Source organism: Calliopsis andreniformis, unplaced genomic scaffold (genome assembly GCF_051401765.1).
Source record: "Calliopsis andreniformis isolate RMS-2024a unplaced genomic scaffold, iyCalAndr_principal scaffold0158, whole genome shotgun sequence".
NCBI classification, from domain to species: Eukaryota; Metazoa; Arthropoda; class Insecta; order Hymenoptera; family Andrenidae; genus Calliopsis; species Calliopsis andreniformis.
In genome coordinates, this window is record NW_027480567.1 from 94,549 (window position 1) to 166,637 (window position 72,089).

The following is a 72,089-nucleotide window of genomic DNA, read 5'->3' on the forward strand; positions in this document are numbered from 1 at the left end:
ATTTTGACATTTTGAATGAAACCATTTACAAATTACTTAGTAAAATTTATCAAGTGATTAATTATCTATGACACTCTGATGTTTATCCTAAAGCCAAATAAAACTCAACACGAACAACAAACCGCTGATTATTTAATGATACTCATATTTTATATATATTTATCAATATTTATCCTAGTTTATTCATTATTTCTGTTGTTGTATTAAACTTACACCACTTACTGAACCAAAGAATATAATTTATTTTATTATTACTAATTATTGTATATTGCATTAACTGTAAATAATAGTCAGTTGGAAAGGCTTGCAGACACCTCTTCTAAAACTCGAAAATTAAAAACTTTTTAATAGGAACTAGATTTTCAACGAAGTTCTTTTAATTTCACATTTCTTAAAACATCAATTTTGATGTATATATATTCAACTTATTCTTTTCAATATATCGCAATTGGTGGAACATCGTGAATAATACAAGTACTGTGAAAGGCAACAGGAAAAGAAACGAAGCTTGTAAACCGATTTTGAATGTCAATGATTTTACATGTGAATTTTTAAAGAAATTTCTAATATGGTTAAGTTCTTGGCAAAATTTAGAGACAAATGGCCACTTAACATTAGATACTTTCAAATCTCTGCATCACAGTACTACAGTTCTTTTACAACTTACAGAGTACTGTTTACAAAATTTTGATATATTATATTTTCTAGCTGGAAAATTTACAACCGAAAAATTAGAGAAACGATTTGGAAATTATAGACTTTTATCTGGTTGTATTCATCATATATCGTATACTGAAGCAATTCATGCAGAAAAAATATTAGATTGAAACGTACATTTACAAAATCGGCAAGTTCGTTTTCTTTTACTGAAATCAAAAATAAATTTCGAATGATAACAGTACCGATCTTTCCATTGATGTAACTGGTTTCTTGGGAATCTTTGATTCTGCATATTTGTCCGACTGTGTTGTTGATGATTCCATTAAAATTTACATATCCGTGTATGCATCCCAACCTGCTGCTAAAAAATGAAATTGCAATATATGTAGATTATTAATTGTGGAGGATAAAGGTAAAACTATAGGCGATATATATTTTGATCACTTACAAAGAGGCGGCCTTTCTCTTCCCACTGAAGAAGTGATAACCACACTTATTCATATGTATGCACTACTGGAGGCCAAAATAAATGATGGTAATTTAGAATCTCAATTCTTACAATCTGAAAATCATAAATACATTTTATGTAAATTAACATATATTAGTATTTAAGCAGATATGCATTATTTAGCATTTTCAGATACATGCGTTTGTGGACAAACTTGCCACAGTATTTTGTTTCAATTATTATCAATTTTTTCATATATTTTATCAAGCAATTATGTAAAAACTCTAAATAATAGTCAGTTGGAAAGGCGTGCAGCCATCTATTCTAAAAATCGAAAATTAGAAACCTTTTAATAGGAAGTAGATTTTCAACGATGTTCTTTTAATTTCACTTTTCTTAAAACATCAATTTTGATGTATATATATTCAACTTATTCTTTTCAATATGTTTTAATACATTAATAGAGCTTTATTTATTTGCTTAGTATGTACTATTTCACAAGATTTAAGGTTTTACTGGTAGTATTTCAAGAGTACGTTTTGTTATGTTTTCTTATTAATATTATTCAAGATTATCTACTATTATTATTTCAAAATGTAATACTTTATTTAATAATGAATACAAAAATTATGTTTTTGTTATGTTTTATTTAAAATTAATTTCATTTTAGAAAGTGGGATGACCTGACTATAGGCGAACCACCCATTATAATAAAAAAAGGGTAACGCGCCATGATAAATACCCCTAGGGTGGTGAAGAAATCTTTCATAATTACAATACAATATATCGTCTAACACGATTTTATAATTAACTGCATAATTGTTCCTTTCAATATCTAATTATGCTGACCTCTTTAGCCTGTTTCACCTGTTCACATAACCTATTTGGCTCCGTACCAATAATTTTGTCTATTCCACGTCTCTCTATTAACTTATACCACCGACTAGGTAATAATAGACCTAACATCCTATGTATTTCTCTGTCCCTGATTTTTGGGGTGCTAGCACCCCATTATCGCTTTAGTGTCACCGCCAATATTACCGGCGAAGTCTCAAAGTAGATTGCAACGCTACGAATTTTCGGAATTACAATTAAAATGGAGTAGGCAGGTTATATTAAGCCCGCAATTTTTGAATGTATATGTAAGAGTAATAGTTAATAACTATATTGCGAATTTCATTCATTTCTGCCAAAATATAGAAAATATGAAGAATATAAATCAAGTTGCAATATTTAGAAAATAAGACAAACTACTTACATAAATAATAACTATACTCTCCGTATCAGCCATTGAGATATGAAAGTTTAACATTTTGTAATGTATTAAGCTATTAAACAGTACAATTTTCTAACGATTTGAACTATTAAAGTATAAAAACTCCTTAATGTATATATATTAATGTATATAACTAAAAAAAATCATGGTACTAAGAAACAATATTTGTTATATGTTGTAATAGTTGTATAATAACTTACTTTAACTTGCAATCTTTGTAAAGTTTCAAAGTATAAGGTAGTAAAGTTTCAAAGTTTCAAAGTATTTCGAAGTAAATAGTAATAATAAATAAACATAATAATTATAGTATATAAACAAGCTAAATGAGAGCACCTACATACTTGTCCTGTTTATTATTACACAATGTAATTTAACAATGGAAAGAATTTTTCCCAGTCATGCTTTTTACGAGATTTCAAGGTCACTTATATTTTTGAAACGAGATTCTATATTTTTTTCTATATTCTTCTGGACGATATCTATAAGAATATATTTAACTTTCTTAATACTCGTAACGTTTCAATTATTATTTCGCAAGATGACTTGCTATAAATAACGCTCTGATCTTTTAAATAGAACTGGAAAAAATCCGTTAAATTATTGTTTATAATAATAAACAATTTTAAAATTTAGATATGGTTCTCTGATTCAATTTGTTTGGATAAATTTGTAAGAAATTTTATTGAAATTTATTTGTCAGAAAAATACGAAGAATAAGAAATCTGTTCCTTAGACAATGGTTGGGGTAAGTGCTGTGGGGTTCATCACAGTCCTGTTACCGAAAGGCATAGCCTTCCCCACTCCGTGGTCAGATCCTTTAGGAACAATATTCCCATTCTTTAGCAATACGGTGTCGGGCCGCCTGCCTTCTTTAAACACTCGCTCTTCTTTCAAACAGTCACACAACACCCAATAACTGGAAGGCCAAACGTAGCCATCAGCCATCAGGCACCAACGGGACTGTTTAATCTCATGCACCTTCAATCAGCCACAGGCAGACTAAGACCCTATTACCCTATCATAAATCCCTCAAAGACACATTCTCGTTCGGATAACCGTCCCAAACTCTCTCTCAAAATACCTTAACGCTAGCATATTTAATTATTTAAGTTGGAATTTGTTTTCCATGGTCTTCTTAATTAGTTAGTTTATTATTTTTATGTAAAAGAACATATTATATTTTCATATATATGTTTATATTTATATATCATGAAGAGACAAAAGTAACGACATGACTATATGTATAACTATGCAAAATAACATTTTTTTACAATGTTTTAATTCGTAACACATAGTATGTGAGCTAAAGCGTGGGTGGGCAAAGCTCCTTTTCTATACTGAATGAACTGTCAAATTCGACTCTATTCTGAGAAGTCACACGTATGTAAGCACACACACTATTCGATATTTCACCACAGGTTGAAATAGTTCTCCACGTAAACGTTATTCGTGAGTAGAGGTCGCCTAATTCAGTCTACAAACTATGCATCGGTAAGGCAGTTTGACCTGAGACACAAAACCCCATTGAATGTTAGGTCTATCATTATCTGGTCGGTGCTTATACATACCTTTATGAATTTTTAAATTCTTGAGTTTGATTCAAAGATAGTTTTATCTTGTTTCACACTTATATTTTCTTGGATTAAACTTTACTTTGGGAAAACAAAAATTAATGGGTTTTTTTTACATATTTTAATAACACTGGACGAGCGGAATCCAAAAATGCAAATTTTAAGTTTAGGAATCCAGCGGTTGAAAAGTTATGCGTATTTATAGGTGAGCATTTTTAAACTATTTCACTAGCTACTTTGACGCCATATTGGCTTCTACACGCTGCTCAGCCAATGAGCGGAGCCGCTGGCTACGAGCAATTGCATATGGTGATGACCATTTAAGCTGTATATACAAACGTTATTATTTCCCTTTTTCAATTTCCTTTCTAGTCTAGACCTAGTGACGGACTAGAACCAAGTGATGAGATATACTAATTTCAACTAATTGAAGTCGTTCTAAGTGGTGACTGCGTGCAAAAGCCAAATTCATTATGTTATCAATTAAATGTATATTCGTTTCTAATAGCATCCATTAAAGATGACATCATATCAATTTTATTATATTTACAAAATCGACGCCATAAGAATTCGCATAAACGGTATGCATATTCATCGTCGTGAAAACGAGCTCTTCCACGCATCCAGTCTTTCGCTGGTCGCCAGTTGGACTCAATTTTTTGAGTGTGGGTACCATCGCTGGCTTCAATTAAAAAATTATTTACATTTATTTACATTATTTGCATTAAAAATTATTTACAAAAATTATTTACAGAAATTATTTACAAAAGATTAAAGTTGATTAAAAAATTTTGTAATTATTTATAATACGTGCCTCCTCACCGATTTTTTTGAAACTTTTTTATACCATGTATCTTGATACATGGATTAATTTTTCTAAATGAAATAATTGTCGCTCTCTTTTCGTTTTCGAGATAAACATTTTTATATGCTTGAAAATTATGGTGGCAGGCCGAGGGTAGGTAGCAAAAAGGGGATTTGAGTTGGGTTAGAGCTAGGGCCGCGAAAGAATTCGAATTCGGTCGCGCGAGAATGATTCCGTTAAGACCGTTTTGAACCGAACCGGAAATAAAATCGTGCTTATGTGTGTATATATATATATATATATAGCGTAGATATAGCATATAGGGCTCTGGTAATTACTGTCAAAAGTTACGGGGACGTAACACAACTCGAAATATCTCTTTTCCTGGCCCTAGCTCTAACCAACTTGAAACATCTCTTTTCCTGACCCTAGCTCTAACCAACTCGAAACATCTCTTTTACTGGCCGTAGCTCTAACCCAACTCAAATCCCCTTTTTGCTACCTACTCTCGGCCTGCCACCATAATTTTCGAGCATATACAAATTTATATCTCGAAAACGAAAAGAGAGCGACAAATACTTCATTTAGAAAAATTAATCCACGTATCAAGATACATGATATAAAAAAGTTTCAAAGAAATTGTTAAGGAGACCCTTATTCTAAATAATAATAAAATATATATATATAATAAAAATTTTGGTCCTCAACACGAAGTTTAGTTTAACCCTTACCTACAAATTCAATACTATGATTTACTGTTTTATGGATATATCCACGGGCAGTAAGTCCCGCGTAACTTTTAAAACTGTCCGTGTGTATTTCACTGTCGACAATTACATGTCTATCGATGATGTCGATTAAAGTCGATGCTTCTCGATTTTCAACGACTATCATTCGACAATCATTCGTTTTGGTATCGACTATACCTAATACCCAGTGGCCTTCCACTCTTCTGCCACGATTGTATTTTCTTTTTCCAAATTTGGCTTCGTCAATCTTTTATAAATGAAATAATATAAAATTAACAATGTGTCACTACAGAATAAAAACTAAGAAAAGAAATGGAAAAAGTACTATAGAACAGTTATATAAGATACCTGAACAATGATACGAGATCCAGATTCGGAAATGCCTCCCAATTTAGGCATTCCTGCTTGAATTTTTGATAAATGATCTACAACCATTTCTCGGCAATATTGATACCATGCAGAAATAGTGGCAGATGATAAATTGGTACTATCTTCTTCTGTGAAGTCGCACAATTCGTGGGCAGTATCTTCGCACGAAAAATCTCGCGTGAAACAATACATCAATCTAAAACGAGCATTACAAAAACAAAAAAACGTTTTTAAGAATCTTCTAAATTTTTTAATCGTTAATTTGATGAAATCACGAAAAATAATTCTAACTTTATCGCCTTATCAAAAGGCAAACGGACATCCTCAAAAAAGGAATCAACTGTGGCTGCAAATTGTTTGCATCTGGACCTTCCAACCGAACAGAGAAACCGCCCAGCACCGTGTTGCGATGACTTATATAATTTCATCGGCTTTTGATGGACAGAACAATTTTTATCTGTTCTTAACAATCCATGCTCTTGAGCCCAGGCGATCGCACTTTCTTTTGAATTTGGTAAATTCGATGTTAGATTATATAATCAAGGAACAAAAACAAGTATCGAAAGTATCGAAGGATACAGAAAGTGTTCTGTTTTGTTTCTATGGTTTTTTATTTACTTTTGAATATATTCATGTGGGATCTGATACCATACAGACTTCTTCCGTGCGTTGTGTTACAATTAAATTTCTTTTTATTTTAAATCGTTATCCCATATTACAACAGGATATGGGCCCAGAATTCATTCTATAATAATTAAGTGTATCGCGTGTTAATTAGTTTAGTTTTTTTTTAATCAATTAAGTGTAAAATACTTTAAACTGCGTGACGATGGAGATGTCCAAAGACAGGAGAAACATTCAGCAATTCAGTGGTACGAAATACAACGCGTGGAAGCATAGAGTTCGTAATTTATTATATGAGCACGATGTATTAAAAGTTCTTGACGAGCAACCACCGGTTCCTGTCACCGCAGTATGGTCGAAGGCGGAACGCATTGCCAAATGCACTGTTGTGCAATATTTATTTGATACGCATTTGAAGTATGACACTCCGGGAAGTACAGCAAAATCAATTATATTAAGTTTAGATTCAGTGTATGAGAGTCAAAGTACGGTTACGGAATTATCCATTAGCAAAAAGCTATTAAGATTGAAAATGAAAAGTGACAGTTCGTTGAAAGATCATTTCGGGAAAACGAAATTATTTCAATTTTGTTATCTAGTTTGCCCGAAGTATATGATACGGTGTCAACTGTCATTGAGACGATGATGACAGAAGCGAGAATTACACTTGACACAGTTAAAAAGAGACTGTTGGATGATGAGACGAAAATTAAGAGTGAAAAGTTGGATACCAACGCGAAAATACTCCAAGCTGAAGTGAAAAATCAAAGACCACATAATTTTGGAAGTACACGCTTTAAAAGAGGAAGTAATAGAAGAGGTAACATTAGAAGAGGAAATACATTCAAGCCGAATAGACAATCTTTTACCGGAAAATGTCATCAGTGTGGAAGAACAGGACACAGGATTAAAGAGTGTTATTACTATAAAAAGAGGCACCAATATAGAGCAGAACAAAGAAACAAAAATCAAAATATACATACAATTCAGACGACGCAAGCTGTTACAAGCAACAACGTGTCGGGATATGCCTTTATGACCGGAGACTACCAGGTCATGAAAACAAGAAAATTAACATTTATCCTGGATTCTGGAGCATCGGATCATATAGTCAAAGAAGATAATGTATTTCCAAATATGACCATACTTGATCCACCCATCAGGATTTCGATAGCGAAGAATGGAGAATATATAACTGCATCGAAGTAGGGACAGATACCTGTGACTACCAATACGGGAATTGAAGGCGTTTTGGAGGACGTATTGTACTGCCCGGACGTGCCGTACAACTTACTATCCGTTAGAAAGTTGCAGCAAAAAGGAATGAGTATAACTTTCAATGAGAGGGGCGTCGAAATAATCAAAAACGGTAAAATGATGATGATTGGTAAGCATTCAAATAATTTAATATCTATAGATTTTGATGTCATCGAAAAAGGAGTAAATTCACTTAATTCTTATATTTCTAATAAGATAGTTAATAATTATGAATTATGGCATAGGCGCTTAGGGCATATAGGAAAGGCAAAATTTTTACAGTTGAAGAATAAGCAGGTGGTGGAAGATGTGACGTATCTTGAAAAAGTAATTCCAGACGATAATATATGTGAAGCTTGTATTAAAAGAAAACAAGCACAGTTGCTATTTGAAAAGGCAAAAGATAAAAGTCACATTAGGCAGCCATTGTTTATTGTTCACACAGACGTTTGTGGACCGATCACTCCTTCTACAACTAATGATAAAAAGTATTTTATAACTTTCATAGATGAATTTACGAATTATTGTGTGACGTATTTACTTGAAAATAAATCAGATGCTTTTACAATCTTTAAGGATTACGTTGCTAAAAGTGAAGCACGTTTTAATTTAAAGATTGTCAATTTATACTGTGGTAATGGCAAGGAATATTTATCTAATGAGATGAAAAATTATTGTATACAAAAGGGTATAAGCTATCACTTAACGGTTCCGCGAACTCCTCAGTTAAATGGTGTTGCAGAACGCATGAATAGAACTATAACTGAAAAAGCACGTGCGATGATAAACGGTGCAGGTTTAGGAAAAGAGTTCTGGGGAGAAACAGTTTTAACTGCTACATATTTAATTAATTTAACCCCATCGAAAGCTCTTAATGTTAATAAAACCCCATTTGAATTGTGGCATAATAAAAGGCCCAAATTGAAGTATTTAAAAGTGTTTGGTTCCACAGTGTATGTGCATGATAAAATTAGGAAATCGAAATTTGCCGAAAAGCCTTATAAATGTATATTGGTAGGGTTTACACCAAATGGATACAAAGTGTGGAACGTAGAAAATGGGAAATTTGAGATAGTAAGAGATGTAATAGTTGATGAAATTAATTACTTAGAATCTCGGCCGGTAATAAAATAAATAGGTTTAAAACGTGGTTTATGTGAAACTGATGCATCTCGTGAAGTGCTGAAATCAGTAGATATACAGTGTGAAGTAAATAAATCTGATAATCAAAAATCAGATGTGTTAAAAAGAAAAAAATCTGATAACAATAAATCAGATATGATAGAGCCGAGAATTAAAGTAATGGTAGATCAAGAGAAAAGTAAATCTGTAACTGAAACAGATGTAACAGGAGTATCGGGACCAGGAAATAATCAAGTGGTAGAATTAAAAGATAGTATAGAACCTAGAAGGAGTGATAGGATTAAGCGACGGTCTCCTATGTCATATAATGAATTTAATGATAACGATGATTATCTTTTATGCGCTCAATCGATAATTTGCAAAATACCCAACTCATTTGATGAAATTAATACTAGAGATGACAGAGCTAAGTGGGAACAAGCTATTGCCGATGAAATAAACTCGTTAGTAATAAATAAAACTTGGAATTTGGTATCGAAGCCAAAGAATAAGAACATTGTTGATTGTAAATGGGTATTCACGATCAAAAATGATGAATTCGGAAATCCGTTAAAATACAAAGCTCGATTAGTGGCCCGTGGTTTCAGTCAGAAATATTTAGAAGATTATAATGACACATTTGCACCTGTAGCTAGAATGTCAAGCTTTAGATTTCTTATGGCTTTTGCTAATCAGCATAATTTGCTAGTGCATCAAATGGATGTTAAGACGGCATTTTTAAATGGTATTTTAAGGGAAGAAACTTATATGCGAATTCCTGAAGGTGTTAAATGTGATAGTAACAATCAAGTGTGTAAACTGAATAAAGCTTTGTATGGTCTCAAGCAATCAGCCAGATGCTGGTTTGAGATGTTCGAAAAAGCTCTTCTAGAGAAAGGTTTCCGAAATTCATCAGCGGATCGTTGTATTTATATATTAGATAGAAAGAATATATTAAAGAATATATATGTGGTACTATATGTGGATGATCTAGTGATTATGACTGCTGAATCTGAGACAATGCAAAATTTCAAAAATTATTTGAAAAATAGATTTTGCATGACAGATTTAAATGAAATTAAGTTATTTCTTGGAATAAAAGTGGACAGAACTAATGGACAAGTAACATTGGATCAAAGTGCATATATTAAGACTGTTCTTATGAAATTTAATATGTTAGATTGCAAACCTGTAAGTACACCTCTTCCAAGTGTATTAGATCATATAGCTTTGAATTCAGAAGAAGAATATAATGCACCTTGTCGTAATTTAATTGGATGCTTGATGTATATAATGATTTATACGAGACCCGATTTAAGTATAGCGGTAAATATGTTAAGTTGATATTCAAGTAAAAATAACAGAGAACTGTGGCAAAACCTTAAAAGGGTTCTGAGGTATCTTAAAGGGTCTGCTGATATTAAATTAACATACGTTAAAACTGATTATAAAAATCTATTTAGTGGATATGTCGATTCTGATTGGGGAGGTAATGAAAATACAGATCGTAAGAGCACAACGGGATATTTATTTAAGTTATATGAACAATGTACAATCTGCTGGAATACGAAAAGGCAAATATCAGTGGCTGTCTCGCCCACAGAAGCAGAGTACATGGCTCTTTTTGAAGCTGTGAGAGAGGCATTATGGTTAAAATCCTTGGCAATCAGTATTAATATAAATGTCTTTGATGCAATAATAATTTACGAAGACAATATGGGTTGCATTAATATTGCGAGTAATCCAAGTAGCCATAAACGTTCAAAACATATAGACATAAAATACCACTTTTCAAGAGAACAAGTTGAAAAGAATGTAATAAAACTTGAATATATTCCTACAGGTGATCAACTAGCAGATGCTTTAACGAAGCTGTTGCCAGCAAGCAAATATTTGGAATTTAGGGCAAAAATGGGATTAGAATAATAAGATTAATATAAGCATAAAAATTATTATTATTTTGTATATAGTTTGTATGGTCTGGATGGGTTTTTCTGGGTTTCCCCATTCCCTTGCAACGAATGTTGGACCATTTGTATTTTGTTCCCAGAATTAGAGTCAAAATAAAACACAAGGTAGACAGTCTGTACGGTAATACTCGTAGTACACTTATTAGACTTATTAATGTACAATTAATATGAACAGCACCGACTTGTTTTTGAGGGGGCCTGTTAGATTATATAATCAAGGAACAAAAACAAGTATCGAAAGTATCGAAGGATACAGAAAGTGTTCTGTCTTGTTTCTATGGTTTTTTATTTCCTTTTGAATATATTCATGTGGGATCTGATATCGTACAGACTTCTTCCGTGCGTTGTGTTACAATTAAATTTCTTTTTATTTTAAATCGTTATCCCATATTACAACATTCGATAAATTCCATTTACCAACACTCATTATTACAAAAGCAAAAAAAATAAATAATTGCAAGAAAATAGAAATATAAAGTATACTACAGCTAATAAAGAAAAAAAAAACACGGAAAGTAGGCAAAAGTTAATAATACATAACAATCAAATAAAATTAATGCTATACTACTTGAATGTACTAAATAAAAGCTAATATAATCGCTAAAATGCTATAAATAAAATGAGTGAATCGTTAAAATACTATAAATATATGAATGAAACGTTAGAATACTATATATAAGATATTTAAAATACGTTAATAAAATGCTATACCCATTTACTATACTAAATAAAAACTAATATAAATCATAAAATACTATAAATAATTCTAAAATATTATAAAAACTACAACACTATAAATGTTAAAATACTATACTAAACTACTATTCTACAAGAAATACTATATTAAAATCGAAAATACACAAAATCAAAGAAATTAGCAATGAACACCTTAAACTCAAACGCATGGGAATATTGTGGTATCACCACGTAAATCAAATCACTCGTAAAACTTTGAACATCGAAATTTGATTTATCCTGCCTAAATGGTCGCTATTATGATATCAGTGGCGCAATTGCTCATATCCAACGTCTCCGCTCATTGGCTAAGCTGCCTGTACAAGCCAATATGGCGTCGAAATAGCTAGTGAATAGTTTAAAAATGCTCACATCTAAATACGCATAACTTTTCAACCGCTGGATTCCTAAACTTAAAACTTGCATTTTTGGATTCCGCTCGTCCAGTATTATTAAAATATGTAAAAAAAAACCATTAATTTTTGTTTCCCCAAAGTAAAGTTCAGCCTAGCATTACTTTAATAAATCGGCATTTTTATATTCTTCTTCCTCGTTTTTTATTTTTTACAACTTAGACAATTAATATAAAAATTTGAAAAAATTCCAAAATATGTGTCGGAATAGCTGACGTGTCCGTGATTTTTTTCATAATTTCCCATCTAATAGTTTAAGAGAAATTGGGCAATAACATAGAGACCTTGAGTTTCTTGTACAAGATTCGAGCACAGCGAGTAGGAAACACTACGCGTAGCTTGTGCGCTGTCACTGAACGGCCGATCGCTCGCTATCCGCGTTTTCCGATTGATCGATGTTTTTCGTTAATAACTCGTGAACAAAGCTTCAGAGAACATTTCTGTAAAGGAAAAGGTTGTTTAGAATCACACCAGGAATCTCCCCTTTTCGGCTCCGCCACCTTATGTGGGACACCCTGTATAAATGATGATAGTGGAGATTAATTGTTCATCCAGTTCCTGATCCTGAATTGAATAAGTTTCTTAATAATAATAAGATAATTGAAGGGGGTAGTAATCAAAATCTTATATTATTTATACGAGGAAATGCCATATCTGGTGCTCCAATTATTAAAGAGATTAATCAATTTCCAAATCCTCCAATTATAAATGGTATAACTATAAAAAAAATTATAATGAAAGCATGGGATGTTACAACAGAATTATAAATTTGATCATTTTTAATTCATGTACCAGGATTTCTTAATTCTAAACGAATAATAAATCTTATGGATGATCCAATTATTCCTGATCATATAGCGAATATAAAATATAATATTCCAATGTTTTTATGATTAGTAGAGTATATCCATTTCTTAATTCATAAAAAAATTAAGATTTATGTAGTTATTTTATATATTTAATTTTGAAGATTAATAGATTCAATTAACTTAAAATCTCATTGAAAGTATTATGGCTGATTAAAAGGAATAAATTGTAAATTTATTAATGAAATCAAAATTTCTAATACTAAATATATAGAGAGAGAATAGATATTAAGTTTAAATATTAAATTGACATTATAAGCATATTAATTTAGTAAATATAATTATTATAATAAATAAAGAGTTAAATTGATAATGAAATAAATGAATATTTATTTCTATAATTTAATGAAAAATATTAAATTGCAAATATAAAAATAAAAAAATTAATTTTTTAGAAATTAAATACTAAAATAAATATATATAATTCTAAGAATAATTATTATGATATTTGATGATATTAGAATTCATATATATAAACGTTTGTATTTTAAAAATGTATTAGAATAATTTTTATTGAATAAATTATTATTAATGAAATTTAAATAATTTCAGGTTATAGTAAGTCTTGAAATTGCAATAATAATAGAAAGTACATAGTTGAAACGTTTGAATTTAATTAATAAATTTTTTAAAGTTATTCATTTTATAAAAAACACCCTTATGGGAGGGATAAATATATATGTTAATAAAGAATAAAAAAATATAAGTTTGGAATTAGTTCTACGAATTATGTATATATGTGTTTGTTGTTCCTCTTGAGGTTACAATTTTCTCCCTCTTCTCTTACCCGAGCCTCCTCTCTCTGCCATTCTACATCTTACACCGATTTATGATTTATGTCTTACGACGGAAGTTTGGGAAGTGTTAATCGGCGATTTTAATAAAACATTATACAATTATTCTATGGTCCTACCTAAGAATTTTGCCATACAAAGTAGCTGCCCATACGCACTTTTAAGGGAGAAACTACCCCTTAAAACCAAATTGCCCCTTTCCTTTCGGTGCTTATAGCTCGCAAAGTGTAAGCGCTATAAAAAAATGCTCTATACAAAAGTTTTACTGTTTTTCAGGACCTATAAAATGGCTTTAAAAAAATTTTGAAAGAACGCATTGTTTATAAAAATGCAATATCCCGCCCCCCCCCTTTTTCTGACAAAAAATGTTTTTATTTCAGATAAGTGAAGGGCTTTTAACGAATAACGATAACGACAGCACGCAAAAATCAGAATAAAAAATATAATAATTGAATATTTACTTCCATTCACCGTACCAATAAGAACGAATATTATGCTACGCAGAAATGATGCAGCGCTTTTGTATACAAGAAATGGAATAATTGTATATCGCTATACCATGCAGAATTCACAACAAAATGCTCTTTATTTATCTGAAATAAAGACATTTTTTGTTAGAAAATAGGGGGGAGGGGAAATTGAATCTTTAAAAACAATGCGTTCTTTCAAAATTTTTTTAAAGCCATTTTATAGGACATGAAAAGCAGCAAAACTTTTGTATGAAACGTTTTTCTATAGCGCTTTTACGTTGCGAACTATAAGCACCGAAAGGAGAAGGGCGATTTGAATTAAAGATGTAGCTTCTCCCTTAAAAGTGCGTACGGGCAGCTTCTTTCTACGGCAAGATTCTTAGGTAGGACCATAGAATAATTCTTCAAAGTTTCATTAAAATCGGCGATTAACACTTCCCAAACTTCCGTCGTAAGACGTAGATCATAAATAGGTGTAAGATGTAGAATGTGAGAGAGAGGAGGCTAAGGTATGAGAAGGAATATGATCAGGAATAATTGGATCATCGTTAAGATTAATTATTCGATTTGAATTAGGAAATCCTGGTACATGAAATAAAAATGATCAAATTTATAATTCTGTTGTAACATCCCATGCTTTCATTATAATCTTTTTTGTAGTTACACCGTTTATAATTGGAGGATTAGGAAATTGATTAATCTCTTTAATAATTGGTGCACCAGATATGGCATTTCCTCGTATAAATAAAAAAAATTTTGATTACTGCCCCCTTCAATTATCTTATTATAATTAGGAAACGTATTGAATTGAGGATCAGGAACTGGATGAACAATTTATCCTCCACTATATCACCCATATATATCACCCATCTTCCTTAACAGACATAACAACTTTTTCAATACATATTGCAGGAATTTCATGAATTATACTGTCCAACACGAGTTTTACCTTTCAATATCCACTGTGTGATCCTCGTAGATTACCCTGTCCGAAATACGAATCCGGAAACGGAATTGGTCCATCACCCTCAGTTATGAAAAAACAGGATTTGAAGATAAACGCAATTCTTAAACTTTGAACAATTATTGTGTTTAAACGGTAATAGTTATTCAGTTGATTTTTGTGTCAGATTATTCAGTGAACATTCCCAAACAAAATGACATGCATTGTTACTGGGCTGTAAACATTTAAAAATGTTTAAACAAAGAACAAATGCAAAAGGACACCCGAAATGCACTAATCTTGGCAGATAATGTTCAATTTGCTTAAAAAACTAAGGGCCTAGGAGAAAATCTGACCCAGCCACGCGATGCAGCCGACATTTTTACTTCGGAAAGCATCGACAGAAATTGTATATCCCATTTTAGACATAATAATCCGAATGATGTTCATAATAATCATACCAACAAGCATAATAATCATAGTAATCGTCATAATAACCACAATAATCATAATAACAATAATAATAATCATAATAATCGTAGTAATACTTATGCTAACTATAATAATCACAATAATCATAATAATCATAGTAGTAACTGTAATAACCATTATAATCATAACAATCGTAATAATAAAACGAATAATCATGGAAATAATCTTAATAATCATTATAATAGCCAGAGTCATCATAATAATCATAATAGCCACAGTAACCTTAATGATGACCATAATAATCATAGTAATCATACTAAAAACCATAATAACCATATTAATCATAATAATATACATAATATACCTGGAAATAACCATAATGACCATTATAAATACATAAGAAACATAATAATCATAATAGACATAAAAATCTTAATGATGATCATAATAATCATTCTAACAACCATAATAATCATAATAATCATTATAATAACCACTATAATCATAATAATCATAATAATAATAATAATCATAATAACAATAATAATAACCATAATAACCATAATAACCATAATAATAATAATAATCATAATAATAATAATACATCATAACAATCATAATAATTGCGATAATAATCATAATAACCACGATAATAATCACAATAATAATCGTAATAAATATAATAATCATAATAATCATAGTAATAACTGTAATAACCATAACAATGATAACAATCGTAATAATAAACTGAATAATCATATCAATCGTTATAATAGACAGAATAATCTTTGAAATAATATTATTAATCATTATAATAGCCATAATAATCATAATAATCATTGTCACAATAATAACCTTAGTGATGATCGTAATAATCATAGTAATCATAGTAATTTTTATAAACAATTCAGTGCCCATTTTTATGGCAAGAGATCGATTCATTTCTTAAAAAGTGCACTACTTCCAGGATCGATTAAAAGGAATAATCCTACATACTTCCAAAGCCAGTTGTACATAGATCACAAAATCTTTTGATCTTTTGTTCCAAGACTCATACATGGCGAGAAATTCGTCCTCCCATGAGGGTGTTTTAAAAAAGCTGTTTTCGACGAAGGGCCCCGTCGCCGCCATTTTGTATGGAAATGAAAATAAAAATATTGCTTTTCATACTTCAATATGTGTTGAGTAAACCCTCTGAAAAGAAATTCTACTCCGCTTGTCATACTCCCAAAATAAATTGTCAAATTTAGGGCTTCTTTTCTGCGTCTAGAGTGGTTTTACCCCTTAAGTAGATCAAATTAGTTATTTTGAAATGATAGACTGTGTATGTGTGTATGTGTAAAATTATTCAATTTTTTTCAATAAAAGGATTTAAAATATTTTTTTAAAGAAATGTGATTGAGTACATGAAATTAGTTATTTGAAATATAATAAAATTTTAAAAATTATATATATATTAGTTGCAATTGTTACGAATTGATTTATAGAAATGTAAGTATAGAGTGGGAAGGTAGAATGCAATAGGTAACTAAGTACATGAAATTAAAATTTAATGTTAATATTTATTAAACTTTTTTCTTCATTATTATTTAAATGCGTAAAATCACAATAGAATTTTATACAATATTAAATATTAGCATTGTAGACAAGAATATTTAAAGCACACGCTAGTAGTTCACAATCAATCAAAGAATCGTCGTCGAAATATTTACTGTTACATATCATATTAGCAATACATGACAAGTTCGTTTTTGGTGTGACACCATCTTGTTTCAAAACATTTACAAAATTTATAAACTGAATATTAATACGATGCGTATTTTCATATAGTTGGGAACGCATAAGATTAATACATTTTACATGATTGAATAAATTATTCAACGTTTCCATAGTGTAATATAAGGAGATACTGGCTAGACTAAATTTTATAAGCTTAACATTATGAATTTTGGTAAATTCTATTACAAATTCTTCAATCCATATTGGTGGGGAATCTGAATTCACGGATAGAACACATTCTTTAATTTCTGCACATTTTTCAATGAGTGCATCCCACATTGGTGCAGGTAATAGAAGTTGAGTGCCCCGATTATCACCAAGAATAATTTCAACGGTTGATATGGGTCTAACTGCGATTCCAATTTCTAAATATTTATAGGATGTTGCTGTCAGCGGGTACCTACTTCCCATGATACGAACAGGGCATGGGTGTGACGGTTTGAAAGTAGAATTAGATCTAGAAGAAATCAATTTTTTTTATAAGATACATATAAATTTAATATTTTAATTTAAAGATTAAGAGTAAGATTAATACATACTGTGGGATTGGAAGATTTTTGCTAAATCAAGCTCGTGTATATGATAATGTAAGTATATACAGGGTGTAACAAAAATGTCGCAGTTCCTTAAAAGGGGTGATTCAGGGGGTGATTCGAAACAACTTTTTCCTTAGCGAAAATGTAAGATGAGGCTTTGTTAACGAGTTATTAATGAAAAACACCGGCCAATGAGAGCGCGAGTTTGCCGTCCGAGCGACTGCGGTAGCGTTGGATACGCGCTGGGCGCTACTGTTGTACTCCGAACAAGAAAGTCGGCATGCGTCGAAGGAAATAGCATTAGTATGAAAATATTTGCATAACGTATAAATGAAAAAGCAATGCAACAAAAGAAATGAACGGAAAATTGGAGAATTAATGTTGAAGATAGAAACGTTGAAAGTAGCCTGCGTTATATTTAAAAAATAATAATCATTAATGAATTAAATGCAATTCATCTGTAGTTTGTAAATCTGTGTCACTGGGTCACTGTACCGATACTGGTCATCGACCGTCGAAATGGTTTATGGTAGGGTAGAATTTTTCCAAGAAAGCTCCTTGTACCCCCCACGTAGTTTAAGTACCTCAGACCTTCCTTGTTCGGACACTCCGAGATCATGCCTCCTTCGAAACCAAAGCAATAAAGCCATAAATTACCTAAACGCCTGCCTTAGCATAAACCATTTCGACGGTTGATGACCGAGATCGGTACAGTGATCCAGTGACACAGGTTTACAAACTACAGGTGAAGTTTGTTCTCCTCTTCCTTTATTTTTTGTTGTATTGCTTTTTCGTTTATACGTTATGCGAATAAGAAATTTACATATTCGTGTTTTTACGTTACACGTAGTTTTCCTCGATTTTAAGTAATTATTCACTTCAAGTGATAAACAAAAAAAGGACTCGGTATTATTTATTATGTCGCTTTCAGTTTTCATACTAATGCTATTTTCTTCGATGTATGACGACTTTCTTGTTCGGAGAACAACCGTAGCATCTAGCGCGCCTACTCAACACTACCGCGGTCGCTCGGACGGCATACTCGCGCTCTCATTGGCCGGTGTTTTTCGTTAATAACTCGTTAACGAAGCCTCATCTTACATTTTCGCTAAGGAAGAAGTTGTTTCAAATCACCCCCTGAATCACCCCTTTTAAGGAACTGCAACATTTTTGCTACACCCTGTATATATTTGTATAATCACTGGAAATATAATATTACTAAATGAATTAGACTAAATATTTTAATAATCCACACAATATTCTACGCCTTAACTTCTGATCTGTGCCCTATGCCTTTCCAATCCACTCTGCCGAATTTTCCTTCATCCCGCACTGTCGACACCACTCATTTCTTTCATGCTCTGTCTCACTCACGACCCAAACCTAAACAATAAATCTAAAGCTATCTCCAAGGGTTTGGGACACGGTTCTGCTGACCATCGCCACTCGCCTGCAAAACATCAACGTCCCAAATGGCCCAGTCATAAACTACTTAAGTCTAAATGTTTTTAAACATAACATAATCTTATCGAACCCCACAATACTTCACATATTTAATTTTCTTAGTTTCATTATCTTCGGTTGATTCGTTGATTGGAGTATGAGACACAGATTCATTATTTTCTTCATAATATTGAGAACACATTTTGATATAATTCTATTTGTAAGAACTGTATTCTGGTATACAATTAATAGTAATTAATACAATTTTTCTGTACGAAATATTTCAAACACAATTAGCTCACACGTATGACCCGAAGTTTACAGATTGAACTTTATATTTTAGCACAGCATTTAATGAATAACTCAGGCAAGTTCCCGTAAGAAATGTTTTCAGTTGGCTTCCGACCATTGCAAATATGTTTTACTCCTTCCACTTATATTTGTTGTTATGATCAATTGGGAGTGGGAGACTTCCTACTCTCTTTCGTATCACATATCGAGCGCGAACGATCCCCCCCCCCCCCCCCTGCCACATACATTGAATTCAGTTTCCCCTGCCCTTACTTTACCATCACAACTATTCGTCAACATGTTCTACATCAATTATAATTATACATTTTGCCAAATTGTATAATAGATGTCTAATATTTCGTCGTAATTGATTAGCAATACATCTATACATCACTTGCAATCTCACAATGTAATATGAAATATTTATGTTTAGTATTTATGTTCTTATAAATTGTATAAATGAATGCTTGATTCAATAACAGCTGACTAGTCATAAATCTGCATTGTATTTATAACCATTGCATAATACATGAAAAAAAGATGTAAGCATTGTATTTATACTGATACAATAAGTGTTAAAATAATTTCCAAAAAGAATACATTTTTTTTTTGCTTAACTAATTTTTAAAATGCATTTGTAACAATTATATGATTTATTTAGTTTCTCGAATTGCGTGTGACTTCTCGTCAGCGTAATGTCAGCAAAATCTAAAATTATCAAAAATTTTATACGAGCAAACAGATTCAACGTGATTGCGACATATGACACCAGTTTAAACTGTGATCAGAATATATAAAAGTAATATAAAAGATTTTTATGAAATGTGCTGTTACATTCAAGAGTTAACAAGTCATGGACATGGATGAATTTGTTCTTACTGAACACGAATTGCGGGAACAAGCCGTTCGTTTGAATTGTCTAGATGAATACATTGCATGGGAAGAAGGTTGCAACGAATATCTTGAGTCATTGGAACAATATTGTCGAGTAAAGAAACGCCCTCGATTATCAATTGGTACTCAACAATCTCTGGTTGCTCGAATTGCACAATTTGAAAGTCTTAAACTAGTGACGCGTACTCGTTTCGTGCACGAAGGTGCAGGACATTCAAACAATGGTCTCTTGTGGCGTGAATTAGAAACTGCATTCGAAAATCATGTATTGACAGGTGTTGTGATAAACTCAGATTATATCGATCCACGTAATTTCCTTCACGGTGCGAGAAGTATAGTGCTTTTAGATGTCAGACATGCATTGGTGAAGCACACTGCACTTAAAGTGAATACGATATTTAATGGGGAATTTATAGCAGGTGATATATGTGAAACGAAAAGCTTAAATACCAAAGACTGTTAGTTATTTCGCGCATCGGATCTTGAAGAGTGGTATGAACGATGTATTGTTGAATGTACAATAACATTGTTGGAAGAATTTCAGGAATGTGATAGTGGGTGGACATTGTCGCAAATACTGAATTTAATAATCAATTTAAACAAGTATAATCCGAAGCATGTTGGATGTCATTTCAAGCTACCGCGAGAAATACTACTTAAAAAAGCAGTAATTTCTGTAAAATCCTATGACCACGCATGTTTCGCATGGGCTGTGGCAGCCGCTTTATATTCAGCTAAACAGCATACATCTCAACAAAGTTCCTATCCATATTATAGAACAGTGCTTAATTTTGAGAATATCGGATATCCAATATCCATGAATGATATTAAAAAGTTTGAAACGATGAACAATATCTCCGTTAATCTATTCAGCATCGAAGAAAACATCAAGAAAACAAAGAAGGATCTGAAGTAAGTCATCGTTCCATTGCGTCTAACTGATCAGAACAGGGATAGACATGTGAATTTGTTGTACATAGGGAATGATGGCATAGGACACTTTGCATGGATAAAAAATTTGTCTCGACTTGTTGGCACACAATTAAGCAAACATAAAGAAAAGAAGTTCATCTGTGAACGGTATGTATAAAACGTGTAAAAACATTAAGATTTTAATTTTATGAAGAATAAACGATTATATATGAATACTTTTACAGATGATTACACTTCTTCAATTCCCGTGAGAGGTTAGATACTCATCAGAATGATTGTCAGAATATGAATAAATGCACTGTTCTGCTAGCCAGCGAGGACGATAAATGGCTCAAAGTTAACAATTATTGCAGAAAGGACCGGGTTCCGTTTGTGGTTTATGAAGAGCTCGAGTGTGTTTTAGAAAAAATTAAGGATAGTGTCGCAGATGAATGTATATCGCATGCATATCAACATCATAGGGTATTCAGTATTGGATATTGTATGCATTGTTCTTATGATACATCATTATCATCATATCAATATCGTCGCGATATAGACTGCGTTTCATGGTTTATCCAGGAATTAAAGAATTTAGCACAGACTGTTAAATCTATATTATCTAATAATATCTCTATGGTGCACCTAACGAAAGAGCAGTGGGATGAATTTCACAATGTTATACATTACCATATTGGTGAGAAACCATTCGATATCAACGAAACACGTGTGCGATATCATTGTCATTCAACAGGGCGCTATAGAGGTCCTACACATGTTGACTGTAATATAAATTATAAAAACTCATTCCACGTCCCGATAGCCTTTCACAATTTATCTGGATATGATTCACATTTTATCATCATGGAATTAGCTAACGCATTTGAAGGTTACATTGATTTACTACCTATAACCAAAGAAAAGTATATTTCTGTTACAAAACATTTAAAAGATGTAACAGAAGAAGAATTATGTTGTCGAAATTATATAAGATTACGATTTATCGATTCGTATAAATTTTTAAATACTAGTCTTTGTAAATTAGCGTCTTTTCTCAGTAAAGGTAAGCAAACAATTTTATAATCTAATCTTCAAATGTTGTCCACAGAAAAATTTGATTTATTGACGTGAAAGGGTGTCTTTCCGTACGAATACATTGATTGCTTTGAGAAATTAGGAGATCCTTGTTTACCATCGCTGGAATCTTTTTACAGTTCATTGACTGATGAAATAGTATCCGAAAGCGATTACGCACACGCTGAGAATATATGGCATTCTTTCGAGATTAAAACTTTAGGTGAATACAGCGATTTGTATTTAAAAACAGATACTTTATTATTAGCAGATATTTTCGAAAATTTCCGTGAAAGTTGTATCAAGAGTTATGGTCTAGATCAGGCTCACTATTACACATTACCTGGTTCTATATGGGATGCTATGTTAAAGCATACTAAAGTTAATTTTGAATTGCTCACTGACATCGAAATGGTTTTGTTTACCGAGCGGTGTATACGTGGTGGTTTGAGTCAATGTTCTGGGAGATATGCGCAAGCCAATAATAAGTATATGTTATCCGATGATCCATCGAAATCGTCATCGTACCTCATGTACTTTGATATAAACAATTTATATGGATGGGCAATGTGCCAACCATTACCATATGCAGGATTTCAATGGATCGATAGTGTTGAAAATTTTGATGTATCCTCAATTGCAATTGATTCATCGATAGGTTATATTCTTGAAGTTGATATAGAATATCCACAACATCTACATGATGATCATGCTGATCTACCGTTTTGTCCAACACGTGCCAAATCCTCTGGTAAGAAACAGGAAAAGTTATTGGCTACATTATACGATAAGGAGCGTTACGGTATACATTATTGCAACTTACAACAGTGTATTCATCATGGTCTTCACATTACAAAGATACAACGCATTCTCGAATTTAATCAATCACCATGGCTTCGCGATTATATAGAACTCAATACTCAATTTCGAACACATGCATCAAATGATTTTGAAAAAAGTTTGTATAAATTAAAGAACAATGCAGTATTTGGTAAAACAATGAAAAATGTTCGAAATCATGTTGATGTAAAACATCTGACAAAATGGGATGGAAGATTTGGTGTACAGGCAATAATCTCAAAACCTAACTTTCAAAGCAGAAGTATTCTTTCAGAAAATTTAATTGCAATTGAGTTGCGTAAACTTATGGTTAAATTCAACAAATCAATTTACTTTGGTATGGCCATTCTAAACATATTCCACTACGATTATATGTGTCCATTACACCAACGAAGTTGTAAAATTATGTATACTGACACAGATAGTTTAATTTATTATATTCAATGTGAACATGTTTATGAGATGATGAAATGCGATATCCATAGATTCGATACCAGCGATTATCCAAAAGACAATGTATATGGTATACCGCTTGTCAATAAGAAAGGGCTGGTTCGATGAAGTATGAAAACAGTGATTCAATAATGACTGAATTCATTGGACTCAGAGCAAAGGCGTATGCTTTGAAAGTGTTTGGTAAAAAAGATGTCAAAACGTTGAAATGTGTCAAAAACAATGTTGTTGCCAAAATGATCAATTTCGATGATTACAAGCATTGTTTACGCAATGCATATGAAATATCTCGTCGTCAGTCATGCATAAGATCTGAATTGCATAAGGTATATATTGTAACAAAATTGAAAATTGCTCTCAGTCCATATGATGATAAGCGATATCTTATATCTGATTCAAATGATATACTAGCTTGGGGGCATTATAAAATAAAATTGTAAAGGATAGAAGCTGTACAATAATAGATTAAAATTATTTTACGAAAATCGATTTATTTGCATCTTTTATATTAACGTTGTAGTAAAAACATCCTTTTATGTTTACAGTACATTATTTTCATGTATCCATGAATTGCGTGAATTATCAAACCTTAACCATTTAACATATACTTTATCATCCTCCTTACGTAATACTTTTTCCACTAAATACATATCGGGATTGATAACGCGTTGTAATTCATGTTCATAAAATCCTCCTGCAATAGGCTTTTCGCATGAATCTTGCAGCAGATAAGTCACAGGATTAGTTATCTATACTTTGATTATCTTGAACACTTCAGGAGTCCAATATGGTGTATATCCTTTGTCGGAAACGGTTTTGTATTTGCTGACGCGTACAGAGACACCAACCTTAAATCTCGGTGAAGCAGCAATCTTTATATGGCTATATACTGTGTTCAAAAGCTTACCAGCAATTGTAGGGGCAACACCACATGGTCGCATTCTAATAGTCCTATGTTTCCGTATGTTGTATTCAGCCACAAGGTTCGGTAATGCGTCGATCCATCTGTATGTTCCAATGAGTACAAACAGTTTCCAAATATGATGCTTTAAAGTACGATTAAAACGTTCCTCGATGGAAGCCTTCATCACTGAATATGTTGAATACTGATTAATATTATGTTTTTTTAAGAATCTCTGTACATCAGCATTGTAAAATTTCTTTTCTTGGTCGGTTTGTAAATTTTTTGGACATCGATCTCGAATTACTTTTGCAAATGCTTTGGCTACTTCGAAACCATTTTTTGTTTTGAGTGGTACAACCCATGCATATTTGCTTAATGCATCTGTAACTGTGAGTATGTAATGATAACCTTCATTGAATCGTGAGTATGGACGCATCTCAACCATATCAGTTTGCCACAGACCCTCATATCCATGTACGATAACACGTCTGCGGGGGAAATTTCTTCGTGCTGACGCATGCAACTCCTTTACAAGCTGTTGGTTTTCGAGGCTATGCTTTTCCTTAGATTTCATTGATTTTTACATTGTTGTTACTGCTGTGGTCTGTTATATAATCTTCCTCTTGAGAATGAGGGTTCAATACATGCAATACTTGTCGAACATCATTTTGCAGTATTATTAAATTGTTCTGAAATGTAGCCAATCTTTATTCAAATTCCTGCTGTATCTGTTGAACATTATTCTGTATTGTTACCACATTGCTTTGAAATGTGCTCAACTTTTTCTCAAATTCCTGCTGTTGAACCTTTAAGATTGATATGCATTGTTCCAAGTACTGCTTATTGACTGCATCTGTGTTCACCTCCAGCTGTGTAACATTTCGAATTTTGTAGTATTTTGCGTCAAAGTTGGAATCAATCATGTAGAGCGCGTTATCGTGCATATAATTTCGAAACATGCCACTCCATTTATACTACTATACTGGTGAGGTCTCATACTTTCTAAGTGATACCCCAAACTTATTGATTAACATTTCGTTGAGAATAAATCAATTATGAGCTTGCAGTTTAATTTATAATGAGACCTGCTTCGCGAAGTTCTTCGATAATCGATAGAAACTCGATGTCGTGTGAATTTTTACCCACTTGACGCGATGCTTCTAACAAACGCAGACGATCTACTAATTCGTTTGGATCATCCCAATGTATATAACCGATTTGGTTATTGTTTACTGGCATAGCATTTGGTATCTGCTTGTTAACTGTTATGACATTTGGTGTAGTATGTTCAAATCTTCTACCTGTTCGGCTCTTAATTGCACGAGCAAGTAGGGGAGGATTTATACAGAGTGTAACAAAACTGTTGCAGTTGCTTGAAAGTGGTGACTCAGGGGGTGATTTGAAACTACTTGTTCCTTACCGAAAATGTAAGATGGGGCTTCGCTAACGAGTTATTAACGAAAAACACCGGCCAGTGAGAGGGCGAGGTTGCCGTCCGAGCCAGCGCGGTAGCGTTGGGTACGCGCGCTAGATGCTACGGTTGTACTCCGAACAAGAATGCCGTCATTCATCGTAGAAAATAGCATTAGTATGAAAACTGAATGGGACACAATAAATAATACCGAGTCCTTTTTCTGTTTATCACTTGTAGTGAATAATTAGTTAAAATCGAGGAAAACTACGTGCAACGTAACAACACGAATACGTAAATTTCTTATTCGCATAACGTATAAACAAAAAAGAAATACAACAAAAAATAAAGGGACGGGAGAACAAACTTCACCTGTAGTTTGTCAACTTGTGTCACTGGGTTACTGTACCGCTCCTCGTCACCGACCGTCGAAATGGTTTATGCTAGTGTAACAACCAGTCGCGACCTCATTTGTGAGGAAGTCCGGTGTCGCAAGACATTTCCCCTTAATAATTAATAAATAATAAGCGATAATCAAAATTCGAACAGTGGCAGTGGAAGGAAAACCCTAACCTCGAATCCTCAATCGAATCCTCAATCGAATCCTCGCGCCAGTGACACGCGGCGCGCGTGCGCACGGGATCGGTACGTCATTAGGGCGACATCCTATGGCATGCGATGGAACACACGCTGACGACAGGATGACGACCGAATGATGACAGTACAAGCCAATCAACAAACAACGCTCTCTGTACGCCGGCGCAAACACCACCAGGTGCATACGCTGAAAACCCGGAACCAATAGAGGACGCATATCCTGCGATGACTCCTACACGCGCAAGTGCAACTCGACGCTGCCCCTACACCGAGGTCAGTCATTGGGCCCAAAAGAGGGAGGCAATTTCCCTGTATAAATAGGGCAGCGCCAGCCCCAGCGGAGAGTCTTCTTCGAAATTACTAAGTGCTAAAATTTAATCAGTGTTAAAATAATAAGCGTTAAAAACCCTAGTCCTCCCCAAAACTCCGAACCTCACTAAAGCAGCTTTAACTAGCTCCTTGATCCTCTAAATTGAAGCAGTTTTGATTAGCTTCTCCATTACCGACTGAGACAGCTTCAACTAGCTCCTTAGTCTTTCCTTGACGCATTCTATCACTGCCACCTGCTCAAATTAAGATTAATTAGTATTTTATTTCTATTAAAATCTAGTGATAAGCATTCATTGCATAGTGATAAGAATCTACTACGCAGAGGACTAAAGGTAGTACCATTATAAGAATAAAGTTAAGAAACCTATTATTGTAGAACATTTAGCTAATAAATAGTTTCTTGTTATATTTCAAAAGAGAAATCATAGTCTATGGAACTCATTTCTTAACCGCGCGCCACACGAATCCTACCCCCTTGTTCACGGGTAAGCCGCTCTATCCGTGAACGTTTTATGTACGACACACGATCCGTTACACTAGGGTAGAATTTTATCAAAGAAGCTCCCTCCACCCTCACATAGTTTTCCATCGTTCTATTATTAGTTAACTTTCACTGCGACCCCATGGTTGAGAGAGAGAAAAATCAGTATCTGTCAAGAAAACATGTGCTTTGCAGAAGTGCACAACGAGTACCAACAAGCAGTTTTACAAAAGTGCTCACTCCATTCTTTTACTGACTACGTATCCAATGCTTCGAGACAGAAAACAGACACATCGTGCATCGGTCCAAAAGGGTCCGCGAAGAAGAGGAACTCTTTTTCGTCCCCGAAGAATAAGAAAAAAATTGTGGGCACCATGTGTCCAGTTGTCGCTGTTAGGACCAGTCTAACCGCCTTAGCAGAGGTCAGGGGCACGCATTAGGTAATTTATGGCTTTATTGCTCTGGTTTCGAAGGAGACGTGACCTCGGAGTGTCCGAACAAGGAAGGTCTGAGGTGCTTAAACTACGTGGGGGTACAAGGAGCTTCTTTGGAAAAATTCTACCCAACCACAAACTATTTCGACGGTCGATGACCAGGGTCGGTACAGTGACCCAGTGACATAGATTTACAAATTACAGATGAATTGTATTTAATTCATTAGTGATTATTACGTTTTAAATCTAACGCAGACTACTTTCAACCTTTTTGTCTTCAACGTTAATTCTCCAATTCTCCGTTCATTTTTTGTTGTTGCATTGCTTTTTCGTTTATGCGTTATGCAAATATTTTCATACTAATGCTATTTCCTTCGACGCATGCCGACTTTCTTGTTCGGAGTACAATCGTAACGACCAGCGCGTACCCAACGCTACCGCGGTCGCTCGGGCGGCAAATTCGTGCTCTCATTGGCCGGTGTTTTTCATTAATAACTGGTTAACGAAGCCTCATCTTACATTTTCGCTAAGGAAAAAGTTGTTTCAAATCACCCCCTGAATCACCCCTTTTAAGGAACTGCGACGTTTTTGTTACACCCTGTATACCACGAAAACCGATGCTTGGGAAGTTTCGAGTCATATTGGTGAAATGTCACCGAGCTGAAGAAATATTGCGAATTTCACGTCAAACGCCTACTGTTTTAGGGAGGAACGGGTTCGAAATAAATTCCGCAATTCTTAGTTACGAGAAAAATATATATTATTACCATGTCCGCGTGTCGCGGTGCTGCGTCGTCATAAAGACTGTTCCCATCGGAAGCTCCCCACTCCGCCATCGGTGAAAGCCTGTTTCACATAGTTTTATCATTGGCGCGCAACTCAACACCTACCTTAACGTAAAAGTACGCATTATATATCGCTGAAAACGATGCTTAGGCAAGTTTCGAGTCATACTGGTGAAATACCACCGCACTTGACAAAATAATGCGGATTTCACGTCAAACGTCAACTTTAACGTAAAACTACGCTATATACCACTGACATCGATGCTTGGGCAAGTTTCGTGTCATACTGGTGAAATATCGCCATGCTTCCTGTAATACTGCGAATTTCGCGTCAAACGTCGACTTTAACGTGAGACTACGCTATATACCACTGACATCGATGCTTGGGCAAGTTTCGTGTCATACTGGTGAAATATCGCCATGCTTCCTGTAATACTGCGAATTTCGCGTCAAATGTCGATTGTAACGTGAGACTACGCAGTATATATCACTGAAATAGATATTTGGGCAAGTTTTGAGCTATGTCAGTAAAATATATCCGCATTTGATGAAATATTGCGAATTTTAAGTCAAACGTCGATTTTAATTTGACACTACGCATTACAAGTCACTGAAAACGATGTCTCGACAAGTTTCCAGACGTATTGGTGAAATATAACCGCGTTTGCCTACGAAGTACCACCTTTCTGAATAGGGAATTTAGAAGAGGATACCGTGGAGGTTTTAGTGGGTGAGAGTCCCACACTACTCTGACAGACCTAAGGTGTGCGGTAGGACATTTCCTCCACGTGATACTAAAAAAAAAGAAAATCCAGGCCGCAGTTTGCACCCAGGCTGCAGTTTGAGCCGCTACTCAACCAGATCGGACAATTAGGGCCGCAGAAATCGATTTGAAAAGCATAAAATTGAGAACAAGTAAGCAGTTTTTCGATCTTATGATAGATACCGATACAGTGGATGGCAGAATAATGATTGTATTTAGTGTAATAGTAATTTAGTAATAATTTTAATTCCATAAACTTCAAAAATTTATATGCTCATACACTAAAATATAAAGATTTAACAAAAAATTTACCATGATAAAAAATTTTTATTCTTATTTTTCATCTATAATAATTATCCTTTTATCGCTATTTTCTCTAATATTAAACAATATATTTTTCATTTGACTAATTATAGAAATTACTAACTTAATTCTTTTATCATTATTAGCTATTTCAAAAAATATGAGAATTAGAGTTCTTTATTTTTTTATTTCATTTATTAGAAGATCTGTAGTTTTAACGGGAATTTTATTTAATAATTTTAATGTATACTCATCAATCCTGATAATAATGGGAACTTCATTAAAATTCGGGATTATTCCATTTAATGCTTGATTTAATTTTATATTTAAATCAATTAATTTCATAAATGCATTTTTATTCATAACATTCATAAAATTAATTCCTTTTATTCTTTTAATAAATTCAATCCCTATAAAAGAATTATTAATTATAATTACTCTAAATTTAATTGTATCACCGCTATTAATATTAAATAAAAATTCTTTAATAGTAATAATATCATTTTCTTCAATTTATCAAACTTCATTAATAATAACATTAATATATTTTGTTACACACGAAGTTTCGAGAAGAGAAACCTTTATTCGTTCACAATTGACGTTACAATTATTGACAATGATTTTGACGAGAAAACCACCAGAGTCTAACTCAGGACTAACTCTCGCGTTCGCCTGCCCCCCTCTTTATACTCTTTCTTATCGCTTCCTCGCGTCAGCTTTTCGTTTGGCTCATCGTGTTTACTTGGACCATGAGATTCCCAACGTTGGCTTTTGCGTTCGGCGTACGTTTGGCTCGTCGCGTTTGCGTCGCTTCTAACGTTAGCTTTTCGTTTGGTTTATTTTGTTACTTCGCTCGGCCCGTGAGAATTTAAATTTTTATATTTTTATTCTTTACTTCATCATATATTCAGTATTATCATATAATATAATCTATTTAATCATAGATATAAAATTAGAAAATAAAATAGAAATAATAATCTTTAACAATAAATCAAAACTTACATTTTTTTATTTATTACTAACATATATACTTATTCCACCAATAGGAGTGTTTTCTTTAAAATGATTAGGGTTAGAGAACTTAGTAATTAAACTTAATGGTTTTAATCTTATCCTATCTATCATTATTGTAATATCAAGACTATTAATAATTTGAAATTATTTAAATTTTATTAATAACAATTTATTCAATAAAAATTACTCAAATATATTCTTAAAATACAAATATATAGATGTGTGAATTTTATTCATTATAAATATTATAGTAATTATATTTAGAATCATATACATTTACTTTAAAATCTAATTTCTAAAAAATTACATTTTATTTTTAAATTTGCAATTTAATATTTTGATTAAACTATAGAAATTATATTAATAGTATTAGAAAATTTTATTTTCATAAATAAATTTACAATTTATTCCTTTTATCAGGCATAATACTCTAATACTTTATTTAAAGATTTTAAGTTAATTTTAAACTATTAATCTTCAAAATTAAAAATATAAATTTAATTTTATAAATCTTAATTTCTTCGTGAATAAAAAAATGATTATACTCCACTAATCATAAAAATATTGGCATATTATATTTTATATTCGCTATATGATCAGGAATAATTGGTTCATCAATAAGATTTATTATTCGATTAGAATTAAGAAGACAGGGGCATGAATTAAAAATGATCAGATTTATAATTCAATTGTAACGTCTCATGCTTTTGTTAGAATTTCATTTTATGGTTATACCATTCATAAGTGGAGGTTTTGGGAACTGATTAGTTCCCTTAATGATTGGAGCTCCAGATATGGCATTTCCACGAATAAACAATATAAGATTTTGATTACTACCTCCTTCAATTTTTTTATTATTAATAAGAAATTATTTAAATTCAGGATCAGGCACAGGATGAACAATTTACCCTCCATTATCATCATTTATATACCACCCATCATCATCTACCGATCTAACAATTTTTTCCCTTCATATCGCCGGAGTATCATCAATCATAGGGGCTATTAATTTTTTAGTGACAATTTTCAATATAATAAATTATTCGTTACAATATGATCAACTACCTTTATTCCCATGATCAGTTGTAATTACAGCAATTTTACTTTTACTATCACTACCTGTTCTTGCTGGAGCAATTACAATACTTTTATCAGATCGAAATTTAAATTCTTCTTTTTTTGACCCTATAGGAGGGGGTGACCCAATTTTATACCAACACTTATTTTGATTCTTTGGACATCCAGAAGTTTATATTCTAATTCTTCCAGGATTTGGACTAGTCTCACATATTATTTTAAACGAAAGAGGTAAAAAAGGAACATTTGGAAACATGGGAATAGTATACGCAATACTAGGAATTGGTTTTCTAGGATTTATTGTATGAGCACATCACATATTTACTGTTGGAATAGATGTAGATAGTCGCGCTTATTTCACATCAGCAACTATAACTATTGCCATTCCCACTGGCATTAAAGTTTTTAGATGACGAGCAACATTCCATGGGTCAAAAGTTTACGCAAATCCAACAACTTTATGATCTATGGGATTTATTTTTTTGTTTACAATAGGAGGATTAACAGGAATTATATTATCAAATTCATCTATTGATATTTTACTTCATGATACATACTATGTTGTAGGACATTTTCATTATGTACTTTCAATAGGAGCAGTATTTAGAATTATTGCAAGGTTAATTCACTGATATCCTTTAATTACTGGATTAACACTAAACAAAAAATTTCTTAAAATTCAATTTTATTTTATATTTATTGGAGTAAATATAACATTCTTCCCTCAACATTTTTTAGGATTAATAGAAATACCACGACGATATTCAGATTACCCTGACGCATATTACTGTTGAAATTTTTTATCTTCACTAGGATCATTAATTTCAGTTAATAGAATAATAATAATTATTTTTATTACATTAGAAAGATTTATAGTAAAACGATTAATTTTATTTAAATATTTTCAAAATTCACTTGAATGATTACAAAATTATCCCTCATTTGAACACTCATTTAATGAAATTCCTTTGATTTTTAAAAAAGAAAATAAAAGAAAGAAAATTTAATTTTAAGCTTATAAAATTTATAAATTAAAAATTAAATTTAATATGGCAGATTAGTGCGATGAATTTAAGCTTCATATATAAAGATATATTTCTTTTATTAAAAATTGCTACATGAAATATATTTTCACTTCAAGATCCTAACTATCTTTTTGCTGATAATTTAGTTGTATTTTCTAATATTACTATATATAATATTATCAATAACTATTTCGATAACATTATTTATAATAATAAATATCATTTTACGAAAATTTAGAAATCGATTTTTATTAGAAAATAATTTAATTGAAATTATTTGAACTATTTTTCCAATAATTGTATTAATAATTATTGCATTTCCATCATTAAAAACTCTTTATATTGTTGATGAAATATGGACATTCTCATATTTTACAATTAAAGCTATTGGTCATCAATAATATTGAAGATATGAATATCCAGAATTTTATTTAAATTATGATTCTTTTATAATCAATGATTATTCAAATTTAAGATTATTTCAACTATTAGATGGAGATAATCGAATTATTATTCCATTTAAAACCCCAATTCGTTTAATTACAACATCTGTTGATGTAATTCACTCATGAACAATTCCATCCTTAGGAATAAAAATAGATGCAACTCCAGGACGACTTAAGGGGGCAGACTCCTTCGGGGCCTACTCCGAATCGATCGAAGCGCTGATGCGAAAAAACGGGCATTAGGGAAAACATAATTTATACATGCGACATTTGATAATGTGGCATTTAGCGTTATCCTGTTGAATTACAAATGAGAATTGCGAAGGTATAATTGCCAAATCGCATCGTAGGAAAGTTCTGTCACGCTGTTGCCACATCAATTACAATTTTATGCATCAGCAAATCTCTACTGAATACGCCTTGAGCCGATATTTTGCTTCATACGGAATATAGAAAAGGACGGTGCGAGCGAGAAAGAAAGAGTATCACGAATGAAACAATACATATGTGCCCAAAATTATGAAAGTAGTCTAAGAAACAACATTTTCGTATGAGAGTCACACAAAATTTCACATTTATAATAAATGTTTATTAATCAAGACTAATTATAATGTTACGTAATATAGAAATATTTTCTAATTTATTCAAATGTAATCCTTTGAATATCACAAAATAAGAAATATACAATTTAGACCACTTTCATAATTATGGGCATATATATATACTAATATGTGAAATCCTAAAACTTATATATATAGAATAAATAATTCATTAAATTCATGCTATTCATTCATTCATTCATTCCTACTTTTTAAGAAATAAACAAACGACATTATTTTAATTTTTCTTTATTTAAAAATAAAAATGTTATGAGTGGTATAATTGTAATCTGTGAAAAGGTATACAAAAATTAGAATTATTTAAACTAAAAATTGAAAACAAAAAAAAAATTAAAAGCTACCATAGATTCGAACCAGGCACCTACAGATTATGAGGGAATGCCTAATTCTCACTCAACTAAGATACTTTCGTGTAAAATTAGTGGATTAAACTATAACTTCTGGAACAATTCCAATTGTTTGTTGATAGTAAATAATAACTATTGAAGAATAATGATTTGTAAATCACTTTTACTTGCTACATTTTCATCGATGCAAGGGTCACTCACACTGAACCTCTCCTACTGTTTGCAACGAGTGCAAGACGTTGCGAGTATTCATTAGCAATGTTATAATTTATACATTTAGTAAACAATAAACAACATGTATCATAATATAATGACAAAAACATTATAGGGGTATATATTTTTCGTAAAACCACACGTTTCTGGGCCCAATTTCGCACAAAATGCAGTTTAACTAAGAATGCTACTATTTTGTTCATAACGTAAAAATTCAAAATTCTATTTTAACCGTATTTTGTGTTTTGGTTCATAGTATTTGCATACAAATTTACAAAACGATCGATCAGCATGTTGTCAGTGAACACAACGACAATATACTATTTTTTAATATATTTTTTAAATAAATTGATATTTTTGAAAACTATTTACATAGGTGGATTCGTCATTCAAAAATACACAATCGCCCCATTTATATTATTTTGCTATCCGCACTAGTTTTGGAGATATTAAACGAAATATGTTTTCCACCCCCAACTTTGGGGGTGGTTTTCACACCCTTTAGATGAATTAGAAGCAATAAAAAAATACGTGTCGAATATTTTCGGCTATTCTACAATCCTACAAAGTTTCATCAAAATCGGAGACTTTCACCTCGGGATGTTCCCTTATTAGTAAGAATCAAAATCTCGACTGGAGTTGGATTCGTTCAAGTTTTCCTGATGGGCAGAATTGTAATATGTACATACATATATGTGGCAACAGTGTGACGAAACTTTCAATACGTTTTGGCAACTAAGCCTTTCTTGCGTCTGTATTCGTGTATTCGATGAATACGCCATTCAGCTGTCAAATTCTAGATTACATTTACCGACTGATCTGTATTTTTATCGATGCTAATGGCAATATGACCAAATTGATTGAGATATACCATTAACGCTTCTAACGGCAAATCGTTGAACTATTTTTGTGTCAAAACGGGTGCACAACGAAAATTACGCTTTACGCCTTCAAGAAGTGTTAAATTGAGGAAAATCGCATTTCCACGATATTGTGCTAATTCAAGGAAGGGTGCTCTGGTGTGCTATGAGCTATGAACCATTAAATCGTGAGATATTTGCGAAAATGACACTTCGGCAGCCATCTTGCTAGTTTACAACAGCGTCTGTTTCATGCTTACAGTTTGTAATTTTACAGTTTTCTCCACGTATAGTGTTTATTGGAGTATAAACGGACCAGAGCACCCTGTAGTGAAGTCTACTCGTGGGTTCTGTACCCGCGAAAAATTCATTTATGCAAGTATCGAGACGTAAAGCGTAATTTGCGAAACCGGTTGTCTCTCTCGCTCATCGCGTATACGTGTATGACTTTCTTTGCTTGTGTGAGCGCACGCACACAGCTAAAAACACAAGGAGTCTGCCCCCTTAATCAAATAATATTATTTACATACCGACCAGGATTATTTTTTGGCCAATGTTCAGAAATTTGTGGAACAAATCGTAGATTTATACCTATCGTAGTAGAATCAACATCAATAAATGATTTTGGAAATTGATTACTTAGAATAATAACTTTATAAAATCCTAAGATAAAAAATTAGTTAAACATATAACATTAAATTGTCAATTTAAAATTATTAATTTTTTAATATTTTTTATTTATATTTTATTTAACAATAATAATTTAATCATTAGATGTCTGAAATGAAAGAATTGGTCTCTTAAACCATATTACAGTATAAATTCGATATACTTCTAATGGCCAATATTTAAATATTTTTTTATACCACAGATAAAACCAATATTATGATCAATTCTTCTATTTTTCACGTTAAGAATTATTTACATTATAATCATTAATCTTCATTATTTATTTATTAATTTTTCTCCATATAAAAATAAAAAGAAAATATTAAAAAATAAGAATAAAAATTTATGAAAGTGAATATGATAAACCTATTATCAATTTTCGACCCATCTACATATATTGTACTTATAATAAATTGAATTAGTTTATTACTACCATTAAGAATGATACCAATAATATATTGATTTATTCCCTCTCGTTTAAATATATTATGAATTAAGCTTATAATAATAATTTGCAATGAATTTAAATTACTAATTAGTTACAAATATATATTTAATATAATTATTTTCTTAAGAATACTAATAACAATTATACTTTATAATTTAATAGGATTAATACCATATATTTTCACTCCTACAAGTCACTTATCAATTAATTTATCATTAACAATATCAATATGATTAACATATATATTTTACGGTTGAACTATAAATTGAGAAAAAATATTAATTCATTTAGTACCACTAAATACACCTTTAATATTAATAAATTTTATAGTATTAATTGAAACAATTAGAAACATTATTCGTCCATGAACATTATCAATTCGACTAACAGCTAATATATTAGCAGGTCATTTACTTTTAACTTTACTAGGATAATCAATAGAAAGTTCCTGATTAATTATTATTCCATTTATAATCATTATTCAAAATATATTATTTATTCTAGAAATCTCAGTTTTATTTATTCAATCGTATGTAATTTCCATTCTTAGACTTCTATACTTTAATGAATCTAGTCATTAAAATCATTAAATTAAAAAAAAATTGTTTATCTTAAATAAACACTAAAACAAATGAAAAATCATCCATTTCATCTAGTAACACCCAGGCCTTGACCAATAATATTATCTATTAATTTAATAAACTTATTAATAAGAGCCATTACAATTTTTCAATTTAAAATTAATTGAATTCTATTTATATCATTAATTACTATATTATTTACTATAGAACAATGATGACGAGATGTAATTCGTGAAAGAACATTTCAAGGAATGCACTCATATATAGTATTAGATTTAATAAAATTAGGAATAATTTTATTTATTATTTCAGAATTATTTTTTTTCAGTTCCTTTTTTTGGGCATATCTACATTCAGCAATCTCCCCGTCAACTGAAATTGGGATAACCTGACCCCCTAAAGACATTATTCCCTTCGATCCATACGATATTCCCCTATTAAATACAATCATTTTAATTTCATCAGGATTTTCAATTACATGAAGACATCATGCTTTATTAGAAAGTGATATTATTAATTCATCCACTAGATTAAGATATACAGTATTGTTAGGAATCTATTTTTCAGTTATACAATTAATTGAATACTACCAAACTTCATTTACTTATAACGACAGAGTTTACAAATGTATTTTTTATATATCTACAGGATTCCATGGAACTCATGTAAATATAGGAATTATTTTTTTAATATCATGTCTTCTACGAATACACAAAGACCATTTCTCAAAAACCCATCATTTTCATTTTGAAGCAGCTTCATGATACTGACATTTTGTTGATATTATTTGATTAATTCTTTATTTACTAACTTACTGATGAATATATTTATAATTTAAATTTAATTTAAATTTCAATATATAGAGTATAATTAAATACAATTAACTTCCAATTAATAAATTTAAGAAAACTTAATATATATAAGTTTAAATTTACTTTATTTATCAACTCTGGCATCATTATTGCCAATAATTATTATTATCATTAATTTTATATTATCAAAACAAAAAAAAAAAAGAATCGAGAAAAAAATACACCTTTTGAATGTGGATTTGATCCACTATCAAATGCACGAATGCCATTTTCTAATCAATTCTTTATAGTTACCCTTTTATTTTTAATTTTTGATGTAGAAATTATAATAGTTATCCCAGTTACTTTAATAATAAATTATTCTTATTTAATTATAATAAGAATAATTTTTATTTTTGTCCTAATTATATTAATTCTAGGACTGTGAATAGAATGATCTTTCAATTATTTGGATTGAATTAATTAATTATTTAATCTACAAAATAAATGGATATTAGTTAATTTATAACATTTAATTTGCAATTAAAAATAAAATAAGATTTATTTATATATAAATATATAGATTATTATTTTAATCAAATTTTTAAGTCGAAATTAAATGTAATTTTTTACTTATATATATATATTTCCTGGTCGGTTCAAAACGGTCTTAACGGAATCATTCTCGCCCGACCGAATTCGAATTTTTTCGCCGCCCTAGCTCTAACCCAACTCAAATCCCCGTTTTGCTACCTACCTTGGGCCTGCCACCATAATTTTCAAGCATATAAAAATGTTTATCTCGAAAACGAAAAGAGAACGACAATTATTTCATTTAGAAAAGTTAATCCACGTATCAAGATACATGGTATAAAAAAGCTTCAAAGAAATGTGTGAGGAGGCACGTATTCTAAATAATTACTAAATTTTGTAATCAATTTTAATCTTTTGTAAATAATTTTTGTAAATAATTTTTTAATTACAGCCAGCGATGGTACCCAAACTCAAAAAATTGAGTCCAACTGGCGACCAGCGAAAGACTGGATGCGTGGAAGAGCTCGTTTTCACGACGATGAATATGCATACCGTTTATGCGAATTCTTATGGCGTCGATTTTGTAAATATAATAAAATTGATATGATGTCATCTTTAATGGATGCTATTAGAAACGAATATACATTTAATTGATAACATAATGAATTTGGCTTTTGCACGCAGTCACCACTTAGAACGACTTCAATTAGTTGAAATTAGTATATCTCATCACTCGGTTCTAGTCCGTCACTATGTCTAGACTAGAAAGGAAATTAAAAAAGGGAAATCATAACATTTGTATATACAGCTTAAATGGTCATCAGCGTATGCAATTGCTCGTAGCCAGTGGCTCCGCTCTTTGGCTGAGCAGCGTGTAGAAGCCAATATGGCGTCAAACTAGCTAGTGAAATAGTTTAAAAATGCTCACCTCTATATACGCATAACTCTTCAACCGCTGAATTCCTAAAATTAAAATTTGCACTTTTGGATTCCGCTCGTCCAGTATTATTAAAATATGTAAAAAAAAACCATTAATTTTTATTTCCCCAAAGTAAAGTTTAACCTAATGCTATAGTAAGATAATAAAAAACAATGTTTCCGTAGTTCCTACAGATTGTACATTATTTTACTGGGTATCAAAACATTGAAAACTCTACAAAAATACTTATTCCATAAAGAATGAACGTAGGTTGGACGTATTAGTTGCTGCAATCGGTGAAAAGTACGGACACATCAGTTTTAATTATTCTAATTATGGCGCACCGAATAATAATTAATAATAGTAATAACTATTATCGGTGAAACTTACCCATTCGGAGAAGAATTCACTTGCTACCTGTACACTTGTTCCACTGGATCTCTGCACCGATCCCGGTCGTTGGGGGATGATGCCCAGGTAGCGCTGATCGCAGGTGTCCAAGTCCACAAGAAGACACCTTGCATTTACAACACTACGTGGTCACTAACACTGATCACTTCACTAAACGAGCACTTGAACTTTTAATGACCGACAATCGACTATTTTGAATCGTTCTGCGCCATTCCGTAAATAAAAACAGGATGTCACGCACTTCAGCGGCGAAATTGCGATCGATACTGGTGATTTTTTCCGAAGTCTCGTTCCTCGTGCCCTCGCATCCCTCCAGCGCGACTTCACGGGGTGTAGTTTCGTCGAAATACTCGAATTTGATTTATTAGTTGACACTAACAAGGTTGGATCTTCCTCGGTTACTTTTTTTTTTGTGGAGGTGGTAGTCTCCTCTTCGGGTCGAAAAAGTCACAAGCAAATTCATGGGGAAAAGCAAAGGCATATCGAATTAGAGTAGGAGACGGCAACGAGTGACTCGCAGATGTGGCCGTTTATTATCACAGGTATTGGCCTGCAAGTTCAGCGGTACACCGAAGCCGAAGGTCGCAAGGGTTGTGTCGCGCTTACCGTTCAAGTCCTTTCGATGCATTCGGAAGGATGAAATATGGAACTGCTCGTCGTAAAAGTAGTAATTGGGGAAAGTTTCTGGACGTTAAACATTTGGTCAACGGATGTCTCGCACAGATAGACAAACTTGTCGATGAAGGAAAAATACATCAATTGTATTCCAATATAAAATAAATAACATTTCTATTTCGATACCTGTATAAATTTAGTTGATAATCTAATATTTTTCATGGAATGCAAATATACTCTTGCGGATAAATGATTTTGTATTATTATGTGAAATCGTTGCTTTTAGAGTGCTTTTGTCGTATCAATCGTTAAATGTCGATAAATGTCGATAAATACAATTCTGTGACGGATTTAATTTTTGTTACAGTTAGTTTTATTGATGGCCAGGTTGAGGGCGCATTATGTACTAAATATCGATTATACATAGGTGACACACACACACATATATATATATATATATATATATATATATATATATATATATATGCACGCACACGACCACACGCATATAGCGGAAACGACGTGATCTTCGCATTTCTTTTGTTTCTTGTATATAGGGATTATACGTATTATTGGCTACATTGCGTTGCGACGAAGAGGTGGTTTTTTTATTACATTTGTACTGATTTAAGGCAAGTAAATCCATAACAATATTTGTCATTACTTTGTATTTATGTGTAAATATGCTTCGTTAAATCGCAGAAGCGATAAGACAAACCGATATGTTTTCTTAATGTATACAATTTATACTGTGTGTCTCTATCGCATGTACGGTTTAGGGATGTACGCAACCTCATACGTAGCACAGAGATGCATGAGTAAAAGTGTCTAAAAGAAATCCGGTAAAGTTCTAAAAAAAAAATGGCGATGAGACGTTCCTCAGATGTTTGATCATTACAAATCAGTATGTTTTTAGGACGTCTTAAAAAGCATTTTCATAAAACGTTTAAATTAGATTACGTCTATAAGATGTTTTTCGTTAATGCTTTTGATTCCGTTCTCTATTGCTTTTATTTTGAAATGCATGTGCCTCCTTATATTATTGAGAAATATTTCTTTAATTTTAGGATTTGACTTTCTTTTCATTTTTAGAAATACTATTAAGGAGAAAAACAGAAACGATTGAGTTTGGAAAGCTTTTTTTCTTTTTTATTTCAGGGTTCCTTGAGTTATTTACAATATGTAAAATCTACTCGTTTAGCTGCTTTGCGCTATTGTCGAGTACGCTTTACTGGTTGCCGACTTGAGCCTTAATGTTTCACATAACATTAGTCGATAGGCTGCATTGTTTGCGCCGTGTTTCCAGAGCAGCAACCGTAAAAAGGGGCGATACAAACGTTTTGTAAATGTCGTTGTCGTTCTTGTTGTCATTGTTTTATAATTATTATTACGATTATGATTATGGTTATGATTATGACTATGGTTATGATTATGACTAGGATTACGATTATAACTATAATTATGTTTACGATTATGATTATGATTATGATTATAACTATGACTATGGTTATGGCAATGGCTGCTATGCCTATGGCTATGTCTGGTATGGCTGTGGCTATGGCTATGGCTACTATGGCTATGTCTATGGCTGCTATGGCTATGGCTATGGCTATGGCTGCTATGGATATACCTGTGGCTGCTATGGCTATGGCTATGGCTACGGCTGCTATGGCTATGGCTATGGCTGCAATGTCCATGGCAATGCCTGCTAAGTCTATGGCTGGTATAGCTATGCCTATGGCTGCTACGGCTATGGCTATAACTGCTATGGCTATGGCATTGGCTGCTGTGGCTATAGCTGTGGCTATGTCTGCTCTGGCTATGGCTGTGGCTGCTGTGGCTATGTCTATGGCTATGGCTGATATGGCTATGGCTCTGGCTGCTATGGCTCTCGCTATGGCAATTGCTGCTATGACTGTGGCTATGGCAGCTATGGCTATGACTATGGCTGCAATAGCTTTGGCTGTGGCTACTATAGCTATGGCTATGGCTGCTATGGCTATGGCTACGGCTGCTATGGCTGCTATGGCTATGGCTATGCCTGCTATGGCTATCGCTATTGCTGCTATGGCAATGGCTATGTGTACGGCTATGGGTATGGCTGCTATGGATATGGCTATGGCTGCTCTGGCTATGGCTAGGGCCATGGCTGCTATGGCTATGGCTATGGATGCTATGGCTATGGCTACGGCTGCTATGGCTATCGCTATGACTGCTATGGCTATGGCTATGGCTGCTTTGGGTATGGCTATAGCTGCTATGGCTGTGACTCTGGCTGCTTTGGGTATGGCTATTGCTGCTATGGCTATGGCTCTGGCTGCTATGGCTATGGCTGCTATGGCTATGGCTCTGGCCATGTCTATGGCTGCTATGGCTATGGCTATGGCTATGGCAGCATTGGCTATGGCTATGGCTACGGTTATGGCTGCTCTGGCTATGGGTATGGCTGCTGTGGCCATGGCTATGGCTGCTTTGGCTATGGCTATGGCTACGGCTATGGCTGCTCTGGCTATGGGTATGGCTGCTGTGGCTATGGCTATGGCTACTATGGCTATGGCTATGACTGCTCTCGCTGCTATGGCCATGGCTATTGTTGCTACGGCTATGGCTATGGCTATGGCCGTTATGGCTATGGCTATATCTGCTATGGCTATGGCTATGGCTATGACAATGGCTGGTATGGCTATGGCTATGGCTGCTACGGCTATGGCTGCTATGGCTATGGCTATGGCTGCTCTGGCTATGGCTAGGGCCATGGCTGCTATGGCTATGGCTATGGATGCTATGGCTATGGCTACGGCTGCTATGGCTATCGCTATGGCTGCTATGGCTATGGCTATGGCAGCTATGGCTATGGCTATGACGGCTATGGCTATGGCTATGGCTTCTATGGCTATTGCTATGGCTGGTATGTCTGTGGCTGGTATAGTTATGGCTATGGCTGCTCTGGCTATGGCTGTGGCTGGTATGGCTATGGCTATGGCTACGGCTATGGCTGCTATGGCCGCTATGGCTATGGCTATGCCTGCTATGGCTATCGCTATTGCTGCTTTGGCAATGGCTATGGCTATGACAATGGCTGCTATGGCTATGGCTATGGCTCCTATGACTATGGCTATGGCTGCAATGTCCATGGCAATGGCTGCAACGTCTATGGCTGGTATAGCTATGCCTATGGCTGTTACGGTTATGGATATAACTGCTATGGCTATGGCATTGGCTGCTGTGGCTATGGCTATGGCCATGTCTGCTCTGGCTATGGCTATGGCTGCTCTGGCTATGGCTATGTCTATGACAATGGCTGCTATGGCTATGGCTATGGCTGCTATGACTATGGCTATGGCTGCAATGTCCATGGCAATGGCTGCTATGTCTATGGCTGGTATAGCTATGCCTATGGCTGTTACGGCTGTGGCTATAACTGCTATGGCTATGGCATTGGCTGATCTGGCTATGGCTATGGCCATGGCTGCTATGGCTATGGCTATGGCTGCTTTGTCTATAGCTATGCGTGCTATGGCTATGGCTATGGCTGTTACGGCTATGGCCATAACTGCTATGGCTATGGCTATGACTGCTATGGCTGTGGCCATGGCTGGTGTGCCTATGGCCATGGCTACGATTATGGCTGCTATGGCCGGTATGGCTGTGGCTATGCCTGCTATTGCTATCGCTAGTGCTGCAATGGCAATGGCTATGGCTACGGCTATGGCTATGGCTGCTATGGATATGGCTATGGCTGCTCTGGCTATGGCTATGGCCATGGCTGCTATGGCTATGGCTATGGCTGCTATGGCTATCGCTATGCGTGCGATGGCTATGGCTATGGCTGCTATGGCTATGGCTGCTATGGCTATGGCTATTGCTACGGCTGCTATGGCTATGGCTATGGCTGCAATGTCCTTGGCACTGGCTGCTATGTCTATGGCTGGTATAGCTGTGCCTATGGCTGCTACGGCTATGGCCATAACTGCTATGGCTATGGCTATGACTGCTATGGCTGTGGCCATGGCTGGTATGCCTATGGCCATGGCTACGGCTATGGCTGCTATGGCCGGTATGGCTGTGGCTATGCCTGCTATTGCTATCGCTATTGCTGCAATGCCAATGGCTATGGCAACGGCTATGGCTATGACTGCTATGGCTATGGCTATTGCTGCTATGGATATGGCTGGTATAGCTATGCCTATGGCTGCTACGGTTATGGATATAACTGCTATGGCTATGGCATTGGCTGCTGTGGCTATGGCTATGGCTATGTCTGCTCTGGCTATGGCTATGGCTGCTGTGGCTATGGCTATGGCTATGACAATGGCTGCTATGGCTATGGCTATGGCTGCTATGGCTATGGCTATGGCTGCTCTGGCTATGGCTATGGCCATGGCTGCTATGGCTATGGCTATGACTGCTATGGCTATAGCTATGCGTGCTATGGCTATGGCTATGGCTGCTATGGCTATGTCTATGGCTGCTATGGCTGCTATGGCTATGGCTATGGCTGCAATAGCTTTGGCTATGGCTGCAATAGCTTTGGCTATGGCTGCTTCGGGTATGGCTATGGCTGCTATGGCTATGGCTCTGGCTGCTATGGCTATGGCTATGGCTGCAATAGCTTTGGCTATGGATGCTTTGGGTATGGCTATAGCTGCTAAGGCTATGGCTCTGGCTGCTATTGCTATGGCTATGGCTATGGCTGATATGGCTATGTCTATCGCTGGTATAGCTATGGCTACGGCTGCTATGGCTATCCCTATGCGTGCTATGGCTATGGCTATGGCTGCTATGGCTATGGCTATGGCTGCTATGGCTGCCATGGCTATGGCTATTGCTGCTAAGGCTATCGCTATAGCTATGGCTATGGCTATGGCTTCTATGGCTGTGGCTATGGCTGCTATGGCTATGGCTATGACTGCTATGACTATGGCTATGGCTATGGCTGCAATGGCTATGCCTATGGCTGCTGTGGCTGCTATGGCTGCAATAGCTTTGGCTATGGATGCTTTCGGTATGGCTATAGCTGCTATGGCTATGGCTCTGGCTGCTATGGCAATGGCTATGGCAGCTTTGGGTATGGCTATAGCTGCTATGGCTATGGCAATGGCTGCTATGGCTATGGCTATGGCTGCTATGGCTATGGCTGCTATGGCTATAGCTATTGCTACGGCTGCTATGGCTATGGCTATGGCTGCAATGTCCTTGGCACTGGCTGCTATGTCTATGGCTGGTATAGCTGTGCCTATGGCTGCTACGGCTATGGCCATAGCTGCTATGGCTATGGCTATGACTGCTATCGCTGTGGCCATGGCTGGTATGCCTATGGCCATGGCTACGGCTATGTCTGCTATGGCCGGTATCGCTGTGGCTATGCCTGCTATTGCTATCGCTAGTGCTGCAATGGCAATGGCTATGGCAACGGCTATGGCTATGACTGCTATGGCTATGGCTATGTCTGCTATGGCTATGGCTGGTATAGCTATGCCTATGGCTGCTACGGTTATGGATATAACTGCTATGGCTATCGCTATTGCTGCTATGGCAATGGCTATGTGTACGGCTATGGGTATGGCTGCTATGGATATGGCTATGGCTGCTGTGGCTATGGCTATGGCTATGACAATGGCTGCTATGGCTATGGCTATGGCTGCTATGACTATGGCTATGGCTGCAATGTCCATGGTAACGGCTGCTACGCCTATGGCTGGTATAGCTATGCTTATGGCTGCTACGGTTATGGATATAACTGCTATGGCTATGGCATTGGCTGCTGTGGCTATGGCTATGGCTATGTCTGCTCTGGCTATGGCTATGGCTGCTCTGGCTATGGCTATGGCTATGACAATAGCTGCCATGGCTATGGCTATGGCTGCTATGTCTATGGCTGCTATGGCTATGGCTGTTGCAGCTAAGGCTATGGCTATGGCTATGGCTTCTATGGCTATGGCTATGGCTATGGCTGCTATGGCTATGGCTATGGCTGCTATGACTGTTGCTATGGCTATGGCTGCTATGGCTATGGCTACGGCTGCAATAGCTTTGGCTATGGCTGCTTTGGGTATGGCTATAGCTGCTATGGCTATGGCTCTGGCGGCTATGGCTATGGCTATGGCTGCTATGGCTATGGCTGCTATGGCTATGGCTATGGCTACGACTGCTATGGCTACGGCTATGGCTGCAATGTCGATGGCAATGGCTGCTATGTCTATGGATGGTATAGCTATGCCTATGGCTGCTACGGCTATGGCTATAACTGCTATGGCTATGGCATTGGCTGCTGTGGCTATGGCTATGGCTATGACAATGGCTCCTATGTCTATGGCTATGGCTGCTATGTCTATGGCTGCTATGGCTATGGCTATCGCTGCTATGGCTGTGGCTATGGCTATTGCTGCTGTGGCTAATGCTATGGCTGGTATGGCTATGGCTATGGCTACTATGGCTATGACTATGCGTGCGATGGCTATGGCTATGGCTGCTATGGCTATGGCCATGGCTGGTATGGCTATAACCATGGCTACGGCTATGTCTGCTATAGCCGCTATGGGTATGGCTATGCCTGCTATGGCTATGGCTATGGCTGCTCTGGCTATGGCTGTGGCTGCTATGGCTATGGCTGCTGTTGCTATGGCTATGGCTATGACTGCTATGACTATGGCTATGGCTATGGCTGCAATGGCTATGCCTATGGCTGCTGTGGCTGCTATGGCTATGGCTATGGCTATGGCTACTATGGTTATGGCTATAGCTGCTATGGCTATGGCTCTGGCTGCTATGGCAATGGCTATGGCTGCTTTGGGTATGGCTATAGCTGCCTTGGCTATGGCAATGGCTGCTATGGCTATGGCTATGGCTGCTATGGCTATGGCTGCTGTTGCTATGGCTATTGCTACGGCTGCTATGGCTATGGCTATGGCTGCAATGTCCTTGGCAATGGCTGCTATGTCTATGGCTGGTATAGCTATGCCTATGGCTGCTACGGCTATGGCTATAACTGCTATGGCTATGGCTATGACTGCTATGGCTGTGGCCATGGCTGGTATGCGTATGGCCATGGCTACGGCTATGGCTGCTATGGCCGGTATGGCTGTGGCTATGCCTGCTATTGCTATCGCTAGTGCTGCAATGGCAATGGCTATGGCTACGGCCATGGCTATGGCTGTTATGGATATGGCTCTGGCTGCTCTGGCTATGGCTATGGCCATGGCTGCTATGGCTATGGCTATGGCTGCTATGGCTATCGCTATGCGTGCGATGGCTATGGCTATGGCTGCTATGGCTATGGCCATGGCTGGTATGGCTATAACCATGGCTACGGCTATGTCTGCTATAGCCGCTATGGGTATGGCTATGCCTGCTATGGCTATGGCTATGGCTGCTCTGGCTATGGCTGTGGCCATGGCTGCTCGGGCTATGGCTATGGCTATGGCTATGGCTATTATGTCTATGGCTATAGCTGCTATGGCTATGGCTCCGGCTGCTATGGCTATGGCTATTGCTATGCCTGGGTATGGATATAGCTGCTATGTTTATGGCTCCGGCTGCTATGGCTATGGCTATGGCTGCGGCTGCTATGGCTATTGCTATGTCTGCTATGGCTGTGGCTATGGCTATGGCTGCTATAGCTATGGCTATGGCTATGGCTGCTATGGCTATGGCTATGGCGGCTATGGCTATGGCTACAGCTGCTATGGCTATTGTTATGGCTGCAATGGCTACGGCTATGACTGCTATGGCTATGGCAATGGCTATGACTGCTATGGCTATGGCAATGGCTATGGCTGCTATGGCTATGGCTGCTATGGCTGCTATGGCTATGGCTATGGTTATGGCTCCTATGGATATGGCTATGGCTGCTATGGCCATGGCTATGGCTGCTATGGCTATGGCTATGGCTGCTTTGGCTATGGCTACAGCTGCTATAGCTACGGCTCTGGCTGCAATGGCTATGCCTGCTATGGCTGTGGCTATGGCTGCTGTGGCTATGGCTGCTATAGCTATGGCTCTGGCTGCTAATGCTATGACAATGGCTGCTATGGCTACGGCTATTGCTGCTATGGCTATGGCGATGGCTATGTCTGCTCTCGCTATGGCTATGGCTGCTATGGCTATGGCCATGGCTATGGCTGATATGGCTATGGCTATGGCTGCTATGGCTATGGCTAGACTGCAATAGCTTTGGCTGTGGCTACTATGGCTATGGCTATGGCTATGGCTACTATGGTTATGGCTATTGCTATGGCTGCTATGGCTGTGGCTATGGCTACTATGGCTATGGCTATGGCTATGGCTGCTGTGGCTATGGCTATGTCTGCTATGGCTGTGGCTTTGGCTATGGCCGGTACAGCTATAGCTATGTCTATGGCTGCTATGGCTATGGCTATGGCTGTGGCTGCAATAGCTTTGGCTATGGCTGCTTTGGGTATGGCTATAGCTGCTATGGCTATGGCTCTGGCGGCTATGGCTATGGCTATGGCTGCTATGGCTATGGCTGCTATGGCTATGGCTATGGCTGCTATGGCTATGACTATGGCTGTTATGGCTATGGCTATGCCTGCTATGGCTATGGGTATGGCTGCTATGAATATGGCTATTGCTGCCATGGCTATGGCTATGGCTGCTCTGGCTATGGTTATGGCTGCTATGGCTACCGCTATGCGTGCTACGGCTATGGCTATGTCTGCTATGGTTATTGCTATAGCTACTACGGCTATGGCTATGGCTGCTAAGACTATGGCTATGGCTACCGCTGCTGTGGCTATGGCTACGGCTATGGCTACGGCTATGGCTACGGCTATGGCTGATATGGCTATGTCTATCGCTGGTATGGCTATGGCTACGGCTGCTATGGCTATCCCTATGCGTGCTATGGCTATGTCTATGGCTGCTATGGCTATGGCTATCGCTGCAATGGCTGTGGCTATGGCTATGGCTGCTGTGGCTAATGCTATGGCTGCTATGGCTATGGCTATGGCTACTATGGCTATGACTATGGCTGTTATGGCTATGGCTATGTCTGCTATGGCTATGGGTATGGCTGCTATGAATATGGCTATTGCTGCCATGGCTATGGCTGTGGCTGCTCTGGCTATGGTTATGGCTGCTATGGCTATCGCCATGCGTGCTACGGCTATGGCTGTGTCTGCTATGGTTATTGCTATAGCTACTACGGCTATGGCTATGGCTGCTAAGACTGTGGCTATGGCTACCGCTGCAGTGGCTATGGCTATGAATTCTATGGCTACGGCTGTGGCTACGGCTATGGCTGATATGGCTATGGCTATGTCTGCTTAGGGTATGGCTATAGCTGGTATGGCTATGGCCATGGCTACTGCTATGGCTGCTATGGCCCCTATGGCTATGGCTATGCCTGCTATTGCTATCGCTAATGCTGCAATGGCAATGACTATGCCTACGGCTATGGCTATGTCTGCTATGGCTATGGCTATGGCTGCTCTGGCTATGGCTATGCCCATGGCTGCTATGGCTATGGCTATGGCTGCTATGGCTATCGCTATGCGTGCTATGGCTATGGCTATGTCTGCTATGGCTTTGGCTGTGGCTGCAATAGCTTTGGCTGTGGCTACTATGGCTATGGCTATGGCTATGGCTACCATGGTTATGGCTATTGCTGCTATGGTAATGGCTATGGCTACGGCTATGGCTGTGGCTGCTATGGCTATGTCCATGGCTGCTCTGGCTATGGCTACGGCCATGGCTGCTATGGCTATGGCTATGGCTGCTATGGCTATGGCTCTGGCTGCTATGGCTATGGCTATGGCTGCTTTGGGTATGGCTATAGCTGCTATGGCTATGGCTCTGGCTGCTATGGCTATGGCTATGGCTGCTGTGGTTGTGGCTGCTATGGCTATGGCTATGGCTATGGCTACTATGGTTATGGCTATAGCTGCTATGGCTATGGCTCTGGCTGCTATGGCAATGGCTATGGCTGCAATGTCCATGGCAATGGCTGCCATGGCTATTGCTATGGCTGCTATGTCCATGGCAATGGCTGCTCTGGCTATTACTATGGCTGCCATGTCTGTGGCTGGTATAGCTATGCCTATGGCTGCTGCGGCTATAGCTGTAACTGCTATGGCTATGGCATTGGCTGCTGTGGCTATGGTTATGGCTATGGCTACCATGGTTATGGCTATTGCTGCTATGGTAATGGCTATGTCTACGGCTATGGCTATGGCTGCTATGGCTATGTCCATGGCTGCTCTGTCTATGGCTATGGCTATGGCTGCTATGGCTATGGCTATGGCTGCAATAGCTTTGGCTGTGGCTACAATGGCTATGGCTATGTCTATGGCTACTATGGTTACGGCTATTGCTATGTCTGCTATGGCTGTGGCTATGGCCACTATGGCTGTGGCTTTGGCTATGGCTGGTTCCGCTATAGCTATGGCTATGGCTGCTATGGCTATGGCTATGCCCATGGCTGCTGTGGCTACGGCTATGGCTACTATGGCTATGGCTATGACTGCTCTGGCTGCTATGGCTATGGCTATTGTTGCTACGGCTATCTCTATAGCTATGGCTATGGCTGCTATGGCTATGGCTATGGCTGCTATGGCTATGGCTATGGCAGCTGTGACTATGGCGATGGCTATGGCTGCAACAGCTTTGGCTGTGGCTACAATGGCTATGGCTGTGGCTGCTATGGCTGCTATGGCCATGGCTATTACTGCTATGTCTATGGCTGCTATGGCTATGACTATGGCTGCATTAGCTTTGGCTGTCGCTATGTCTGCTATGGCTATGGCTATGGCTATGGCTATTATGGCTATGGCTATAGCTGCAATGGCTATGGCTCCGACTGCTATGGCTATGGCTATTGCTATGCCTGGGTATGGATATAGCTGCTATGGTTATGGCTTGTGGCTGCTATGGCTATGGCTATGGCTGCGGCTGCTATGGCTATGGCTATGTCTGCTATGGCTGTGGCTATGGCTATGGCTGCTATAGTTATGGCTATGTCTATGGCTGCTATGGCTACGGCTATGGCTGCTATGGCTCTGGCAATGGCTATGGCTGCTATGGCTATGGCTGTGGCTGCTATGGCTATGGCTAGGCTGCTATGGCTATCGCTATGCGTGCTATTGCTATGGCTCTGTCTCCAATTGCTATGCCTATGGCTGCTATGGCTATGGCTAGGATGCTATGGCTATCGCTATGCGTGCTATTGCTTTGGCTCTGGCTCCTATTGCTATGCCTATGGCTGCTATGGCTATGGCTAGGCTGCTATGGCTATCGCTATGCGTGCTATTGCTATGGCTCTGGCTCCTATTGCTATGCCTATAGCTGCTATGGCTGTGGCTATTGCTGCAATGGATATAGCAATGGCTCCTATGGCTATGGCTATGGTCATGTCTATGTCCGCTATGGCTATAGCTAAGGCTGCTTTGGGTATGGCTATAGCTGCTGTGGCTATGGCTCTGGCTGCTATGGCTATGGCAATGGCTGCTATGTCTGTGACTGGTATAGCTATGCCTATGGCTGCTACGGCTATGGCTATAACTGCTATGGCTATGGCCTTGGCTGCTGTGGCTATGGCTATGTCTATGGCTGCTATGGCTATGGCTATGGCTATGTCTGCTATGGATATAGCTGTGGCTGCTATGGCTATGGCTATGTCTACGGCTGGTATGGCTATGGCTATTGTTGCTACGGCTATCTCTATAGCTATGGCTATTGCTGCTATGGCTATGGCTATGGCTGCTATGGCTATGGCTATGGCTGCTGTGACTATGGCGATGTCTATGGCTGCAACAGCTTTGGCTGTGGTTACAATGGCTGTTGCTGTGGCTGCTATGGCTGCTATGGCCATGGCTATTACTGCTATGTCTATGGCTGTTATGGCTATGGCTATAGCTGCTATGGCTATGGCTCCGTCTGCTATGGCTATGGCTATTGCTATGCCTGGGTATGGGTATAGCTGCTATGGTTATGGCTCTGGCTGCTATGGCTATGGCTATGGCTGTGGCTGCTATGGCTATGGCTATGTCTGCTATGGCTGTGGCTATGGCTATGGCTGCTATAGCTATGGCTATGGCTATGGCTGCTATGTCTATGTCTGGTACAGCTATGCCTATGGCTGCTACGGTTATGGCTATAACTGCTATGGCTATGGCATTGGCTGCTGTGGCTATGGCTATGGCTATGTCTACGGCTGGTATGGCTATGGCTATTGTTGCTACGGCTATCTCTATAGCTATGGCTGTTGCTGCTATGGCTATGGCTATGGCTGCTATGGCTATGGCTATGGCTGCTGTGACTATGGCGATGGCTATGGCTGCAACAGCTTTGGCTGTGGCTACAATGGCTGTTGCTGTGGCTGCTATGGCTGCTATGGCCATGGCTATTACTGCTATGTCTATGGCTGTTATGGCTATGGCTATAGCTGCTATGGCTATGGCACCGTCTGCTATGGCTATGGCTATTGCTATGCCTGGGTATGGGTATAGCTGCTATGGTTATGGCTCTGGCTGCTATGGCTATGGCTATGGCTGTGGCTGCTATGGCTATGGCTATGTCTGCTATGGCTGTGGCTATGGCTATGGCTGCTATAGCTATGGCTATGGCTATGGCTGCTATATCTATGTCTGGTATAGCTATGCCTATGGCTGCTACGGTTATGGCTATAACTGCTATGGCTATTGCATTGGCTGCTGTGGCTATGGCTATGGCTATGTCTGCTCTGGCTATGGCTATGGCTGCTGTGGCTATGGCTATGGCTAAGGCAATGGCTGCTATGGCGTTGGCTATGGCTGCTATGGCTATGGCTATCGCTGCTATGGCTGTGGCTATGGCTATGGCTGCTGTGGCTAATGCTATGGCTGCAATGGCTATGGCTATGGCTACTATGGCTATGACTATGGCTGTTATGGCTATAGCGTTGTCTGCTATGGCTATGGGTATGGCTGCTATGAATATGGCTGTTGCTGACATGGCTATGGCTATGGCTGCTATGGCTACGGTTATGGCTGCTATGGCTATCACTATGCGTGCTACGGCTATTGCTATGTCTGCTATGGTTATTGCTATAGCTACTACGGCTATGGCTATGGCTGCTAAGACTATGGCTATGGCTACCGCTGCTTTGTCTATGGCTATGAATGCTATGGCTACGGCTGTGGCTACGGCTATGGCTGATATGGCTATGTCTATCGCTGGTATGGCTATGGCTACGGCTGCTATGGCTATACCTATGCGTGCTATGGCTATGGCTATGGCTGCTATGACTATGGCTATGGATATGTCTGCTCTGGCTATGGCTATGGCTGCTATGGCTATGGCTATGGCTGCTATGGCTATGGCTAGGCTGCTATGGCTATGGCTGCTATGGCTGCTACGGCTATGGCTATGGCTATGACTGCTATGGCTATTGCTACGGCTGCTATGGCTATGGGTATGGCTGCTATGAATATGGCTAGTGCTGCCATGGCTATGGCTATGGCTGCTCTGGCTATGGCTATGGCTGCTATGGCTATGGCTATGGCTGCTATGGCTATGGCTATGCCCATGGCTGTTGTGTCTATGGCTATGGCTACTATGGCTATGGCTATGACTGCTCCGGCTGCTATGGCAATGGCTATTGTTGCTACGGCTATGGCTATGGCTATGGCTATGGCTGCTATGGCTATGGCTATGGCTGATATGGCTATGGCTATGGCTGCTGTGACTGTGGCTATGGCTATGTCTGATCTGGCTATGGCTATGGCCACGGCTGCTATGGGTATGGCTATGGCTGCTATGGCTATGGCTTTGTCTGCTATGGCTATGGCTATGGCTGCTCTGGCTATGGCTGCTATGGCTGCTACGGCTATGGCTATGGCTATGACTGCTATGGCTATGGCTACGGCTGCTATGGCTATGGCTATGGCCACGGCTGCTATGGCTATGGCTATGGCTGCTATGGCTATGGCTCTGTCTGCTATGGCTATGACTATGGCTGTTATGGCTATGGCTATGTCTGCTATGGCTACGGCTATGGCTGATATGACTATGTCTATCGCTGGTATGGCTATGGCTACGGCTGCTATGGCTATCCCTATGCGTGCTATGGCTATGGCTATGGCTGCTATGGCTATGGCTATGTCTGCTATGGCTGCCATGGCTATGGCTATTGCTGCTAAGGCTATCGCTATGGCTATGGCTATGGTTATGGCTTCTATGGCTGTGGCTATGTCTGCTATGGCTATGGCTATGACTGCTATGACTATGGCTATGGCTATGGCTGCAATGGCTATGCCTATGGCTGCTGTGGCTGCTATGGCTATGGCTATGGCTATGGCTACTATGGTTATGGCTATAGCTGCTATGGCTATGGCTCTGGCTGCTATGGCAATGGCTATGGCTGCTTTGGGTATGGCTATAGCTGCTATGGCTATGGCAATGTCTGCTATGGCTATGGCTATGGCTGCTATGGCTATGGCTGCTGTTGCTATGGCTATTGCTACGGCTGCTATGGCTATGGCTATGGCTGCAGTGTCCTTGGCAATGGCTGCTATGTCTATGGCTGGTATAGCTATGCCTATGGCTGCTACGGCTATGGCTATAACTGCTATGGCTATGGCTATGACTGCTATGGCTGTGGCCATGGCTGGTATGCGTATGGCCATGCCTACGGCTATGGCTGCTATGGCCGGTATGGCTGTGGCTATGCCTGCTATTGCTATCGCTAGTGCTGCAATGGCAATGGCTATGGCTACGGCCATGGCTATGGCTGTTATGGATATGGCTCTGGCTGCTCTGGCTATGGCTATGGCCATGGCTGCTATGGCTATGGCTATGGCTGCTATGGCTATCGCTATGCGTGCGATGGCTATGGCTATGGCTGCTATGGCTATGGCCATGGCTGGTATGACTATAACCATGGCTACGGCTATGTCTGCTATAGCCGCTATGGGTATGGCTATGCCTGCTATGGCTATGGCTATGGCTGCTCTGGCTATGGCTGTGGCCATGGCTGCTCGGGCTATGGCTATGGCTATGGCTATGGCTATTATGTCTATGGCTATAGCTGCTATGGCTATGGCTCCGGCTGCTATGGCTATGGCTATTGCTATGCCTGGGTATGGATATAGCTGCTATGTTTATGGCTCCGGCTGCTATGGCTATGGCTATGGCTGCGGCTGCTATGGCTATTGCTATGTCTGCTATGGCTGTGGCTATGGCTATGGCTGCTATAGCTATGGCTATGGCTATGGCTGCTATGGCTATGGCTATGGCGGCTATGGCTATGGCTACAGCTGCTATGGCTATTGTTATGGCTGCAATGGCTACGGCTATGACTGCTATGGCTATGGCAATGGCTATGACTGCTATGGCAATGGCAATGGCTATGGCTGCTATGGCTATGGCTGCTATGGCTGCTATGGCTATGGCTATGGTTATGGCTCCTATGGATATGGCTATGGCTGCTATGGCCATGGCTATGGCTGCTATGGCTATGGCTATGGCTGCTTTGGCTATGGCTACAGCTGCTATAGCTACGGCTCTGGCTGCTATGGCTATGCCTGCTATGGCTGTGGCTATGGCTGCTGTGGCTATGGCTGCTATAGCTATGGCTCTGGCTGCTAATGCTATGACAATGGCTGCTATGGCTACGGCTATTACTGCTATGGCTATGGCGATGGCTATGTCTGCTCTGGCTATGGCTATGGCTGCTATGTCTATGGCCATGGCTATGGCTGATATGGCTATGGCTATGGCTGCTATGGCTATGGCTAGGCTGCAATAGCTTTGGCTGTGGCTACTATGGCTATGGCTATGGCTATGGCTAGTATGGTTATGGCTATTGCTATGGCTGCTATGGCTGTGGCTATGGCTACTATGGCTATGGCTATGGCTATGGCTGCTATGGCTATGGCTATGTCTGCTATGGCTATGGCAATGTCTGCTATGGCTGTGGCTTTGGCTATGGCCGGTACAGCTATAGCTATGGCTATGGCTGCTATGGCAATGGCTATGCCCATGGCTGCTGTGGCTATTGCTATGGCTACTATGGTTATGGCTATGACTGCTATGGCTATCGCTATGACTGCTATGGCTATGGCTACGGCTGCTATGGCTATGGCTATGGCTGCAATAGCTTTGGCTATGTCTGCTTTGGGTATGGCTAAAGCTGCTATGGCTACGGCTCTGGCTGCTGTCGCTATGGCTATGGCTGCTATGGCTATGGCTATTGCTGCTATGACTATGGCTATGGATATGTCTGTTCTGGCTATGGCTACGGCTGCTATGGCTATGGCTAGGCTGCTATGGCTATCGCTATGCGAGCTATTGCTATGGCTATGGCTGCTATGGCTATGGCTATGGCTGCTTTGGCTATGGCTACAGCTGCTATAGCTACGGCTCTGGCTGCTATGGCTATGGCTATGGCTATGGGTATTATGGCTATGGCTATAGCTGCAATGGCTATGGCTCCGACTGCTATGGCTATGGCTATTGCTATGCCTGGGTATGGATATAGCTGCTATGGTTATGGCTTGTGGCTGCTATGGCTATGGCTATGGCTGCGGCTGCTATGGCTATGGCTATGTCTGCTATGGCTGTGGCTATGGCTATGGCTGCTATAGCTATGGCTATGTCTATGGCTGCTATGGCTACGGCTATGGCTGCTATGGCTCTGGCAATGGCTATGGCTGCTATGGCTATGGCTGCTATTGCTGCTATGGCTATAGCTATGGCCATGGCTCCTATGGATATGGCTATGGCTGCTATGGCCATGGCTATGGCTGCTATGGCTATGGCTATGGCTGCTTTGGCTATGGCCACAGCTGCTATAGCTACGGCTCTCGCTGCCATGGCTATGCCTGCTATGGCTGTGGCTATGGCTGCTGTTGCTATGGCTGCTGTAGCTATGGCTATGGCTGCTAATGCTATGACAATGGCTGCTATGGCTATGGCTATTGCTGCTATGACTATGGCTATGGATATGTCTGCTCTGGCTATGGCTATGGCTGCTATGGCTATGGCTGTGGCTGCTATGGCTATGGCTAGGCTGCTATGGCTATCGCTATGCGTGCTATTGCTATGGCTCTGTCTCCAATTGCTATGCCTATGGCTGCTATGGCTATGGCTAGGATGCTATGGCTATCGCTATGCGTGCTATTGCTTTGGCTCTGGCTCCTATTGCTATGCCTATGGCTGCTATGGCTATGGCTAGGCTGCTATGGCTATCGCTATGCGTGCTATTGCTATGGCTCTGGCTCCTATTGCTATGCCTATGGCTGCTATGGCTGTGGCTATTGCTGCAATGGATATAGCAATGGCTCCTATGGCTATGGCTATGGTCATGTCTATGTCCGCTATGGCTATAGCTAAGGCTGCTTTGGGTATGGCTATAGCTGCTGTGGCTATGGCTCTGGCTGCTATGGCTATGGCTATGGCTGCTATGTCTGTGACTGGTATAGCTATGCCTATGGCTGCTACGGCTATGGCTATAACTGCTATGGCTATGGCCTTGGCTGCTGTGGCTATGGCTATGTCTATGGCTGCTATGGCTATGGCTATGGCTATGTCTGCTATGGATATAGCTGTGGCTGCTATGGCTATGGCTATGTCTACGGCTGGTATGGCTATGGCTATTGTTGCTACGGCTATCTCTATAGCTATGGCTATTGCTGCTATGGCTATGGCTATGGCTGCTATGGCTATGGCTATGGCTGCTGTGACTATGGCGATGTCTATGGCTGCAACAGCTTTGGCTGTGGTTACAATGGCTGTTGCTGTGGCTGCTATGGCTGCTATGGCCATGGCTATTACTGCTATGTCTATGGCTGTTATGGCTATGGCTATAGCTGCTATGGCTATGGCTCCGTCTGCTATGGCTATGGCTATTGCTATGCCTGGGTATGGGTATAGCTGCTATGGTTATGGCTCTGGCTGCTATGGCTATGGCTATGGCTGTGGCTGCTATGGCTATGGCTATGTCTGCTATGGCTGTGGCTACGGCTATGGCTGCTATAGCTATGGCTATGGCTATGGCTGCTATGTCTATGTCTGGTATAGCTATGCCTATGGCTGCTACGGTTATGGCTATAACTGCTATGGCTATGGCATTGGCTGCTGTGGCTATGGCTATGGCTATGTCTACGGCTGGTATGGCTATGGCTATTGTTGCTACGGCTATCTCTATAGCTATGGCTGTTGCTGCTATGGCTATGGCTATGGCTGCTATGGCTATGGCTATGGCTGCTGTGACTATGGCGATGGCTATGGCTGCAACAGCTTTGGCTGTGGCTACAATGGCTGTTGCTGTGGCTGCTATGGCTGCTCTGGCCATGGCTATTACTGCTATGTCTATGGCTGTTATGGCTATGGCTATAGCTGCTATGGCTATGGCTCCGTCTGCTATGGCTATGGCTATTGCTATGCCTGGGTATGGGTATAGCTGCTATGGTTATGGCTCTGGCTGCTATGGCTATGGCTATGTCTGTGGCTGCTATGGCTATGGCTATGTCTGCTATGGCTGTGGCTATGGCTATGGCTGCTATAGCTATGGCTATGGCTATGGCTGCTATATCTATGTCTGGTATAGCTATGCCTATGGCTGCTACGGTTATGGCTATAACTGCTATGGCTATGGCATTGGCTGCTGTGGCTATGGCCATGGCTATGTCTGCTCTGGCTATGGCTATGGCTGCTGTGGCTATGGCTATGGCTATGACAATGGCTGCTATGGCTATGGCTATGCCTACTATGTCTATGGCTGCTATGGCTATGGCTATCGCTGCTATGGCTGTGGCTATGGCCATGGCTGCTATGGATATGGCTATGGTTGCTATGGCTATCGCTATGACTGCTATGGCTATGGCTATGGCTGCTATGGCTATCGCTATGGCTGCAATAGCTTTGGCTATGGCTGCTTTGGGTATGGCTATAGCTGCTATGGCTACGGCTCTGGCTGCTGTCGCTATGGCTATGGCTGCAATAGCTTTGTCTATGGCTGCTTTGGGTATGGCTATAGCTGCTATGGCTATGGCTCTGGCTGCTATGGCTATGGCTATGGCTGCTATCGCTATGGCTATGATAATGGCTACTATGTCTATGGCTGCTATGGCTATGGCTATCGCTGCTATGGCTGTGGCTATGGCCATGGCTGCTATGGCTATGGCTATGGCTGCTACGGCTATCGCTATGACTGCTATGGCTATGGCTACGGCTGCTATGGCTATGGCTATGACTGCAATAGCTTTGGCTATGTCTGCTTTGGGTATGGCTAAAGCTGCTATGGCTACGGCTCTGGCTGCTGTCGCTATGGCTATGGCTGCAATAGCTTTGTCTATGGCTGCTTTGGGTATGGCTATAGCTGCTATGGCTATGGCTCTGGCTGCTATGGCTATGGCTATGGCTGCTATGGCTATGGCTATGCCTATGGCTGCTATGTCTATGGCTGCTATGGCTATGGCTATCGCTGCTATGGCTGTGGCTATGGCCATGGCTGCTATGGCTATGGCTATGGCTGCTATGGCTATCGCCATGCGTGCTACGGCTATGGCTACGTCTGCTATGGTTATTGCTATAGCTACTACGGCTATGGCTATGGCTGCTAAGACTATGGCTATGGCTACCGCTGCTGTGGCTATGGCTATGGAAGCTATGGCTACGGCTATGGCTACGGCTATGGCTGATATGGCTATGTCTATCGCTGCTATGGCTATGGCTAAGGCTGCTATGGCTATCGCTGTGCGTGCTATGGCTATGGCTATGGCTGCTATGGCTATGGCTATGGCTGCTATGGCTGCTATGGCTATGGCTATTGTAGCTAAGGCTATTGCAATGGCTATGGCTTCTATGGCTATGGCTATGGCTATGGCTGCTATGACTGTTGCTATGGCTATGGCTGCTATGGCTATGGCTATGGCTATGTCTGCTATGGCTGCTATGGCTATGAATATCGCTGCTATAGCTTTGGCTGTGGCTACTTTGGCTACGGCTATAGGTGCTATGGCTGTGGGTATGGCTATGGCTGCTATGGCTGCTATGGCTATGACTATGGCTGCTATAGCTTTGGCTGTGGCTGCTATGGCTATGGCTATGGCTGCTGTGGCTATGGCTATGGCTGCTGTGGCTATGGCTATGGCTAAGGCAATGGCTGCTATGGCGTTGGCTATGGCTGCTATGGCTATGGCTATCGCTGCTATGGCTGTGGCTATGGCTATGGCTGCTGTGGCTAATGCTATGGCTGCAATGGCTATGGCTATGGCTACTATGGCTATGACTATGGCTGTTATGGCTATGGCGTTGTCTGCTATGGCTATGGGTATGGCTGCTATGAATATGGCTGTTGCTGACATGGCTATTTCTATGGCTGCTATGGCTACGGTTATGGCTGCTATGGCTATCACTATGCGTGCTACGGCTATTGCTATGTCTGCTATGGTTATTGCTATAGCTACTACGGCTATGGCTATGGCTGCTACGACTATGGCTATGGCTACGGCTGCTTTGTCTATGGCTATGAATGCTATGGCTACGGCTGTGGCTACGGCTATGGCTGATATGGCTATGTCTATCGCTGGTATGGCTATGGCTACGGCTGCTATGGCTATGGCTATGGCTGCAATAGCTTTGGCTATGTCTGCTTTGGGTATGGCTAAAGCTGCTATGGCTACGGCTCTGGCTGCTATGGCTATGACTATGGCTGCAATAGCTTTGGCTACGGCTGCTTTGGGTATGGCTATAGCTGCTATGGCTATGGCTCTGGCTGCTATGGCTATGGCTATGGCTGCTATGGCTATGTCTGCTCTGGCTATGGCTATGGCCATGGCTGCTATGGCTATGGCTATGCCCATGGCTGTTGTGGCTATGGCTATGGCTACTATGGCTATGGCTATGACTGCTCCGGCTGCTATGGCAATGGCTATTGTTGCTACGGCTATGGCTATGGCTATGGCTATGGCTGCTATGGCTATGGCTATGGCTGATATGGCTATGGCTATGGCTGCTGTGACTGTGGCTATGGCTATGGCTGCTGTGGCTAATGCTATGGCTATGGCTACTATGGCTATGACTATGGCTGCTATGGCTATGGCTATGTCTGCTATGGCTGTGGCTATGGCTGCTGTGACTATTGCTATGGCTGCAATAGCTTTTGCTGTGGCTACAATGGCTACGGCTATGGCTATGGCTGCTATGGCTATGGCTATGGCTGCTCTGGCTATGGCTATGGCCACGGCTGCTATGGCTATGGCTATGGCTGCTATGGCTATGGCTCTGTCTGCTATGGCTATGGCTATGGCTGCTCTGGCTATGGCTATGGCTATTATGGCTGCTACGGCTATGGCTATGGCTATGACTGCTATGGCTATGGCTACGGCTGCTATGGCTATGGCTATGGCCACGGCTGCTATGGCTATGGCTATGGCTGCTATGGCTATGGCTCTGTCTGCTATGGCTATGGCTATGGCTGCTCTGGCTATGGCTATGGCTGCTATGGCTGCTACGGCTATGGCTATGGCTATGACTGCTATGGCTATGGCTACGGCTGCTATGGCTATCGCTATGACTGCTATGGCTAAGGCTATGGCTGCTATGGCTATGGCTATGGCTGCAATAGCTTTGGCTATGGCTGCTTTGGGTATGGCTATAGCTGCTATGGCTATGGCTCTGGCTGCTATGGCAATGGCTATGGCTGTTTTGGGTACGGCTATAGCTGCTATGGCTATGGCTATGGCTGCCATGGCTATGGCTGTGGCTATTGTTGCTACGGCTATCTCTATGGCTACGGCTATGGCTGCTATGGCTATGGCTATGGCTACTATGGCTATGGCTATAGCTGCTATGGCTATGGCTATGGCTGTTGTGGCTATTGCTATGGCTGCAATAGCTTTTGCTGTGGCTACTATGGCTACGGCTATGGCTATGGCTGCTATGGCTATGGCTATGGCTGCTCTGGCTATGGCTATAGCTGCTATGGCTATGGCTATGACTGCCATGGCTATGGCTGTGGCTATTGTTGCTACGGCTATCTCTATGGCTATGGCTATGACTGCTATGGCTATGGCTACGGCTGCTATGGCTATGGCTATGGCTGCTATGGCTATGGCTCTGTCTGCTATGGCTATGGCTATGGCTGCTCTGGCTATGGCTATGGCTATTATGGCTGCTACGGCTATGGCTATCGCTATGACTGCTATGGCTAAGGCTATGTCTGCTATGGCTATGGCTATGGCTGCTATGAATATGGCTATTGCTGCTATGGCTGTGGCTATGGCTGCTCTGGCTATGGTTATGGCTGCTATGGCTATCGCTATGCGTGCTACGGCTGTGGCTATGTCTGCTATGGTTATTGCTATAGCTACTACTGCTATGGCTATGGCTGCTAAGACTATGGCCATGGCTACCGCTGCTGTGACTATGGCTATGGATGCAATGGCTACGGCTGTGGCTACGGCTATGGCTGATATGGCTATGTCTATCGCTGCTATGGCTATGGCTACGGCTGTTATGGCTATCGCTATGCGTGCTATGGCTGTGGCTATTTCTGCTATGGCTATGGCTATGGCTGCTATGGCTGCTATGGCTATGGCTATTGCTGCTAAGGCTATGGCTATGGCTATGGCTATGGCTTCTATGGCTATGGCTATAGCTGCTATGGCTATGGCTATGGCTGTTGTGGCTATTGCTATGGCTGCAATAGCTTTTGCTGTGGCTACTATGGCTACGGCTATGGCTATGGCTGCTATGGCTATGGCTATGGCTGCTCTGGCTATGGGTATGGCCACGGCTGCTATGGCTATGGCTATGGCTGCTATGGCTATGGCTCTGTCTGCTATGGCTATGGCTATGGCTGCTCTGGCTATGGCTATGGCTGCTATGGCTGCTACGGCTATGGCTATGGCTATGACTGCTATGGCTATTGCTACGGCTGCTATGGCTATCGCTATGACTGCTATGGCTAAGGCTATGGCTGCTATGGCTATGGCTGTGGCTGCAATAGCTTTGCCTATGGCTGCTTTGGGTATGGCTATAGCTGCTATGGCTATGGCTCTGGCGGCTATGGCTATGGCTATGGCTGCTGTGGCTATGGCTGTGGCTATGACAATGACTGCTATGGCTATGGCTATGGCTGCTATGTCTATGGCTGCTATGGCTATGGCTATCGCTGCTATGGCTGTGGCTATGGCTATGGCTGCTCTGGCTATGGTTGTGGCAGCTATGGCTATCGCTATGCGTGCTACGGCTATGGCTATGTCTGCTATGGTTATTGCTATAGCTACTACGGGTATGGCTATGGCTGCTAAGACTATGGCTATGGCTACCGCTGCTGTGGCTATGGCTATGGATGCTATGGCTACGGCTATGGCTACGGCTATGGCTGATATGGCTATCGCTATGACTGCTATGGCTATGGCTATGGCTGCTATGGCTATGGCTATGGCTGCAATAGCTTTGGCTATGTCTGCTTTGGGTATGGCTAAAGCTGCTATGGCTACGGCTCTGGCTGCTATGGCTATGGCTATGGCTGCAATAGCTTTGGCTACGGCTGCTTTGGGTATGGCTATAGCTGCTATGGCTATGGCTCTGGCTGCTATGGCTATGGCTATGGCTGCTATGGCTATGTCTGCTCTGGCTATGGCTATGGCCATGGCTGCTATGGCTATGGCTATGACTGCTATGGCTATCGCTATGCGTGCTGTGGCTATGGCTATGGCTGCTATGGCTATGGCTATGGCTACTATGGCTATGGCTATGGCTAAGGCAATGGCTGCTATGGCGTTGGCTATGGCTGCTATGGCTATGGCTATCGCTGCTATGGCTGTGGCTATGGCTATGGCTGCTGTGGCTAATGCTATGGCTGCAATGGCTATGGCTATGGCTACTATGGCTATGACTATGGCTGTTATGGCTATGGCGTTGTCTGCTATGGCTATGGGTATGGCTGCTATGAATATGGCTGTTGCTGACATGGCTATGGCTATGGCTGCTCTGGCTACGGTTATGGCTGCTATGGCAATCACTATGCGTGCTACGGCTATTGTTATGTCTGCTATGGTTATTGCTATAGCTACTACGGCTATGGCTATGGCTGCTAAGACTATGGCTATGGCTACGGCTGCTGTGGCTATGGCTATGAATGCTATGGCTACGGCTGTGGCTACGGCTATGGCTGATATGGCTATGTCTATCGCTGGTATGGCTATGGCTACGGCTGCTATGGCTATACCTATGCGTGCTATGGCTATGGCTATGGCTGCTATGACTATGGCTATGGATATGTCTGCTCTGGCTATGGCTATGGCTGCTATGGCTATGGCTATGGCTGCTATGGCTATGGCTAGGCTGCTATGGCTATGGCTGCTATTGCTGCTATGGCTATAGCTATGGCCATGACTCCTATGGATATGGCTATGGCTGCTATGGCCATGGCTATGGCTGCTATGGCTATGGCTATGGCTGCTTTGGCTATGGCCACAGCTGCTATAGCTACGGCTCTGGCTGCCATGGCTATGCCTGCTATGGCTGTGGCTATGGCTGCTGTTGCTATGGCTGCTGTAGCTAGGGCTATGGCTGCTAATGCTATGACAATGGCTGCTATGGCTATGGCTATTGCTGCTATGACTATGGCTATGGATATGTCTGCTCTGGCTATGGCTATGGCTGCTATGGCTATTGCTATGGCTGCTATGGCTATGGCTAGGCTGCTATGGCTATCGCTATGCGTGCTATTGCTATGGCTCTGGCTCCAATTGATATGCCTATGGCTGCTATGGCTATGGCTAGGCTGCTATGGCTATCGCTATGCGTGCTATTGCTTTGGCTCTGGCTCCTATTGCTATGCCTATGGCTGCTATGGCTATGGCTAGGCTGCTATGGCTGTCGCTATGCGTGCTATTGCTATGGCTCTGGCTCCTATTGCTATGCCTATAGCTGCTATGGCTGTGGCTATTGCTGCAATGGATATAGCTATGGCTCCTATGGCTATGGCTATGGTCATGTCTATGTCCGCTATGGCTATATCTAAGGCTGCTTTGGGTATGGCTATAGCTGCTGTGGCTATGGCTTTGGCTGCTATGGCTATGGCTATGGCTGCTATGTCTGTGACTGGTATAGCTATGCCTATGGCTGCTACGGCTATGGCTATAACTGCTATGGCTATGGCCTTGGCTGCAGTGGCTATGGCTATGTCTATGGCTGCTATGGCTATGGCTATGGCCATGGCTGCTAGGGCTATGGCTATGGCTGCAATAGCTTTGGCTGTTGCTACAATGGCTATGGCTATGGCTATGGCTACTATGGTTACGGTTATTGCTATGGCTGCTATGGCTGTGGCTATGGCTACTATGGCTATGGCTATGGCTATGGCTGCTATGGCTGCTATGGCTATGGCTATTGTAGCTAAGGCTATGGCTATGGCTATGGCTTCTATGGCTTCTATGGCTATGGCTATGGCTATGGCTGCTATGTCTATGGCTATGGTTGCTATGACTGTTGCTAGGGCTATGGCTGCTATGGCTATGGCTATGGCTATGTCTGCTATGGCTGCTATGGCTATGAATATCGCTGCTACAGCTTTGGCTGTGGCTACTTTGGCTACGGCTATAGGTGCTATGGCTGTGGCTATGGCTATGGCTGCTATGGCTGCTATGGCTATGGCTAGGCTGCTATGGCTATCGCTATGCGTGCCATTGCTATGGCTATGGCTCCTATAGCTATGCCTATGGCTGCTATGGCTGTGGCTATTGCTGGTATCGATATAGCTATGGCTCCTATGGCTATGGCTATGGCTGCTACGTCTATGGCTGGTATAGCTATACGTATGGCTGCTACGGCTATGGCTGCTACGTCTATGGCTGGTATAGCTATACGTATGGCTGCTACGGCTGTGGCTATAACTGCTACGGCTATTGCATTGGCTGCTGTGGCTATGGCTATGGCTATGTTTGCTCTGGCTATGGCTATGGCTGCTGTGGCTATGGCTATGGCTAAGGCAATGGCTGCTATGGCTATGGCTATGGCTGCTGTGGCTATGGCTATGGCTATGACAATGGCTGCTATGGCAATGGCTATGGCTGCTATGTCTATGGCTGCTATGGCTATGGCTATCGCTGCAATGGCTGTGGCTATGGCTATGGCTGCTGTGGCTAATGCTATGGCTGCTATGGCTATGGCTACGGCTGCTATGTCTGTGACTGGTATAGCTATGCCTATGGCTGCTGCGGCTGTGGCTATAACTGCTATGGCTATGGCCTTGGCTGCTGTGGCTATGGCTATGTCTGTGGCTGCTATGGCTATGGCTATGGCTATGTCTGCTATGGATATAGCTGTGGCTGCTATGGCTATGGCTATGGCTACGGCTGGTATGGCTATGGCTATGGCTGCAATGTCCATTGCAATGGCTGCTATGCCTATGGCTGGTATAGCTATGCCTATGGCTGCTACGGCTATGGCTAAAGCTGCTATGGCTATGGCATTGGCTGCTGTGGCTATGGCTATGGCTATGTCCGCTCTGGCTGTGGCTATGGCTGCTATGGTTATGTCTATGGCTACGGCTGCTACGTCTATGGCTGGTATAGCTATGCGTATGTCTGCTACGGCTATGGCTATAACTGCTATGGCTATGGCATTGGCTGCTGTGGCTATGGCTATGTCTATGGCTGCTATGGCAACGGCTATGGCTATGGCTGCTATGGATATAGCTGTGGCTGCTATGGCTATGGCTATGGCTGCTATGGCTATGGCTATGTCTGCTTAGGGAATGGCTATAGCTGGTATGGCTATGGCCATGGCTACTGCTATGGCTGCTATGGCCCCTATGGCTATGGCTATGCCTGCTATTGCTATCGCTAATGCTGCAATGGCAATGACTATGCCTACGGCTATGGCTATGTCTGCTATGGCTATGGCTATGGCTGCTCTGGCTATGGCTATGCCCATGGCTGCTATGGCTATGGCTATGGCTGCTATGGCTATCGCTATGCGTGCTATGGCTATGGCTATGTCTGCTATGGCTTTGGCTGTGGCTGCAATAGCTTTGGCTGTGGCTACTATGGCTATGGCTATGGCTATGGCTACCATGGTTATGGCTATTGCTGCTATGGTAATGGCTATGGCTACGGCTATGGCTGTGGCTGCTATGGCTATGTCCATGGCTGCTCTGGCTATGGCTACGGCCATGGCTGCTATGGCTATGGCTATGGCTGCTATGGCTATGGCTCTGGCTGCTATGGCTATGGCTATGGCTGCTTTGGGTATGGCTATAGCTGCTATGGCTATGGCTCTGGCTGCTATGGCAATGGCTATGGCTGCAATGTCCATGGCAATGGCTGCCATGGCTATTACTATGGCTGCCATGTCTGTGGCTGGTATAGCTATGCCTATGGCTGCTGCGGCTATAGCTGTAACTGCTATGGCTATGGCATTGGCTGCTGTGGCTATGGTTATGGCTATGGCTACCATGGTTATGGCTATTGCTGCTATGGTAATGGCTATGTCTACGGCTATGGCTATGACTGCTATGGCTATGTCCATGGCTGCTCTGTCTATGGCTATGGCTATGGCTGCTATGGCTATGGCTATGGCTGCAATAGCTTTGGCTGTGGCTACAATGGCTATGGCTATGTCTATGGCTACTATGGTTACGGCTATTGCTATGTCTGCTATGGCTGTGGCTATGGCTACTATGGCTGTGGCTTTGGCTATGGCTGGTTCCGCTATAGCTATGGCTATGGCTGCTATGGCTATGGCTATGCCCATGGCTGCTGTGGCTACGGCTATGGCTACTATGGCTATGGCTATGACTGCTCTGGCTATGGCTATTGCTATGCCTGGGTATGGATATAGCTGCTATGGTTATGGCTCTGGCTGCTATGGCTATGGCTATGGCTGCGGCTGCTATGGCTATGGCTATGTCTGCTATGGCTGTAGCTATGGCTATGGCTGATATAGCTATGGCTATTTCTATGGCTGCTATGGCTACGGCTATGGCTGCTAATGCTATGACAATGGCTGCTATGGCTATGGCTATTGCTGCTATGACTATGGCTATGGCTGCAATAGCTTTGGCTGTGGCTACAATGGCTATGGCTATGCCCATGGCTGCTGTGGCTACGGCTATGGCTACTATGGCTATGGCTATGACTGCTCTGGCTGCTATGGCTATGGCTATTGTTGCTACGGCTATCTCTATAGCTATGGCTATGGCTGCTATGGCTATGGCTATGGCTGCTATGGCTATGGCTATGGCAGCTGTGACTATGGCGATGGCTATGGCTGCAACAGCTTTGGCTGTGGCTACAATGGCTATGGCTGTGGCTGCTATGGCTGCTATGGCCATGGCTATTACTGCTATGTCTATGGCTGCTATGGCTATGACTATGGCTGCATTAGCTTTGGCTGACGCTATGTCTGCTATGGCTATGGCTATGGCTATGGCTGTTATGGCTATGGCTATAGCTGCTATGGCTATGGCTCCGTCTGCTATGGCTATGGCTATTGCTATGCCTGGGTATGGATATAGCTGCTATGGTTATGGCTCTGGCTGCTATGGCTATGGCTATGGCTGCGGCTGCTATGGCTATGGCTATGTCTGCTATGGCTGTAGCTATGGCTATGGCTGATATAGCTATGGCTATTTCTATGGCTGCTATGGCTACGGCTATGGCTGCTAATGCTATGACAATGGCTGCTATGGCTATGGCTATTGCTGCTATGACTATGGCTATGGATATGTCTGTTCTGGCTATGGCTATGGCTGCTATGGCTATGGCTAGGCTGCTATGGCTATCGCTATGCGAGCTATTGCTATGGCTATGGCTGCTATGGCTATGGCTATGGCTGCTCTGGCTATGGCTATGGCTGCTATGGCTATGGCTATGGCTGCTATGGCTATGGCTATGCCCATGGCTGTTGTGTCTATGGCTATGGCTACTATGGCTATGGCTATGACTGCTCCGGCTGCTATGGCAATGGCTATTGTTGCTACGGCTATGGCTATGGCTATGGCTATGGCTGCTATGGCTATGGCTATGGCTGATATGGCTATGGCTATGGCTGCTGTGACTGTGGCTATGGCTATGGCTGATCTGGCTATGGCTATGGCCACGGCTGCTATGGGTATGGCTATGGCTGCTATGGCTATGGCTTTGTCTGCTATGGCTATGGCTATGGCTGCTCTGGCTATGGCTGCTATGGCTGCTACGGCTATGGCTATGGCTATGACTGCTATGGCTATGGCTACGGCTGCTATGGCTATGGCTATGGCCACGGCTGCTATGGCTATGGCTATGGCTGCTATGGCTATGGCTCTGTCTGCTATGGCTATGACTATGGCTGTTATGGCTATGGCTATGTCTGCTATGGCTACGGCTATGGCTGATATGACTATGTCTATCGCTGGTATGGCTATGGCTACGGCTGCTATGGCTATCCCTATGCGTGCTATGGCTATGGCTATGGCTGCTATGGCTATGGCTATGTCTGCTATGGCTGCCATGGCTATGGCTATTGCTGCTAAGGCTATCGCTATGGCTATGGCTATGGTTATGGCTTCTATGGCTGTGGCTATGTCTGCTATGGCTATGGCTATGACTGCTATGACTATGGCTATGGCTATGGCTGCAATGGCTATGCCTATGGCTGCTGTGGCTGCTATGGCTATGGCTATGGCTATGGCTACTATGGTTATGGCTATAGCTGCTATGGCTATGGCTCTGGCTGCTATGGCAATGGCTATGGCTGCTTTGGGTATGGCTATAGCTGCTATGGCTATGGCAATGTCTGCTATGGCTATGGCTATGGCTGCTATGGCTATGGCTGCTGTTGCTATGGCTATTGCTACGGCTGCTATGGCTATGGCTATGGCTGCAGTGTCCTTGGCAATGGCTGCTATGTCTATGGCTGGTATAGCTATGCCTATGGCTGCTACGGCTATGGCTATAACTGCTATGGCTATGGCTATGACTGCTATGGCTGTGGCCATGGCTGGTATGCGTATGGCCATGCCTACGGCTATGGCTGCTATGGCCGGTATGGCTGTGGCTATGCCTGCTATTGCTATCGCTAGTGCTGCAATGGCAATGGCTATGGCTACGGCCATGGCTATGGCTGTTATGGATATGGCTCTGGCTGCTCTGGCTATGGCTATGGCCATGGCTGCTATGGCTATGGCTATGGCTGCTATGGCTATCGCTATGCGTGCGATGGCTATGGCTATGGCTGCTATGGCTATGGCCATGGCTGGTATGACTATAACCATGGCTACGGCTATGTCTGCTATAGCCGCTATGGGTATGGCTATGCCTGCTATGGCTATGGCTATGGCTGCTCTGGCTATGGCTGTGGCCATGGCTGCTCGGGCTATGGCTATGGCTATGGCTATGGCTATTATGTCTATGGCTATAGCTGCTATGGCTATGGCTCCGGCTGCTATGGCTATGGCTATTGCTATGCCTGGGTATGGATATAGCTGCTATGTTTATGGCTCCGGCTGCTATGGCTATGGCTATGGCTGCGGCTGCTATGGCTATTGCTATGTCTGCTATGGCTGTGGCTATGGCTATGGCTGCTATAGCTATGGCTATGGCTATGGCTGCTATGGCTATGGCTATGGCGGCTATGGCTATGGCTACAGCTGCTATGGCTATTGTTATGGCTGCAATGGCTACGGCTATGACTGCTATGGCTATGGCAATGGCTATGACTGCTATGGCTATGGCAATGGCTATGGCTGCTATGGCTATGGCTGCTATGGCTGCTATGGCTATGGCTATGGTTATGGCTCCTATGGATATGGCTATGGCTGCTATGGCCATGGCTATGGCTGCTATGGCTATGGCTATGGCTGCTTTGGCTATGGCTACAGCTGCTATAGCTACGGCTCTGGCTGCTATGGCTATGCCTGCTATGGCTGTGGCTATGGCTGCTGTGGCTATGGCTGCTATAGCTATGGCTCTGGCTGCTAATGCTATGACAATGGCTGCTATGGCTACGGCTATTACTGCTATGGCTATGGCTATGGCTATGTCTGCTCTGGCTATGGCTATGGCTGCTATGTCTATGGCCATGGCTATGGCTGATATGGCTATGGCTATGGCTGCTATGGCTATGGCTAGGCTGCAATAGCTTTGGCTGTGGCTACTATGGCTATGGCTATGGCTATGGCTAGTATGGTTATGGCTATTGCTATGGCTGCTATGGCTGTGGCTATGGCTACTATGGCTATGGCTATGGCTATGGCTGCTATGGCTATGGCTATGTCTGCTATGGCTATGGCAATGTCTGCTATGGCTGTGGCTTTGGCTATGGCCGGTACAGCTATAGCTATGGCTATGGCTGCTATGGCAATGGCTATGCCCATGGCTGCTGTGGCTATTGCTATGGCTACTATGGTTATGGCTATGACTGCTATGGCTATCGCTATGACTGCTATGGCTATGGCTACGGCTGCTATGGCTATGGCTATGGCTGCAATAGCTTTGGCTATGTCTGCTTTGGGTATGGCTAAAGCTGCTATGGCTACGGCTCTGGCTGCTGTCGCTATGGCTATGGCTGCTATGGCTATGGCTATTGCTGCTATGACTATGGCTATGGATATGTCTGTTCTGGCTATGGCTACGGCTGCTATGGCTATGGCTAGGCTGCTATGGCTATCGCTATGCGAGCTATTGCTATGGCTATGGCTGCTATGGCTATGGCTATGGCTGCTTTGGCTATGGCTACAGCTGCTATAGCTACGGCTCTGGCTGCTATGGCTATGGCTATGGCTATGGGTATTATGGCTATGGCTATAGCTGCAATGGCTATGGCTCCGACTGCTATGGCTATGGCTATTGCTAT

The 72,089-nt window shown here is 40.1% G+C and overlaps 5 protein-coding genes across 5 annotated transcripts; 3 read left to right on the top strand and 2 right to left on the bottom strand.

Annotated features, from left to right (window-relative positions):
* Window positions 1-5,480: 5,480 nt before the first annotated feature.
* On the bottom strand, window positions 5,481-7,009 carry LOC143187727 (uncharacterized). The gene is made up of 5 exons (XM_076391945.1): window positions 6,992-7,009; window positions 6,598-6,623; window positions 6,170-6,376; window positions 5,858-6,074; window positions 5,481-5,756 (listed from the first exon to the last, which is right to left on the bottom strand). Exons 1-5 carry the CDS (start codon window positions 7,007-7,009, stop codon window positions 5,481-5,483), a joined length of 744 nt encoding a protein of 247 aa, XP_076248060.1.
* A 190-nt stretch (window positions 7,010-7,199) lies between these two features.
* LOC143187728 (uncharacterized) lies at window positions 7,200-10,783 on the top strand. The gene is made up of 4 exons (XM_076391946.1): window positions 7,200-7,224; window positions 7,291-7,310; window positions 7,436-7,889; window positions 10,725-10,783. The coding sequence occupies exons 1-3, from the start codon at window positions 7,200-7,202 to the stop codon at window positions 7,709-7,711; spliced, it is 321 nt and encodes a 106-aa protein (XP_076248061.1). The 3' UTR covers window positions 7,712-7,889; window positions 10,725-10,783.
* Window positions 10,784-23,747: 12,964 nt separating this feature from the next.
* Window positions 23,748-24,205, top strand: LOC143187731 (uncharacterized). The gene has a single exon (XM_076391950.1). It carries the CDS (start codon window positions 23,831-23,833, stop codon window positions 24,164-24,166), a length of 336 nt encoding a protein of 111 aa, XP_076248065.1. The 5' UTR covers window positions 23,748-23,830; the 3' UTR covers window positions 24,167-24,205.
* Window positions 24,206-24,500: 295 nt separating this feature from the next.
* On the bottom strand, window positions 24,501-25,589 carry LOC143187729 (uncharacterized). Its single transcript, XM_076391947.1, has 4 exons — window positions 25,386-25,589; window positions 25,215-25,319; window positions 24,634-25,165; window positions 24,501-24,574 (listed from the first exon to the last, which is right to left on the bottom strand). Exons 1-4 carry the CDS (start codon window positions 25,587-25,589, stop codon window positions 24,501-24,503), a joined length of 915 nt encoding a protein of 304 aa, XP_076248062.1.
* Window positions 25,590-29,189: 3,600 nt separating this feature from the next.
* Window positions 29,190-38,273, top strand: LOC143187730 (uncharacterized). The gene is made up of 6 exons (XM_076391949.1): window positions 29,190-29,195; window positions 29,238-29,265; window positions 29,308-29,398; window positions 29,443-29,507; window positions 30,154-30,224; window positions 38,052-38,273. Exons 1-6 carry the CDS (start codon window positions 29,190-29,192, stop codon window positions 38,271-38,273), a joined length of 483 nt encoding a protein of 160 aa, XP_076248064.1.
* The last annotated feature ends 33,816 nt before the right edge of the window (window positions 38,274-72,089 follow it).

What these genes read in the sequence shown, in the direction of transcription:
- LOC143187727 (XM_076391945.1), bottom strand. An exon ending in TTCTGGGCCCATATCCTGTT is followed by an intron (nt 6,377 to 6,597) that starts GTAATATGGGAT and finishes TTCAAAAGAAAG; the next exon opens with TGCGATCGCCTGGGCTCAAG. An exon ending in CCTTTTGATAAGGCGATAAA is followed by an intron (nt 6,075 to 6,169) that starts GTTAGAATTATT and finishes TGCTCGTTTTAG; the next exon opens with ATTGATGTATTGTTTCACGC.
- LOC143187728 (XM_076391946.1), top strand. Translation starts at nt 7,200, where the DNA reads ATGAGACGAAAATTAAGAGTGAAAA. An exon ending in ACGAAAATTAAGAGTGAAAA is followed by an intron (nt 7,225 to 7,290) that starts GTTGGATACCAA and finishes TAATTTTGGAAG; the next exon opens with TACACGCTTTAAAAGAGGAA. An exon ending in TACACGCTTTAAAAGAGGAA is followed by an intron (nt 7,311 to 7,435) that starts GTAATAGAAGAG and finishes TACTATAAAAAG; the next exon opens with AGGCACCAATATAGAGCAGA.
- LOC143187731 (XM_076391950.1), top strand. Translation starts at nt 23,831, where the DNA reads ATGAAGTATGAAAACAGTGATTCAATAATGACTGAATTCATTGGACTC.
- LOC143187729 (XM_076391947.1), bottom strand. Translation starts at nt 25,589, where the DNA reads ATGTTTCGAAATTATATGCACGATAACGCGCTCTACATGATTGATTCC. An exon ending in GCACATTTCAAAGCAATGTG is followed by an intron (nt 25,320 to 25,385) that starts GTAACAATACAG and finishes GCTACATTTCAG; the next exon opens with AACAATTTAATAATACTGCA. An exon ending in ACCACAGCAGTAACAACAAT is followed by an intron (nt 25,166 to 25,214) that starts GTAAAAATCAAT and finishes GAAAACCAACAG; the next exon opens with CTTGTAAAGGAGTTGCATGC.
- LOC143187730 (XM_076391949.1), top strand. An exon ending in CGATTTTAATTTGACACTAC is followed by an intron (nt 29,266 to 29,307) that starts GCATTACAAGTC and finishes ACAAGTTTCCAG; the next exon opens with ACGTATTGGTGAAATATAAC. An exon ending in TAAATAAAAATTCTTTAATA is followed by an intron (nt 30,225 to 38,051) that starts GTAATAATATCA and finishes AAAAAAAAAAAG; the next exon opens with AATCGAGAAAAAAATACACC.